The following is a 59896-nucleotide window of genomic DNA, read 5'->3' as shown; positions in this document are numbered from 1 at the left end:
TGCTTACTCCTTCATATGAAATGATATGACCTAAATATTCTATTGTGTTCTACCCAAAACTACATTTGGATTATTTAACAAACAATTGATTATCCCTCAACAGGTCAAATACCAACTGCAAATTACTCATATGATCACCCAAAAAAGTGCTATAAATTAGTATATCGTCGAAGAAGACTAGAATAAACTGACGTAGGAATGATCCAAATTGGTGCATCAAGGTATGAAATGTAGCTACGCATTGGTTAGACCAAAAGGCATGACCTTGAACTCCCAAAGGCCGTGGTGTGTTCTAAACGCAATTTTAAACTTTTCTCCCTTCCTCATGCGAATTTGATGGTATCCCGACCGTAAATTAAGTTTAGAATAAAATTTTACCCCATGGACTTCATCTAATAAATCTTCCATTAATGTAATTGGGTACTTATTTTTCATCGTAATATCATTTAGCTTTCGATAATCCACACACATTCTTCAAGTTAGTCAAAAGGGGAGAGAGTCTTAGTGACACTTTGCTCCTTTCGCATCTCTGCAATCATCTCTTCTATGGCATTCTTTTGTTCAAAAGAATAACGATAGAGTCTTAAGTTGATGGGCTTTGGTCTTGGTAACAGTTCAATAGCTTGGTCACATTCCATGACCGGAGGCAGCCATTTGGGCTCTTGAAACACGTATTCAAACTAGCCCAATAGCTTTAAGATCTCTCTTGGAATTTCCTCAGTCTCTTCGGTTGGCCCAATTAAGGACAACTGAGCCATGAAATTGCATTGACCTTTGCCTAACAACTTGGAGATTAACTTGGCATATTCTCCATCTATCACTCCAAACAAAGTCACTACCTCAGGACCATAACTGAAGGATATACTAGGAGGCCTGGTATGAATGACAATTGGTGTTACCTAGTCAATCTAACCCATTCCTAGTACGATATCAAAATATCCCACTTTAAATAGCCTCAATTCAAAATTGAACTCCAACTCGTGCATTTGCCAATTGAATATCTTGCAAATTTGTGTAGCTCTTCCATATTGACAATTCGCTACTCGAATTTTCATGGGTTGGATTAGTTTTTCTATCTTTGTAGAGGAGGCTTTGGCTATTTGTGGGTCCATAAAACTGCGGGTGGATCCACAATTAATCAGTACGATTACCTTTACGCCTTTGACCCACCCAACAATTCTGAGTGTTTTTGGGGCTTTACCATGGCCCAACATAGCTGCAAGACTCACTTCGCCTTGATCTTGGGCTTGGACCTCAACTTTTACTACTTCAGGCTGCTCCTTATTTTTTTCAACAACATCAACAAATTCTTCAGGTTCAATAGCATTAAGGGCCTTATTCTTGCATTGATGTCTAGGATGATATTTGTCATAATATTTATAACACAAATTCCTCTCCCTCAACTGTCCTAGAGTCGTATTCTTGGGGTTAAGGTTTCTTGTGTTCACAACGTTTGGAGCATTTTGAGGGTATGTAATAAGGGGCTGTTTTAGTTGGATATTAGGCTAGTTTTTGAAAGGATTTGGTGGTGGTGCCTAATTGCTTGTAAAGAGCATTGAAGGATTTTTCAAGTAACTTGGACTTCCTATAGGCGTCCATCAATGTTCTTGGTTGAGCATCTTGGACTAGGGGTTGAATATCGCATCACAATCCGCTGATAAAACATATCACATAATATGCTTCATGGACGCAGTGGTTTATTAAACCCAACAAACACCTTAGCTCTTCAAAACGTATTTTATAAGTTTCAACATCTGAAGTTAGATCCAATCGAATAAACTCAATAATAATATCCACACGCATATTATTACCAAATCTTTGACATATATCTAAACAAAACTCGGCCCATGTTACCTTGCCACCACAGCCCATCACATAACTTTCAAACCAGTTATCTACATAATAATGTAAATGAATGGCCACATATGTCATATTTTCTTCATTGGTAACTTGATAAAGATCGAAAAATTTATCACAACGTCGAAGCCAGCTTCTCGTATTTAACCCACCAGGGAATGACAACTTGGTTTTTGGGATCTTAGACACCGACCCACTTGACTCTGGGCCAACTTGGTTTGAAGGAGCCCAAGCATTGTTATTGGGTTGAAATGGTCCAAAAGGAACATGGGAAGTTGGTAGCAGGGCCAATGGGTATATAAGTGGTCGAGAATAAGAACTTGAGTAAAAAGACATAGTGGTAATAGGGTTCTATTGACATAGAATATCTGTTGGATATCGAAAGAAAAGGCTGGGTGGTTGTAGGATATGAGCTGGTTAACATAATAAATGGTTGAGTGGACATGGAATATGAGCTATTTGTGGGTCGAAAAACAGTGGCAGCAAGGTTAAGAGTTTGGCTTCCAGCTTCCGGCAATGGCGTCGAACGAGCTGGTAATTGCTCATAATGGAGCGGTGTTATCACGTTGGTCCCTCGATGACTCAAAGAGACTTGGGGTGAAAGAGAAAGGTGGGTATTACGTAGATTACCTCCCATTAACGACTGAGCTCCCTCCACCATCGTTCCTCCATGAACACCACCAACATGGGACCTTACTGATGATGATGGTTCCAAGGTTTGATTACTTATTTTGATCAATGTATCCTCGATTCTCCTCGTCGTATCAGTCATCTCTACCATTTTTGACTCGAAACCAACTTGTTTCTTTTCGAATTTATCCATCTGTTTACCTGATTCTTCTATGAAATGTTGAAGCTGAGCTTCAACCTTCCGAAGCCCATCGTCTCCGGTGAGATTCGGTTGTTTATCTACCATCAGTCCGTTGCCAGTGACCGATACTCTGATACCAAAATTGTAGCAGTTCTGCTGCTACTGAGGTAATTTAGGAAAGGAGAATAAAATAAAAAATAAACAGAACAGATTTTCATTCATAGATAGGCTCTGAATACAATGCAAAAAGGACTAATATAGAGCTAAAAGGACGACAGCTGGAATTCCCTAACAAACCTACTCATCAGTTGACACCTGTCCCTTCTCTAGAACCATCTAGCAGCTGGACTTAATTGAATAACAGAAACAACTAAGCTAATTCTAACAACACGAGTCACTACTACTACTTGGGCTAAAACAACAAATAAACTACTCCTATTGGGCTGCCAAATCCTTGGGCATGATACACACATAAACACGCGCGCCTTTCTCTGAAGCATGCCCTAAGCAATTAAAAGTGTCCAAATATAATATTACAAAGGTTCAAATATCCAACGTGGCTTTCATCGTTAGTACGAGGGGCATATTTGAATCTTTTTAATTGTTAAAGCGTGTAATTGAGACAGAAGATAACATTTGAGGATTTGATGAGGTGATAGGTTAATAGAGGGCATATATAAATCAAATTACAAATGTACCCTTCATTTTCTTTAAGTCGAAAGCAAATCCTTCCTCTTACAACTTTGAGGAAAAAATATAAGTAGGCCATATTTAAGAAAATATTTCAGTTACCTAGCAGTAGTAGGTATTCTACAAAAAAGGCACCTAAATAATTATAATTTTAGCATGAAGCTATAAATATGGACCCAGAATCACGATTTAAAAAATCTAAAGCATTCAATTCCAAAAAAGAAATCCAAAGCAGTTCTGATTCTTCTCCTTAACTTCCTAAATTAATGTTGAACAATAATTTGACTAATTTTATATTATTTGATTTTTGATTCTTTCATGTTTGTATATTTAAATTTTAATGATATATAAAATGTATATTAATTGACATTGTAAATATCTTACAAATATATTAAATATATATAGTGTATATTTAAAGTAATTAAGTTTTATACAATAAAAATTCTACAAATATACTGGTATATGCATAGTTTTTTCCTTGAATATTTTCATATTTATGGTATATTTCTAGTATAAAATATTTTATATCTTATACATACCATGAACATCCCACAAAAAAAAATTCCATCTAATCACATTATTAATATACAAAATATAAGCAAAAAATGTATGCATGTTTAGTTGAAAATATATAAGGTATATTTGTCGTATATACATTATGAACAATTTAAATTTAATATATATATATATATATCTTGTATAAAAATAAGTAAAAATATTTAAATTTAGAATTTATATGCAAGAATGGAGATAGAAGGTAGCAACAATAAAGGAAGAGGGGGGATGGGGGAGTGCCATTACAAAAGAGTGAAAAAAGGAAAGTTTTACTATAATTATGAGAGAGAAATGACATCAATATTATTAGAATAAAACTAACTCCTTAATCTAAGGGTCAGCTTATTTTTAAAATGTGCTAGAATTGTAAAAGAAATTGCCATTTATGGAATAAATGAAGAATAATATTATTAATGAAAATAATATTAAATAAAGGATTAGGCATGTAAAAATCTCTGCAACACGTTGCTCTTAAAGCTTAGCTAAATCCAGCCCATTAAGGGCAATCTGACTTGCCGCGGTATGAAAATTGACGGGCTCTCTCTTAATAGGCTGGGTTGGACCTAGCCTGGTCCAATGGGTGATTGTTAGGAATAACCCTATAAGGGATTGAACTTTAAATAGGGAAATTTTTGTTCCTATACCATATAGGAAACTATATTACCAAATATGTTCATAGTTTGCATATTACCCTTCATGCTAATAGTATTTCTACATAATATATACAATGCATTAAATAAGGAATCATTATAGCTGTAGGATTCCTTATTTAGGTGAGATAAAAAGGGAATTAAATATTTTCTAGATCTTCCAATGCAAATCACGCATAGTAATCACTATCGTCGACTTCGTTACAAAATTCCAGTACTCTATTTTTTGCGCTAAACTCTATTTCAACATTTTCTCTGATTTCACAAATCAAAATCGACAAAATCTTCTACAATTCTTCTTCAACAAAGCAATTATGGCGAAAATACCAATTATGCTACAATCGAATGGGAATTGGGATAACTATGGGAGATTTAGAGAATTCGAGATCGATGACATTATAGTCGATGACGATGCGACTTATAGTCTATTGATTTCTACAATAGCACAGTAATTAATGATTGATACATCCGAAAAAATTATAGAAATCAAATACATTGTCAACGAGCATTGTCCTCCAATGGAAATTAGGAACGATATGGGTGTTCGTGTATACATGGAGACGAAAAAGGAAAACAAAAACTTAGGATCATATCCGCTATGTATAACTGTTCGCGATTTCAATATGGAATTTAGTATCACCAATGAGAACACAACTGCAGGTGTGCGATGTTATAATTTCTATGAAATTCTAGTAAATTGTAAATAAACTACAATTTATCTACATTGTATCTACAAAATAACCTACACATATATATCAGTATGGATTTCTGTAATATCTACAAAAATTCTACATTTATTCTACATTAAAACTACAAAAAATTTGAAAAATTAATATGAAATACTGAATTTCAACCTTTCTACAAATTATCTACAAATTTTCTACAAACTGATGATAACAATATTTATATTTATTTTCATGCAGGTTCGCCTGGAATATTAAAGTTACTTGATATGCCAACATCTCCCGTTATAGAGGAATATGAAAGTATAATAATAACAGATAGTACATCAAGTTCTATTGAAGTAGGACAAGTATACCAAGACAAGGAAACAATTGCAACTTCAATGAAGCACTATTCTGTCATGCACAAGTTCCAATTCAGGGTTAAAAGATCTAGTGCTAGAAGGTATGAACATATGAATAGTCAAATATTTTTTTTTAATTTTGTAGTTTATTTGTAATTTTTTACTTCTTCAGTTTTCCTTGTGATAATGTTTAGCAGAATTGTAGTTATATTGTATTTATATTGTATAATGTGATTGTTTAAGCTAAAACAAGTTTTTTTTGAATCTAAAATTTAACCCATTATTTAAAATGTATTTATTTTGTATCTGCTGGCTGATATGTGTTGGTGAAAACTGTACATGAAATTTCAAGGCAACTAGCATAAATGATTCTACAATGTTCAAGGTCAGAAATTTCGACAACCAGCACACATGCTTTTTAATGGATAATACATTCATACAATGCAAACCTACTGCCATGGTAGTTGGTAGCATAGTTATTCCAAAATATTCTGATCCTAAGACAATTTACACCCCAAAAGACATTCAATTTGACATGTTGTCTGAACACGGCGTGAATCTAACCTACATGCAAGCCTGGAGAGCAAAGGAAAAGGCTTTACAGTTTTTGAGAGGTCATCCTGCTGACTCCTACAACAAATTGCCTAGTTATTTGTATATTCTAGAGAAAACTTTATCCGGGGTCTGTAGTTAAATTGAAGAAGACATACGATGACTGCTTCTTGTATGTATTTATTGCGATTTGTACGCCAATCAGTGGTTGGAAATATTGTAGGCCAGTTGTAGTAGTTGATGGAACCTTTTTAAAGTTAGCATACAGGGGAATAATGCTAGCAGCCAGTACAATGGATGCAGCAAGTACTGAAGTTTTATTTGTAGAAATATTGTAGCTTGTATGTTTTTTTGTAGTACTTGCAGATTAATTGTAGATATATTGTAGATATATTGTAGAATAATTGTAGTTTGTATATATATATGTCTTCTTCTGCATTTTTACTGCAGCTAATTAATTGCTTATTGCCACATAATGTAGGTACCATATTACCATTGGCATATGGTGTTGTTGATTCAGAGAATGACACATCATGGAAGTGTTTTTTTGAGCAATTCAAGCTCGCGTATGGTGAAAGACCAAATATGTGTGTTGTTTCGGATCGGAGTGAGAGTATCTTGAAGGCAACATCTATTGTTTATCCCGGCATGCTACATTATTCTTGCATGTGGCATATTTGGACAAATATACGGGGAAAGTTCAAGAAGGGACATCTTAAGCTAAGTGAATTATACTTTGCCACGGCGCGGTCATACACACTTGATGAATTTAATGAAATGATGTCAAAGATTGAGGAGATTGACCCCCGTGTTAAAGCATACTTATACAATATTGGATATCATAGATGGTCTCGAGTACATGCTACGGTGAACAGAACTTGGACTATGACATCAAACATTGCAGAGTCGTTGAATGCTGTAACAAAATATGCAAGAGAGCTGCCGATAGTAGAACTATTAGAGTATATGAGGACCCTTCTTGAACATTGGACGAAAGAAAAATTATTCAAAGCAAAGGGTACATTCACATACCTTGGATACAAATTCAACAAAGAGTTGGATGACAACAGAACATTGTCGCACAAACTTAGAGTAAGATCTGATTATTTATTGAATCAAATTCATAAACAGCATAATGTAGATATTTTGTATATAGCTTGATTTTAACCATATATGATTTGTTTTTTTGTTTTAATGTACTCGTAGGTGAGGGTCAACAGACTACATCCATACAGTAATAGATGGTGTGAGGCGCTATACTGTTTGTCTTGAAAATAAGAAATGTAGTTGTGGGCAATTTCAGCTTGATGAACTACCTTGTCCACATGCTTTGGCTGCTTTAAGACAAAGGGATGAGTCTTTTGAAGAATATTGTTCTCCTTATTACACAAGGGCGAACCTCTTGCGTACGTATGAAATACCAGTAAATCCGCTGCCTGATGAAAGCAAATGGAATGTGCCACAACATATAACTGAAGAAGTAGTAAATCCACCTAAAGGAGGGAAAAGACAACCAGGAAGACCTCAAAAAGAAAGATACAAAATATATGATGAAATAAATTCAAAGAAGTACAAGGTTTTATGCGGCAACTGCGGAGGAGAAAAGCATAACAAAGGATCTTGCAAGAATGCACCCAAAATGAAATAAAATTTTATGTAGTTAACAGAATACTTCATAAAAATTTATTGGTTAGTTCTGGATAACAGATTTTGATGTATAATCGTTGTTTTTTTTAAGATCATAATGTAGTTAGTTAGGATGTTTCTATACTGAGATAATACTTTCATTCAGTGATTTGTTTATGAATATTTTCTATATATATAATATATTACTTTTTTACTATATATGGAATCTTTTACATAGTTGTTAATGTATTTTTGCAGTTTATCTACAATAAAACTACAAAAAATACATTATCTGAAATTTATAGAGTATATACATTATAAATTTGTAGGAAATTAGTTAAAAACATAAAATATTGTAGATAAAGTATTGTTTACATTGAAAAAATGAATATAAAAGAAACATAACATAATAACTAAAATAATCTACAAATACAACTACAAAAAAACTACAATATCTATAGCTGACATAATACATAGATTAAAATTCAGGTAGAAAGAAGCTTTATGGTGAAAATAATGTAGATCAGAATAAATGTAGATTAGTTGCAAAGGATTTAAATGCTTTAAATAATGAAGATCAAGTACTGTACATATTCAACAAGTGAATATAAACCCAACAAACTGTTTTCATTTGTACTACTATACTGGATAAGAAAAAAGAAACAAAGGCTACTATAATTGTAGCACAAGTCTGCTACAATTAAAACATAATAAATTATTCAAAAACTTGTCTACCATCTATCTTATAAACTAGCATCAACTACACAATTGTAATACATGATCCATTCCAAATATTACAACTACTTCTTCTTCCTATGGACTCTTGTTTTCTCATTCAAAGCCGGTGCACCTTTCCTCCTTGCCAATTTGCCTGTCACCTCACTATCACTAATTGACCCAAGCTCCTACTTCTTTCTAGCATAGTCCCAAAGTAGTGCTCCATAGGGTCTACGGTGTTGGTCAATATCAGAAAGGTCTTTTGAAGGAATCTGTAATTCTCCATAACTAACATACTCTGCAAAGGCAGCAACAAATACATCACAATCACTGCAAAAGATAAAAAAATGTCAATATTTACCAAGCCATCAGATAAAAATGTAAAGAAAGAAAGACGTTTTTTTGTTACAGTGATCCTTCTTTTTGCTGTGGTATCTCTCCGATGATCCACTAAATGTTAAGAGGGTCGGTAACAGGTTTCTCAATGTATGCTTTTGTATTCTTGAAGTTGATGTCTTTACGCTTCCCATAAACCCGGTGCATGACAAATACAAATGGATAATAATAGAAAACTTGTTGACACAAGATTCAACAATAGGGTGATTGTGTGAAGAGACCATGAAATCATACGCATAAAGACACCTTTATGCAATGTCAAAAACAACTAACACCCAGTGAAATTTTTCTACAATGTTGACGGGTATGATGACATAATCAACTTCATCCCATGCAATAATTGTGAGTAGTCTATACCCCAATATATATTCTGCTACAACATCCTGGGGTTTGGCAACAGAAAACTTCTTTTCTTGAGGAGAATTTTTGAACTTTTCATAAATCTGATCAATTCTAGTCTTGAACACACAATTTGTTGTAGTAAATCTGGTGTTGTTGTGGGGGCCATACTTGCCTCTTTTTCTCAAGTAATACATTATAACATTAATGTGCTGCAACAAAAAAAAGATTGCATTTATTCTACATGTTATCTCAAAATATTCTACACAAAACTACAAATAACTACAATACATCTACAATCAGACAAAGCATCTACTTATTCAGAATATAAAATATTTACAATTTATCTACAAATTAAATACATTGAATCTTACCGAGTCTTTAAAGACTTGTCCTGGGTGTGCAAGAGAAAAGAACCACTCCTTCTTTTCAACTTTTTCAACTCCAAGATCCAACCATGGCTTAATTTGGTTGTCCTTTAAAGAATACAGAGCCTTCCTCCTATATAAACAAATAGAAATTAAAATAAAATTATTGAATGAAGTGGATGTGTAAAAGATGAATACCTAATTAAAAGTATCAAATTGTGCAACCTAACCTCTATGGACCTGTATCGGTACCGTCGTATAACCACTTGTGGAATTGATCCAATAACTCAGGGTCTACATTTTGACCAATACCACTAGTAAACGGGTGCTTGAGGTGAAATATTTGAGGTCCAATCGAGGTGCTGCCACCAGAACTGTATAAAGGGAGAAATGGTGATCGGGCATGCTTTCCCGGCTGCCTTATTCTACCTTGATGCATGAGTGTTGTTTCATCTTGTATAGGCTCGCCGAACTTAACCAACTGAGAGAAGTTATCAGGCAGCTCGAAATCATCAAGTGTAACCTCCTTCTTCTCACCTCCGGATTCTTCTGAATCACCTACATTCACATACTCTGCCTCTTCACCTACATTGTCATCTTCCGGATTCTGTTGTTCTGTTTGAGCTGCTACTGTCACTCCGTGAATTGGAGATTGTGCATGCATATCTTCCCTCTCTGAAACACCATGTATATATAACTTAATAGAATGGTAAATATTGAAACAAAAAGAAAATATTTCTGAATACAATTTCAAACTTGTATTCTCTTCATCAACAATCCCTTCAAAATGTGTATATAAATCAACACGTGCTGGATGATTTTCTTCACTATATGCACATTCAACATGTTTTGTTTTTTTATTAAAAATGTTAAATAATACTGGATAGTATTAGCTTGAAAACTTATGAAGATATGAAGGTGTGTCATAATATCTACATAAATCTCTATTGCTGTGTAAGTAAGTTAGATTTTATTGAATATATTGTGTATATATAATGTATTCAAATTGTAGTTATGTTGTAGATAATTTATAGTTATTTTGTAGATATTTTGTATATAATTGTAGATATACTGGAGATATATTATAGATACCTGTTTTGCTGGGGCTGACCTGCACTGTTTCACCACTATTGAACTGAACTTGCTGATTGTTCTTGTCTTTTGGTTGGTCAGTATTTTTTGTTGAACTCCCAGCAAACTGTAAGTTTTATATTAGTTAGGATATATATTTTAGAGGTGACATAAATAGTTTTGTTAATATGATTAAGATTCAAATGTTACCTTTGAATCAACTTGATCATTTGGATTGTTTATCACCTGCAAAACAGTCTTGATTGAATCCTTTATTAGGTCTCGAAGGCTACCTAGTTCTTCAAATACATCGTTTCTTAATTTTTTAAGCTTTTCATTGACCTACATAATAAAAAAAATACATAGTTACCTTCAGAAATATGTATTAAAATACAAATACACTATTATATAAAAATCAGAATGCTTTATTGGGACTACATGTTACCTTCTCAATACCTCTTTTTAACTTTTTTATTTTATGAAGAATAGACTCCTTTTCCTCTTTTTCAATTGATTCTTTGGGTTCCAATGGAGGAGCATCAACTTTTGGATTCTCAGAAACATGTTCAACCTCTTCAATTGTGTACTCAACTTTATCAGGCAAAGACATCATTGAAAGCTCTTCAGGTGATTCATTTATGTTGGTGAACTGAATGATGAAAAAAATAAATTAGCTTGTTTAAAGCAGAATATGTATACACAATGTAGATATTTTGTAGATACATTGTATTATGATAAATAAAGACCATTTGCCTTCATCCATTCAGGCTTGATCATTTTGTCTTCAATTGCAGCAAACCAAATCTGACCCTTAGCAGTTGACCAGTTTAGTATTTGAGAGATTGAATTAGAAATCTTTGTAGCTATATCAATGTTGACAGAGGAGCAACACTCATACAACCATACTTGCATGGCTAGTGGGAATCCTCGAATGAGATAAGAATGAATGAAAGGATTTAGCCTGTGCCTAACAGATTCAATCAGCTGTCTTTAAGACTGAACACTCCATGGAAATGACTCGTACTGACCAGATTCAACAAATAAAACCAAAAATGATCTACCAACCTAGTATGGTTTCTCTCTGAAGGACAAATGAAGTATTCTATGAGATATAAAATACATAACTTGACTGCATCCTCATCATTGACCCAACTTTTGGTTGTTACTATCTATTTTAGGTATGTCTTCTCCACTTCTACTTTGTTTGGAAAGTAACTGCTCATTAACTTACTGACATAACTAGGAGTGTAACCAAAGTCTGTCACCTCAGTATGACATATAAAACTAGTTATTACTGCAAACTCTCTCAATCCAAAATTTAACCTCTCACCTTTTAACTCGACTGAAAAATAGGAAGCATAAGATGATTTTCAATTCATACTTCATAAGAAGATGAATAGCTTGATTTTGCATGCATAAATTGGGAAATGACAGTAAATAACCAAAGCATGTCTTCTTGAACAACTTCAAACCATTTGGAGACAAAAATGTTTTAATTTGGCTGGGAATGCTAGGGTCACATAATGTCTGAAATCTAAGCACCCCATAATCAACATTATGGGATGCAAAAAAATGTTCATTCTGCAAAATTCAACAAATGTAATCTAACATTAATACAGTAATTAAAAAATACTGATACATTTGTATGTTTCTACAAAATAACTTCAAAATTATATAATATAACAACAATGTTAAAATACATCAACAAATCTACAATTAAACAACAAAATTAAGACAAATAATCTCACATAATTTCAGTGCTTAAAAATATAGATACATATGCAATTTATATACAACATTTCTACAAAAATCTACAAATCAAAAAAACCACAGATTATGTAGATTTTTAACAACTAAAACAGGCGAAATAAGTAGTGAAGAAATTAAAAAAATTCTTACCTTCACCAGTGAGTGTTTTCGAACATTTTTTTGGAGTTTTAACACTAGGGGATTTTTTTGAATTTTTCTTCTTTTTGGGAGTTTTTGAACTGGGAGCCACTTAGCTTTCTTTCCAAGTTTACTGATAGGCACATCTTCTACAAAATCATCATCTAAAACTATCCTTTTTCGTTTCCTATCCGCTCGTTTCATTGGCCTCGAAGATTCTCCAACATCAAAATCATATTTTTGTTTAGTTCTACCTTCAGCCTTGATTTGATGCGGAGAAACACTATGCTTCATATCTACAATTGCATGTGCAGATTTCCCTTGCTTTTGGGGTGAATGTGGTGATAATACACCCAAATCGAAAGAAGGTACATCAGATTCTATATCTTTTTTAGGGCTGTGTTTTGAAGCTTTGTTCTTCTTCATTGAGAAATTTTCAAGCTGAAGGTAAATGTGTGTATGAACGAAATTGAAGATTTGACTTCAATTTTGACTGGTTTTGTAGAAGAAAAACCTTGAATTTAGACGTTAACGGTAGATGGTTACCTTTGTTTTTCTGGTTTTAGAAGAGGGAATAATGGCTAGAATCGTGTGTGTGTCATGATACGTGGGCGAGGTTGTGGGTTTAGGAGAGAGAAACGTGGGGGGGGGGGGGGGAGGATTTGGAGGAATATACGGTACCATTAATTTAGAAGTGATATAAGGTACAATTAATGTACAGTTAAAACACCTTATGATATAGAATTGGTAATTAGGTATATTAAATGTAATTAAATCAAACCTTAAACATTGAGGGTAATATAGTTTTCTATATGGCATAGGAATGTAAAGATTCCCTTTAAATATCGTCACAGAGCTCTTCAGGAATTTTTGCATCGGATCGTAGAGTTTATGCTATATTTAATCAGCCTATATTATTAATTATACATAAAATTCTACCCGGTTGGCATGCTTTTGTGCTTATTCAATTGTTCATTAAACTGTACCCGATTGACATAACTTTGTGTTATTTGCAATTAATCTATCTATTAAATTGTTCATCAAAATCTATATGAATAATATAATTTTCTGTATTGTTTAGTAAAATGTTCTTCGAATTTGCAATTTCAATTTCGAAAAAACCACCCCAAATCTACTCCAAATGTTCTCAAATTTGAAGCAAAGCCTACACATACCAACACGAATGATCCCCAATTACCATTTTGTCAAATAACACTAATCAAGAAAACCTCCTTGGTCTTCTGCATTTTTTAAGGATCTACAATTGAGTTTTGAAAATTTTTAAAGCAATTTTAAAGCAAATTCTTCTTAATACTTCAATCTGTGATTTTTTTCCAGTAGCGGGAGAGAAGCTTGATTTAAAATGACAGAATATATTTCATAAATTAGTATGGAGAAATGTGGAAAACCTTTAAGTGTTGGATTGATCGATGAACAACTATAAGCGAAAACAACTCAAATATAGCGTGTCAAACAACTACTAGCACATATTATTCGATTGTTCTTTTGTCAAGATCCGGATTTTCCACCATCGGAAGTCGTGATGGCACCTACTATTGGAGCTAGGCCAGCCAAGTATTAAAACATTTCTGATAACATTCGCAACAATATAAATAAAATGAGACAATTAAATAAAAGCGGAAGTCTTTAAACTTAGATAACTGAAATTAAATGCAGAAGTTTAACATAATCCTCTACCCAAGATTGGTGTCACAATACTCACGAACTTCTAAGATTTACTAAATACAATCGTCTGAAAGAAAGTTATAAACTGTTTGTTTCGGTACAAAAGATAACAAACTGAATAAAGAGAGAGAGACTCCGGGCTTGCGGACGTCAGCAAGGCTACCTCGGTGTCTCTGGACTGAAGTCAGCTCCCGATCAAATCCTACTACTAGGTCCAAAAGCTGCTCCTGGATCTGTGCAAAAGATGCACAGAGTGTAGCATCAGCACAACCGACCCCATATGCTGGTAAGTGCCTGGCCTAACCTCGGCGAAGTAGTGACGAGACTAGACAGGACCTACCAAAAACAACTTGTGTAGATATATGCAATAGAAGGAAATATACAGAATTTAAACAGCTAAGAGGGGGGGGGGAAGCATGCTATGGGAAGCTAACAGTTTCAAATATAAATCCTCAATAACAGAAAGAAGTAACAAAGCCAGAATGTCAACAAGAATCAAAAGTCAACAATTTGCACGGCATCACCCTTCGTGCTTTTACTCTCGTCCTCACCAAAATAATATACGGCATCACCCTTCGTGCTTTACGCTCTTCCTCACCCAAACAACAATCACAAGGCAAATAGGGTAAGGAAATCTATAACCTCGAAGTAAATCAAATAAGAACAAGTAGTGAAAGAAACAACATAACTCGAATATCAACAAAGAATCAGAAAGCAACAAATACACGGCATCACCCTTCGTGCTTTACGCTCTCGTCCTCACCAAAGCAATCATATAAATGAAATATGCACAGCATCACCCTTCGTGCTTTTACTCTCTTTCCTCACCATATAATCAATAAAATCGGCACGGAATGACCTATCGTGCGGCACGACATCACCGTTCGTGCTTTACACTCTTTCCTCACAATAGCAAACAATGCACGACATCACCCTTCGTGCTTTATCACTCTTCCTCACCCAAGAAACAATCACAAACAAGGGGCAAAAGAGTAGACAAATAATGATAGAAATCCCGGCAAGGGAATACAAATAAACAGCTAACTCCCGGCAAGGGAGCATAATTAAGCAGTTAAAAACCCGACAAGGGAACAATATCAATAATCTCAGCATCCCGGCAAGGGAGATAGTCAGCAAAGCAACAAGCATCACGGCAAGGGAGCAATTCAATAATTCTTTCTCTTTCTTTCACTTTTACCTCTTATCTCACTTTACCACCTGAGCCAACGCTCTAAAGGGATTCAATCATTTCATATACTTTCACGCTTTATGATATACTCGAGCCATTGCTCCAAGAATGTACAAATCATAATTCTTCCTCAAACTCTTCACATTATATGAAATTTATCAATTTAACAGGGAAGAGGTATCACAAAATCCGAATAAACACAAATAAGACTCACGGTCATGCTAGACTCCGGTGTATAGATACTCTTCACCATGCCTATACACCGTACTCAATAATTAGCAAATAGCAAACAACACTCTAATCCTATTCCCTCAAGCCAAAGTTAGAACAAACACTTACCTCGGTTCAAAGAGTAGCAATCAACCCTCAAATACAGCCTTTCCTTTATAATCCGACTCCGAAACAACAATATCTAGGCATAATTAATTCAATAATATCAATAAAGACTCGATAACAAAATCACATAGCTTAGATATGAAGTTCCTAGCATTCTTCCAAAAATACCAAAATTTGACCCCGAGCCCACATGGTCCAAACACGAGGCTCGGACCAAAACCCGATTACCCATAACCCGACGAGTTCAAATATGTATAATTTATTTTAAGGCCCGACCCCGAATTGAGGTTGAATCACTCAAAATTCCCAAAAACCTAACTCTACCCAAAAGCCCTAATTTCTACTTTGATTTTATGATTTAGGTTTAGAAACTCATTAATTAATGAAGGAAGATGAAGGAAATGAGTGGGAATTTACTTACCCAAGAAGCTTTGGTGAAGAAGTGCTCAAAAATTCGCTCAAGAGCTGTGGAGAAGAAGAACTCGTGTGAAATATGGACTAAACCTCGTCACTGTTCAGTTTTGGGTATTTAAAAATCGTTGGGCAAAAATGCCCTATGCGATCGCGAAGAAGGTAATGCGATCGCATAGGGTAAGGGGAAGCTGGTCATTGCAATCGCGGAAGGGCTGATGCGAACGCATAGAAGAAAAGGTTGTGCATTCCAGGTTTGGACTTAATGGAACGCGGATTAAAGGTTGCGTTCGCATTGAAGGATCTGGCTAAGCTATGCGATCGCAGATGAATCTATGCGATCGCATAGAACAAATGTGGACACCTGAAGGATTACTCTATGCGATCGCAATGCTACCTATGCGATCTCATAGAACTAGATACCAGAACACCAGAACTGAAACTTCTGCAACTTTTCTAAGGCCAAAACCACTCCGAAACACTTCCGAAACACTCCCGAGCCCTCGAGGCTCCTAACCAAACACACACACTAACTCAACAACATCCTACGAACTTAACCATGCGATTAAATCGCCAAAATAACATCATAAACGAGGAATCAAACCTAAAAATCATCACTTTTTCATCAAACTTCATAAAATTTCAAACTTAGAATTTTAGGTCCGAAACACGTCAAATGACGTCCGATATCAACCAAATTTCACAGGAAGCGCTTAAACCACATATAAGACCTATACCAGGCGCCAGAACCAAAATACGGGCCCGATACCAATGCTTTCTAATCCTTTTTCATTTCAAATTTCCAAATAAATTTCAGAAAAACAATTTCTTTTAAAAATTCATTTCTCGGGCTCGGGACCTCGGATTTCGATTCCGGGCATACGCTCAAGTCCCATATTATTCTACGAACCCTCCGAGACCGTTAAATCACGGGTCCGTGTCCGTTTACGCAAAATATTGACCAAAGTCAACTTTAACCATTTTAAAGCCACAATTTATCAAATTTCACATAATTTAACACATAAGCTTTTCTGGCTACGCGCCCGAACTGCGCACGTAGATCGAGGCAACTAAAAGTGAGGTTTTCAAGGCCTCGAAAGCACGAAAAAGGGAGAAAACCGGTGATGACCCTTTAAGTCGTCACATTCTCCACCTCTAAAACAACCGTTCGTCCTCGAACGGACATAAGAAGGAAGTACCTGAGTCGGGGAAAAGGTGAGGATAACGGTCCCGCATATCGGACTCAGACTCCCAGGTCGATGCCTCAGGAGGCTGACCTCTCCACTGAACACGAACCGAAGGAAAACTCTTTGAACTTAACTAGCGAACCTGCCGGCCTAGAATATCTACCGGCTCCTCCTCATAAGATAAGTCCTTGTCCAACTGGACAGTGCTGAAATCTAACACGTGGGATGGATCACCGTGATATTTTCGAAGCATGGACACATAAAACACTGGATGTACGGCTGATAAGCTCGGTGGCAATGCAAGTCTATAAGCCACCTCTCCCACTCGATCAAGAATCTCAAATGGACCAATGAACCTAGGGCTAAGCTTGCCCTTCTTCCCAAATCTCATTACGCCCTTCATAGGAGACACTCAGAGTAATACCCGCTCACCAACCATGAAAGCCACATCTCGAACCTTTCGATTTGCATAACTCTTTTGCCTGGACTGAGCTGTACGAAGTCTATCCTGAATGATCCTGACCTTGTCCAAAGCCTCCTGAACCAAATCTGTACCCAACAACCGAGCCTCTCCCGGCTCAAACCATCCAACCGGAGATCGACATCGCCTACCATACAAAGCCTCATAAGGATCCATCTAGATACTCGACTGGTAGCTGTCGTTGTAGGCAAACTCTGCTAAAGGCAAGAACTGATCCCACGAACCTCCAAAGTCAATGACACAAGCTCGGAGCATATCCTCCAATATCTAAATAGTCCGCTCGGACTGCCCGTCCGTCTGAGGATGAAATGCTGTACTCAACTCAACCTGGGTGCCTAACTCTCGCTGGACAGTTTTCCAGAAACGCAAGGTAAACTGCGTACCTCGGTCCGAGATGATAGATACCGACACACCATGAAGGCGAACAATCTCCCGGATATAGATCTCAGCTAACCTCTCGGATGAATAGGAGACTGCCACAGGAATGAAATGCGCTGACTTGGTCAGCCTATCAACAATGACCCAAACTGCGTCGAACTTCCTCCGAGTCTGCAGGAGCCCAACAACGAAGTCCATAGTGATCCACTCCCACTTCCACTCGAGAATCTCAATCCTCTGAAATAAACCACCAGGCCTCTGATGCTCATATTTAACCTGCTGACAATTCAAACACCGAGCCACATTGGGAACGATATCCTTCTTCATTCTACGCCACCAATAATGCTGTCGCAAGTCCTGATACATCTTCGCGGTGCCCGGATGAATAAAGTACCGGGAACTATGGGCCTCCTCTAAAATCAACTCTCAAAGCCCATCCACATTAGGCATACAAACTCGACCCTACAATCTCAAAACTCCATCAGCATCTAAGGTAACCTGCTTGGCACCTCCACGCTGTACCGTGTCCCTAAGGACACACAAATAGGGATCATCAAACTGCCGATCACGGATACGCTCTAATAACGAAGAACGGGCGACCGTGCTAGCTAATACTCTACTAGGCTCAGAAATATCCAACCTCACTAACTGATTGGCCAAAGCCTGAACGTCCAAAGCAAGCGGTCTCTCGCCGACCGGAATATAAGCAAGACTGCCCATATTGGCTGACTTCCTACTCAAGGCATCGGCCACCATATTGGCCTTTCCTGGGTGATATAGGATAGTGATGTCATAATCTTTCAACAACTCCAACCACCTCCTCCGCCTTAAATTCAACTCCTTTTGCTTGAACAAATACTGAAGACTCATGATCCGTGAGCACCTCACACGCCACGCCATACAGATAGTGCCTCCAAATCTTTAATGCTGGACAATGGCTGCCAACTCCAAATCATGCACTGGATAGTTCTTCTCATGAACCTTCAACTGCCTCGAAGCATAGGCAACGACCTTGCCATCCTGCATCAGCACTGCACCAAGTCCAATACGAGATGCATCACAATAGACTGTATAAGGCCCTGAACCTGTGGGCAAAACCAATACCGGTGCCATAGTCAAAGCTGTCTTGAGCTTCTGAAAGCTCGCCTCACACTCGTCTGACCATCTGAACTGGGCTCCCTTCTGGGTCAACCTGGTCATCGGGGCTGCAATAGATGAGAACCCCTCCATGAACCGACGATAGTAACCTACTAACCCCAAGAAACTCCGAATATCTGTGGCTGAAGCTAGTCGAGGCCAATTCTTGACTGCCTCTATCTTCTTCGGGTCCACCTGAATACCCTCTGCTGATACAACGTGACCCAGAAATGCAACCGAGCTCAACCAGAACTCACATTTCGAGAAATTAGCATATAACTGACTATCCTTCAGGGTCTGAAGAACCACTCTAAGATGCTGCTCGTGCTCCTCCCGGCTACGGGAATATATCAAAATATCATCAATGAAGACTATCACGAACGAGTCCAAATAAGGCCTGAACACTTGGTTCATCAAATCCATAAAGGCTACTGGGGCATTGGTCAACCCAACTGACATAACCAAGAACTCATAATGCCCGTACCGAGTGCGGAATGCTGTCTTAGGGACATCGGATGCCCTAATCCTCAACTGATGGTAGCTAGATCTCAAGTCAATCTTTGAAAATACCTTGGCACCCTGAAGCTGATCGAACAAATCATCAATCCTCGGCAGTGGAAACTTATTCTTAATTGTAACCTTGTTCAATTGCCGGTAATCAATGCACATTCTCATCGAGCCATCCTTTTTCTTTACAAACAGAACTGGCGCACCCCAAGGTGACACGCTGGGTCTAATGAAACCCTTCCCAAGCAAGTCTTGTAACTACTCCTTCAACTCTTTCAACTCTGGCGGGGCCATGCGATGCGATATGGCAGAATAGAAATGGGCTGAGTGCCCAGAGCCAAATCTTTGCAAAAATCAATATCCCTATCGGGTGGCATCCCTGGCAATTCTGATGGGAAAACCTCAGGAAACTCACGAACCACGGGCACAGAATCAATAGATTGAATCTCAGCACTGGAATCACGAACATAAGCCAAGTAGGCCTAACACCCCTTCTCGACCATATGCCGAGCCTTCACATACGAAATAACACTGCGGGTAGAATGACCAGGAGTCCCTCTCCACTCTAAATGGGGCGAATCCGGTAAGGCTAAAGTCACAGTCTTGGCATGACAATCCAAAATCACATGATACGGGGACAACCAATCCATCCCTAATATAACATCGAAATCCACCATATCTAAGAGCAACAAATCAACACGGGTCTCAAGTACCCTAAACACCACAACACGGAATGATGAACCCGATTAACCACTATAGAATCATCCACTAGTGTAGATACATACACAGGAATACTCAAGGCCTCACTAGGCATAACCAGGTAGGGTGCAAAATAGGACGACACATATGAATACGTAGATCCAAGGTCAAATAGCACTGAAGCATCTCTATCACAGACCAAAATAGTACCTGTGATAACAACATCGGATGTCTCAGCCTCTGGCCTGGCTGGCAAAGCATAACATCGGGGCTGGGCACCACCTCCCTGAATCACATCCCTGGGACGATCGGCTGCTGGCTGACCCCTACCTCTGGCGGTCTGAGCTCCACCTCTTTGACCTCTACCTCCACCTCTATGTCCTCTACCCCCGCCTCTAGCTGGCTGGGCAGGCTGTGGAGCAACTGGTGCCTGAATCATAGGACGAGGACCCTACTGCCGAGAACTACCCGAAGCTTGAGGGCAAAACCTGGCAATGTGACCCATGTCACCACAAGTGTAACAAGCCTTTGGCTGTTGAGACTGCTGACCCTGTCGCCCTGAATGACCACCTCGGAAACTCTGAAGCGGCGGTGCACTGATGGGAGCTGGTGTTGCACTGAAGGACTGCTGATCCAAATAATGCGTCTGAGAACCACGACCACCTGAGATACCATGTGATACCTGGAGAGCTGACTGAAAGGGCCTAGGAGGATGGCCTCTACCATACGAATCTCTACCTCTAAACGAGGTACCACTGAATCTGCCTGAATGACGGAGCCTCTTATCCGACTCATGACCACCTCCCTATGACAGAACCATCTCAACTCTACAGGCCACATTGGCCGCCTTTTGAAATGTGATCTCGCTCCCGGCCTCCTTGGCCATCTGAAGACGAATTGGCAGAATAAGACCATCAATAAACCTTCTCACCCTCTCTCTCTCGGTGGGAAGTATGATGAGAGCATGGCGAGCTAAATCGATGAACCTGGTCTCATACTGGGTAACAGTCATAGAACCCTGCTGGAGGCGCTCAAACTGCCTCCGATAGGCCTCTCTCTGAGTAACGGGGAGAAACTTCTCTAGAAACAACACTGTAAACTGCTCCCAAGTCAAAGATGGCGATCCGGCTGGTCTCGCTAAGCAATAATCCCTCCACCAAGTCTTGGCGGATCCAGACAAGCGAAATGTAGCAAAATCAACCCCATTGGTCTCAACAATACCCATGTTTCTGAGAACCTCGTGGCAGCTGTCTAGATAATCCTGGGGATCCTCAGTAGATGCACCCGCAAAAGTAGAAGTGAAGAGCTTGGTGAACCTATCCAGTCTCCACAAAGCATCAGCGTACATAGCCGTTCCATCGCCGGTCCGAGCTATGGCACCCGACTGAACTACCCCAACTGGCTGAACCGCTAGAGTCTGAATCTGGGGAGCTACCTACGCCGGAGTGCGTGTAGCAGGAGTCTGAGCCCCTCCTCCAGCCTGAGAAGTGGATGGTGCTACAGGAAGCAAACCTGTTTGGGTGACTCTCTCCAGAAGGCCCACCAATCGAACCAGGGCGTCCTGAAGAAATGGGGTGGCAATGAAACCCTCTAGGACCTGAGCTGGGCCCACCGGAGCTGTTGGAGCTGGAACCTCCTCATCATAATCAACATGAGGCTCCACCTCTGGAACTGCTGCTCGGGGCTGAGCTCTGCCCCTGACTCGGCCTCTGGCACGGCCTCGGCCTCGCCCTCGCTCTCTGCCCCTAATAGGAGCTGCTGCTGGGGGCTCGGGCTGCTGCGCGGTCGATGAGGAAGCGCGTGTCCTCGCCATCTGCGAAAGAACAGAGTAGAAATTCAATCATTATTGGGGAAACAGAACCGCACGACAAGAAAGAACAGATGTGAAGTTTTCCTAACTCAGTAGCCTATGCGGGATAAATACAGACGTCTCCGTACCGATTCCTCAGACTCTACCGAGCTTGTCCGTGAGTTGTGAGACCTAAGTAACCTAATCATTCAAGATAATTACATGTCACGGCCCGGATTTTCCACCATCGGGAGTCGTGATGGCGCCTACTATTGGAGCTAGGCCAGCCAAGTATTAAAACATTTCTGATAACATTCGCAACAATATAAACAAAATGAGACAATTAAATAAAAGCGGAAGTCTTTAAACTTAGATAACTGAAATTAAATGCGGAAGTTTAACATAATCCTCCACCCAAGATTGGTGTCATAATGCTCACGAACTTCTAAGATTTACTAAATACAATCGTATGAAAGAAAGTTATAAACTGTTTGTTTTGGTACAAAAGATAACAAACTGAATAAAGAGAGAGAGACTCCGGGCCTGCGGACATCATCAAGGCTACCTCGGTGTCTCTGGACTGAAGTCAGCTCCCGATCAAATTCGACTGCTGAAGTCCAAAAGCTGCTCCTTGATCTGTGCAAAAGATGCACAAAGTGTAGCATCAGCACAACCGACCCCATGTGCTGATAAGTGCCTAACCTTACCCCGGCGAATCAGTGACGAGGCTAGACAGGACCTACCAAAAACAACCTGTGCAGATATATGCAATAAAAGGGAATATACATAATCTAAACCGTTAAGAGGGGGGAGCATGCTATGGGAAGCTAACAGTTTCAAATAGAAATCCTCAATAACAGAAAGAAGTAACAAAGCCAGAATGTCAACAAGAATCAAAAGTCAACAATTTGCACGGCATCACCCTTCGTGCTTTTACTCTCGTCCTCACCAAAACAATACACGGCATCACCCTTCGTGCTTTACGCTCTTCCTCACCCAAACAACAATCACAAGGCAAATAGGGTAAGGAAATCTATAACCTCGAAGTAAATCAAATAAGAACAAGTAATGAAAGAAACAACATAACTCGGATATCAACAAAGAATCAGAAAGCAACAAATACACGGCATCACCCTTCGTGCTTTACGCTCTCGTCCTCACCAAAGCAATCATATAAATGAAATATGCACGGCATCACCCTTCGTTCTTTTACACTCTTTACTCACCATATAATCAATAAAATCGACATGGAATGGTGCATCGTGTGGCACGACATCACCCTTCGTGCTTTACACTCTTTCCTCACAATAGCAAACAATGCACGACATCACCTTTCGTGCTTTATCACTCTTCCTCACCCAAGCAACAATCACAAACAAGGGGCAAGGGAGTAGACAAATAATGATAGAAATCCCGGTAAGGGAATACAAATAAACAGCTAACTCCCGGCAAGGGAGCACAATTAAGTAGTTAAAAACCCGGCAAGGGAGCAATATCAATAATCTCAGCATCTCGGCAAGGGAGATAGTCAACAAAGCAACAAGCATCCCGGCAAGTGAGCAATTCAATAATTCTTTCTCTTTCTTTCACTTTTACCTCTTATCTCACTTTACCACCTGAGCCAACGCTCCAAAGGGGTTCAATCATTTCATATACTTTCACGCTTTGTGATATACTCGAGCCATTGCTCCAAGAATGTACAAATCATAATTCTTCCTCAAACTCTTCATATTGTATGAAATTTATCAATTTAACAAGGAAGAGGTATCACAAAATCTGAATAAACACAAATAAGACTCACGGTCATGCTAGACTCCGGTGTATAGATACTCGTCACCATGCCTATACACCGTACTCAACAATTAGCAAATAGCAAACAACACTCTAATCCTATTCCCTCAAGCCAAAGTTAGAACAAACACTTACCTCGGTCCAAAGAATAGCAATCAACCCTCAAATACCGTCTTTCTTTTATAATCCGACTTCGGAACAACGATATCTAGGCATAATTAATTCAATAATATCAATAAAGACTCGATAACAAAATCCCATAGCTTAGATATGAAGTTCCTAACATTCTTCCAAAAATACCAAAATTTGACCCCGGGCCCACATGGTCCAAACACGAGGCTCGGACCAAAACCCGATTACCCATAACCCCACGAGTTCAAATATGTATAATTTATTTTAAGGTCCGATCCCGAATTGAGGTTGAATCACTCAAAATTCCCAAAAACCTAACTCTACCCAAAAGCCCTAATTTCTACTTTGATTTCATGATTTAGGTTTAGAAACTCATTAATTAATGAAGGAAAATGAAGGAATTGAGTGGGAATTTACTTACCCAAGAAGCTTTGGTGAAGAAGTGCTCAAAAATTCGCTCAAGAGCTGTGGAGAAGAAGAACTCGTGTGAAATATGGACTAAACCTCGTCACTGTTCAGTTTTGGGTATTTAAAAATCGCTGGGCAAAAATGCCCTATGCAATCGCGAAGAAGGTAATGCGATTGCATAGGGTAAGGGGAAGCTGGTCATTGCGATCGCGGAAGGGCTAATGCGAACGCATAGAAAAAAAGCCTGTGCATTCCAGGTTTGAACTTAATGAAACGCGAACACGGATTAAAGGTTGCGTTCGCATTGAAGGATCTGGCTAAGCTATGCGATCGCGGATGAATCTATGCGATCACATAGAACAAATGTGGGCACCTGAAGGATTACTCTATGCGATCGCAATGCTACCAATGCGATCACATAGAACTAGATACCAGAACACCAGAACTGAAACTTCTGCAACTTTTCTAAGGCCAAAACCACTCCGAAACACTTCCAAAACACTCCCAAGCCCTCAGGGCTCCTAATCAAACACACACACTAACTCAACAACATCCTACGAACTTAACCATGCGATTAAATCGCCAAAATAACATCATAAACGATGAATCAAACCTCAAAATCATCACTTTTTCATCAAACTTCATAAACTTTCAAACTTAGAGTTTTAGGTCCAAAACACGTCAAATGACGTCCGATTTCAACCAAATTTCACAGGAAGCGCTTAAACCACATATAAGACCTGTACCGGGCGCCGAAACTAAAATACGGGCCCGATACCAACGCTTTCTAATCCATTTTCATTTCAAATTTCCAAATAAATTTCAGAAAAACAATTTCTTTTAAAAATTCATTTCTCGGGCTCGGGACCTCGGATTTCGATTTCGGGTATACGCCCGAGTCCCATATTTTTCTACGGATCCTCCGGGACCGTCAAATCATGGGTCCGGGTCCGTTTACCCAAAATGTTGACCAAAGTCAACTTTAACCATTTTAAAGCCATTATCAAATTTCACATAATTTAACACATAAGCTTTTCCGGTTACGCGCCCGGACTGCGCACGCAAATCGAAGCAATTAAAGGTGAGGTTTTCAAGGCTTCGGAAGCACGGAAAAAGGGAGAAAACCGGTGATGACCCTTTGGGTCGTCACATCTTTTCCTTCCTTCGATTGCAATCTTCTACTAGCATCGGTTACTCTATCCACAAGCTTGAACATAAGTGAAAAAATCATCTACGTAGTATTTTTGCCTCTAATAGGTTTTGAACCTTAAACATCATGATTTTTAATCAACTTCATTAACCACTAGATCATACCCTATTGTACATTATTAGATTGTTATAGTGACTTCTTTGATCATTTCGAATTTTATGGATTTAAAAGGCATTGTAGGCCAGCACTTAGTATTAACACTGATTTTAAAGAGTAGCCCACAACTTGTTCTGCATTTTAATGCTACAACTGTGCAACATTAACAAAAATTGTCCTACTGCAACTTAGGCTCGACTCGACACTTAATATTTCTCTTTATGACCTAATAAATTCGTAACGTCCCTATATTAAGAGGAATAGTCTTTCTTTTTAAAAAAACTAACGGGGGTTTAGTTATAGTATTCTTTTCCATTATTCATAAAACAAAATCTAGTCTAGTATTAGAATGAAATGGACTTAGTTAAATTAAATTAAATAACAACGAAGTTGAGGCATAATTGCTCTTCCAAAATACAAGAGATGCCAATGAAAACAAGAAAAAAAAATTACATTGCTAATTGGTGTTTAGTAATATGAGGACGTAACTAAAATAAGATTTTCTATTTTACCGGAGAATTGATTCAAATGATGAAGCCAAATTTCCTCTCATTTTCCAGTGGAGTGATCATTAGTGACCTTTTATTTCTCCTAATTGCTCAAACACAACGTCTATCTTTGCTTTACTAATCATTCAAACTTTCCCATTTTGTACAATACATCATATTTTTTAACGGGTTGTTAGGATCGAAAAAATCAGGTAACATGTGAAAGCTAGTAAAGCAGTACTTAAATGACAATAAATCAGATAACAGAGGAGAAAGGTTCCAAAAGAGATACAAACATTTAATGTGGTTCGGTTAATTGACCTACGTCCGCGGCAGAAATGAGCAATCTATTATATAAAAGAGAGTATAAAATATCGAGAGAACAACTTCACAAAGAGGCAAACACAAGTGGCATACTAGCACTTGTCCCGAATAATTCTCTCCCTAAACAAGACTCTCAAACTCCATATGACTACATTATGGATGCTATTGAATGAGAAGAAAGGATCCTTAATTTATAGAAGTCAAAACTTTTTTCTCCAAGAAAAAAGACTAGCCAAATATGAAAGAATTGTATTTTCTTTTTTGTAAAAGGTATGGTAAATATGTTGTCCTTCCTTCAAAGAATAAAAAATCAAATATGGTAAGAAAATAGTAACAAAGAGAACCTGTAACCACTACGATTTAGGTATGTACAGGGTAAACACTGCTCCTGTTTAATAGCCGACAAACCATACATAAGGGTAAATCGTATTAGGCAAGCGCCATTCGACGGGTTCGGTCGAGAAAGTATGCAGGTAGGTTCCAAACCCCAAATCTCCAATTTGAAAAGCCCCTGCTCAACCAACTCGATTATCCCCAAAGGGTGTACAATACATTTGTTACTACCATTATTACTCTCTGAAACTGTTATATCAAGCATCACATAAATTACCTCCTAGTTATCAGTTTTTTCCTTTAAGGTACTTTTCTCTACGAAGCTTCCACTTCTTGTTTGCTTGCTCAACATCGTCATATCTTGACTTACAGACACGTTTTCATCCCCAACCACATAACCCCACCTACTCATACCCTATTTTTTTTTCTTCCTATTTTTCATAGCAATAGTAATTCGAGCCATTTTATGCACTTCAAACTAATACTCTATCAAATTAAATACTTGCTAATTCTTACCAAAATATATGTATCGTGCAACTCTGTCCGTTAAAACTTAAGTAAACGAATCCTAATGATTTCTTTGCCTCAAATATTCATTCACTTTATTGTCCTTTTGGCGACATCTTGGGTGGCCTTGTCATCAGGGGCGTAGGCACCTTTCTTGAAATGGTGTCATGTAAAACTGTTGCGTCGATTTATTTTTATAATCTGTATGTATAAATAATAAATAAAATTAAAATATTGAGTATAAATATAAAAATGACATCGCTTGTTGTTACAGTAATCTATTTATTTAATCATTTCTTTGAAAGAAAATTTCTGCATACGCCACGACTTGTCAATTGTCATGCCTTATATGCTTGATATAATAATCTTGATTTTTTAATATTCTCTCTCTCTTTCCCGTTTTATTTCCATATTGAAAACTCTAGTATATTATCAACTTATCGTATTTCAAAAAATTTTGACGTACAAGATGAAAGAGGAACAAACATTGCACTCCACAATAAATATGGTAAGGTAAGGTGTTTAAATACAGGCGAAATATGCGTTTGTGCTATAATTGAACGCTTGACGTTTCAAATTCCCCCCATAATAACAGTTCTCTTTACCTTAAATACGTACCAAATTTTTAGGCAAATTTTCCACATTTGACTGACTCATTAGATGAGACCAAAAAATAAATCAATACTAGTAAGAGAGAGAAGCAAAAATAATTTGTTACTCCTATTATTGTTAATGAATTTTTTTACGGTTGATATTCCTAACAACTTGTGCTATTTTTATTCTTGTTGTTAATTATTTTTAGTTACTCCATTTTCAACCTTTGTTACCTATTTTCATGTTACATGTTCTTCTCTTCTTGTCTTAAAATCTTTTGCTTGAAGAAACATTGGTATGTTCAACGTTTTTTTCACCTTTTTTAAATTAGAAATAATAAAAAAAAATAATATTTTTGACATTCTTGATTGGTGAAGAAGAGAGGATTAGAAGAAGAAAATGGCATCTTCTCAAGTAGAAATTGCCTCCTCTTCTCCATTGGGTTATGTCCTTAATAGATGTATTGCTAGAGATTCAAATTCTTTTCAAGAAAATTTCAAGAATTTGGTCCAAAACCATGCAGATTTATGGGTACACAAAACAAAATGTGACAAGAATGAGAATAATAGTCCAAAGAAGAGAAGTAAAGCTGCTGAAAAATGGGATAAAGCTAGAAATATGGTATTTTCAATGGACAAAGAGAAGAATAAAGAAAGTTGTGTTGATGTTCCAAATCTTGGTGGTGTTTCTTCCCTTGTGAGAAAATGGAAAATTTTTGAAGCTGAGTCAAAAACCATGAATTTGGCCAACAATTCTGAGAATTCTTTATATGTAGAATCCCCACATAAAAGATTTGATGAATGTGATGAATCTTGCATTGTGAAAAGTGATTCATTTGGTGGCTGGGAATCCGATAAAACGGATAACATTGATTTAAATTCTGTTCAGGGTACTAAAGATTCTGATATTACAGAAAGTGAGAGGCTGAGAGTTTCAGATATTATCAAGAAATTGACATATAGTAATGGCGATGAAGGTCAGCCACGCGACTATAATGGTAATGTTGTTGTAAATGGTGGATCGTTGCCTCGAGTTAGGACAACATTGGATGGTTCAGAACAACAACAAAGATGTTATTTTTCACCTGTTGTGAATTCACCTCGTTTCATCAGAGGGAGACAGGCGTTTAGTGATTTGCTCTTGCAAATGGAGCGCGATAGACATAGGGAGATTCAAAGTCTTGTGGAACGTAAAGCAGTTTCCAAGTTCCAACAAAGAGGCCGCATTCAGGTTCATTGCATTGTATTGTATTGTATTGTTTTGTTGAAGTAATGTTTGGATATACAGTATTTGTTTTTGTTTAATAACAATTTCCTTATTTAGGTTTGACTGTATTGTATTGTACTGTATCGTATTGTACAAGTTTGCAGGACTTACTATTTGAGGGTACTGATTAATCTTTATAACTCAACATCTTAACTAGGCTTTGCTTCGAGTTAGACTAATACGACGTGGTGCAGAAGTCAGAGATGGCCGATCAATGAATTGCTCAGCGTCTGAATCAAATAGATTGACACATTCTGCAATTATGCATCTCAGGTGACACTTTCTGCAATTTGTTTTTGACTCTTTTACTTCCATTTGTGGCTGCTAAAAGACCTGTCTTTTATTTTTCAAAGAATGTATCAAAGTTGTAAAGAAATCATAACAAGTTTTTGTGCCTAGATCTGCATATCAGCTTCTTTATTAAGCTTGTTTCCCTTTTCATTACTATTAAGGGGTCATTTGGTATGATGGATAAGCAAAAATAATCCCGGGCTTAAAATTTAGTACCGCTTTATCCTTTGTTTCTGATCCTGGGATAAGTTATCCTAGGATTAAAAATAGTACCAGGATAATTTATACCTGCCGCAGAGTAGAATAGTAATTCCACAATAAAGCACTAAAGTTCACAATCGCAGGATTAATACATCATATCAAACAGTCAATAAGAAATAATACCAGGATGACTAATATTTGTTATGAGTTGTGTCAGTTGAAAGAACTAAGTTATGCTTTTGTTAGTAACAAAGTTCTGATCATTTCTAATGTATATTGCTATTTAGTACAATATGCACCTAACCATAATGTTAATCCATTTCAGGGAAAAGTTCAATACAGTAGGACAACATCGTCTTGCTGACTCAAGAAACAACTCAAGGGAAGTGGTAGAAAGTGCTCGTGAAGTTGGAAGCCTCCCGTCTACACCAAAACATCGAAGGGAACTGGCTCGTAGCAACTCTGCAAAAGCAGGAACTGGATTTTCAACACATCAACATAGAGAAGAGGATCCGCCTAAGGAACTGGTCAAGGAGAGTTCAGGACTGCAGCCCGGTGTAGCTAACTCAAGAAGTGTCCCTATAACATTAGGAGATACAACTAAAGAGGTGGTAGATAACATCCTAAAAGTTGGAAATTTTTGTACATCCAATCAACCACGCGAAGAGAACCATCACAAGGAATTATCCAAGCAAACAAGCCCCAAAAAGATGGCAGTATTTTCTTGTAGATCGAATCAACATGATATGGACCTTAACAGTCGAGAAGTTAGCATCAGCTTACCGAGCTATACTTCACAAGCACAAAGCACAGACAATTTCCATGAACTGCAAATAAAGCAGAATCTAGGAACTAGTAATGAGTGGTCTAGTGATGGCGCTAATCCTCAGAGCGATTGGGAAGAGGAAACCGCGAGCCAACACCTAGTTGAATGTGATAGTGGTTGGGTAAGTGATTATTCCCACACAGCTAGTGGATGGGATGAAATACAGTCTGCTTACCAGCAACAAGTAGAAGGTAATGAAGACTGGATAAGCAATGTCTCTCGTCCACGTAAAGAATGGGAAGGCCTCAGGCACGAAAGATACCAAGAGATGCTTGATCGATTCTTAGACAACCATGATATACAACAACTTCTTCAAAGGTATTAGCAACTCCTTCACTTTAATTTGTTACTAACCCTATAAATTTTTCATCATTTAGTTTTACTTGGTAATCATCCATGTTTGAAAAATATACTTTGCCTGGCCCATGAACATCGCAGAGAATGTTAAAGGCTTGAGGCAGTTTTAAAGATGAAAGAATCAGAAAATGAAGGCAATGGCAAAGTAAACTTCTTAAAGCATCTATATTTTCAATTAGAAACACTGAGAACAGGACTTGAACGCCAACTTTATCTGTTTTTTCCTACTCAACACGGCGACTTTAAAAGACTTATTTGATTTGAGATGTGAATCAACTACATATGTTTCTAAAAGTTCGAAATATTCTGCTCCTATATTTTAATAAACAGTCCTGCTTGCCTTATGCATCTATCTCCTTACCTATGTTGAATTATGTCAAATTTCCATCCCACATCGGTGGGTTATGGAGTTGTGGGAAACTTTTCCCCTGTAAAAGAAGGCTTAATGTTTATGATTTAAACACACCTCTCATTTGCCTTCTCATCTGTTTAAGGCATTTGTATCTTCTCTCTTTAGTATTATTTCACTTGTATTTTTGGAGTGAAATAAAATATTGGTTGTGTCCGAGGAGTAGGCAAAATTAGCCGAACCTCGTAAATTCTGGTGTTCCCTTTATTGTTGCTTTGTTGTCTTATTTATTATTTGGTGGCTGTCATAAATTTTGGTATAGTAGTTGTGACTTATTCACACTCTATACATTTGGCTTCCGCAACAATTGGTATCAGAGCCAAGGTACTGTCTAAGTATGCTCTGTGGTTGCAGCATAGTCTGATCTTCCACATCAAAAAAGATTTATCTTGGTAACTGTGTCAAGGTTCTGTCTGAGTATGCTCTGTAGTTGCAGCTTAGTCTGATCTTCTACATCAGAAAGGAAATAATCTTGATTTGTGTCGTCAGCTATTAAATAATATTTGTGTCAAATATGGGAGACAATAAACAAGAAGAATCTACATCAAGTGTCAACAATACGTCATCATTGACATTTTCGCTTATGACAAGAATTGTGTCAAATGCGAAATTTGCGGTAGAAATTTTTGACGTGTCCGGGCATTTTGGGATGTGGCAAGGCGATGTTCTAGATGTCCTTTTTCAACAAGGGCTAGATCTGGCCATTGAAGAAAGAAACCAGATGTTATTGGAGAAGAAGATTGGAAGATTCTCAACCGTGTTGCTTGCGGTACCATTCGATCCTACCTTGATAGAGAGCAGAAATATCCATACACAAAGGAAACTTCTGCAAGTAGATTATGGAAAGCACTGGAGGATAAATTTTTGAAGAAAAACAGTCAAAATAAATTGTACATGAAGAAGAGATTGTTTCACTTCACCTATGTTCCTGGTACCACGATGAATGAACATATCACCAGTTTCAATAAGTTGGTTACAGATTTGCAAAATATGGATACAACTTATGATGATGGTGACTTGGCCTTGATGTTGTTGGCGTCACTTCCTGATGAGTACGAGCACCTTGAAACTACTCTACTCCATGGAAATGACGAAGTTTCTCTCAGAGAAGTTTGTTCGGCTTTGTACAGCTATGAACAAAGAAAGCGAGAAAAACAGAAGGGCGGAGAAGGAGAATCACTATTTGTGAGGGGTCGTCCTCAAAATCAAACGAGGACAAAGAAGGGAAGATCCAAGTCAAGATCCAGACCCAGCAAAGATGAATGTGCCTTTTGTCGAGAAAAAGGGCACTGGAAGAAAGACTGTCCGAAGTTGAAGAATAAGGCCAAATATAATAATGGAAAGGCCATTATGGATTCAAATGTAGCTGATTGTGATGATTCAGACTTCTCATTAGTTACAACAGAGTCATTAACATCATCAGACATATGGTTGATGGACTCGGCTTGTAGCCATCATATGTGTCCCAACAGGGACTGGTTTGTGGAATTTCAAGAAGGAGAATATGGAGTCATCCACACAGCGGATAACAGCCCTCTTACCTCATATGGCATTGGTTCAATACGATTAAGGAACCATGATGGAATGATCAGAACATTGATAGATGTTCGATATGTACCGGATTTGAAGAAGAATCTCATCTCTGTGGGAGCCCCGGAATCAAAAGGGTTCAAAATCATTGCAGAAAATGGAGTGATGAGAGTATGCTCCGGTGCACTAGTGGTAATGAAGGCTAATCGGAAGAATAATAATATGTACCGCTATCGTGGCAGTACAGTTATTGGGACAGCGACAGTGACATCCAGTGACGACAAAGAGGCAGAAGCAACCAAGCTATGGCACATGCGCTTGGGACATGCTGAAGGAAAATCCTTGAAAACTCTATCAGATCAAGGATTGTTAAAAGGAGTAAAGGCTTGCAACTTGGAGTTTTGTGAGCATTGTGTCAAAGGGAAACAGACAAGGGTTAAATTTGGTACAGCGATCCATAATACTAAAGGCATTTTGGATTATGTACACTCTGATGTTTGGGGTCCTTCCAAAACACCTTCATTGGGTGGGAAGCACTATTTTGTAACCTTTGTTGATGATTTTTCCCGAAGAGTATGGGTGTATACAATGAAGAGCAAAGATGAAGTGTTGGGAATTTTTCTCAAATGGAAGACGATGGTGGAGAATCAGACAGGCAGGAGGATCAAGTGTATTCGCACAGACAATGGAGGTGAATACAAAAATGATCATTTCAATAAGGTATGTGAAAATGATGGCATCGTCCGACACTTCACTGTTAGACATACACCACAACAAAATAGAGTGGCAGAACGTATGAACCGGACCTTGCTGGAGAAGGTACGGTGTATGTTGTCCAATGCTGGCTTGGGCAAAGAATTTTGGGCTGAGGCAATTACATATGCATGCCACCTCATTAATCGCTTACCATCTGCTACTATTAATGGCAAGACACCATTTGAAAAATGGTATGGAAAACCTGCTGTAGATTATAACACTTTGCACGTGTTTGACTCAACTGCATATTATCATGTGACGGAGTCAAAATTGGATCCAAGGGCAAAGAAGGCTATTTTTATGGGAATTACTTCTGGAGTCAAAGGATATCGCTTATGGTGTCCTATGACAAAGAAAGTAATATTCAGCAGGGATGTTACCTTTGCTGAATCTGCTATGGTAAATAAGGTAACAGAAGATACCAAACAAAATAAAGGTGCTTCTAAGCAGGTGGAGTTTGAGGGAAAATTTATTTTTCCTACACAAGAAGCAGAGGAGGAAACAAATGAAGATTATCCTCTAGAAGGAGAGCCAGTAGAGGAGATTCCAACTCAGGAACCTCAACAACAACTTGAATCAATAACAACCAGCAGGCCAAAAAGAACAATAACGAAACCTGTTCGTCTCATAGAGACGGTTGCTTGTGCAACCTCAATTGTAGCTGATGATGTTCCTACTACTTATAAAGACGTTGTCCAAAGTTCAGAAGAAGATAAGTGGAGGATTGCCATGAATGATGAAATACAGTCCCTTCATTAGAATCATACATGGAGATTGGCCAATCTCCCGAAGGGAAAGAAAGCAATTGGGTGCAAATGAGTATTTGCAAAGAAGGAAGGATTTCCTAACCAAGTAGATGTTCGCTACAAAGCAAGATTGGTGGCCAAAGGATATGCTCAAAAGGAGGGAATTGATTACAATGAAGTGTTTTCTCCAGTTGTAAAACATTCCTCCATTAGAATTATGTTGGCTTTAGTAGCACAATTGGATTTGGAACTAGTTCAGATGGATGTAAAAACTGCGTTTTTACATGGAAACTTGGAGGAAGGAAATCTACATGACTCAGCCAGAAGGATTCAAAGTTGCTGGAAAAGAAAATATGGTGTGAAAACTTGAAAAATCGTTGTACGGATTGAAACAATCTTCTAGACAATGGTACAAGCGATTTGACGAGTTTATGTTGCGGCAAGGGTACAAGAGAAGCAAATACGATCATTGTGTGTATTTGCACAAACTTAAAGATGGTTCCTTTGTATATCTTCTCCTATATGTTGATGATATGTTGATAGCTTCCAAAAATTTGGAAGAAATTGATAAGTTGAAGATTCAACTGAAGAAGGAGTTCGAGATGAAGGATTTGGGTGAGGCAAAGAAAATTCTTGGCATGGAGATAATTAGAGATAGACGTTCAAAGAAACTCTGTTTATCTCAAAAGGAATATTTGAAGAGAGTACTTCAACGTTTTGGCATAGATGACAAGACTAAGCCAGTTAGTACTCCACTTGCTTCCCATTTTAAGCTAAGTACTACTATGTCGCCAATGGATGAAGTTGAACGAAAGTATATGTCAAAGGTACCATACGCAAATGCTGTTGGTAGCTTGATGTATGCAATGATTTGCACAAGGCCTGACATTTCAAAAGCTGTTGGAGTTATTAGCAGATATATGCACAATCCAGGGAAGGAGCATTGGCAAGCTGTGAAGTGGATTCTACAGTATATTCATAATACTGTAGATGTCGGGTTAGTTTTTGAGTAGGAAGACAATCAGTCTGTAGTTGGATATTGTGACTCAGATTTTGCGGGTGATCTGGACAAACGAAGATCAACTACTGGTTATGTGTTTACTTTTGCAAAGGCACCAGTTAGTTGGAAGTCTACTTTGCAGTCAACAGTTGCTTTGTCTACAACAAAGGCAGAGTACATGGCTATTACAGAGGCTGTGAAAGAGGCAATTTGGCTTCAAGGATTGCTAAAGGAGCTTGGTGTTGAACAAAAAGGTATCACAATTTTTTGTGATAGTCAAAGTGCTATTCAATTAGCGAAGAACCAAGTTTATCATGCAAGGACGAAGCACATTGATGTTCGGTATCATTTTGTACGAGAAATCATAGAAGAAGGTGGAGTCACAGTGAAGAAAATTCATACTACAGAGAATCCTGCTGATATGCTGACAAAGGTGGTGACTGCGGTCAAGTTTCAACATTGTTTGGATTTGATCAACATTGTTGAAAACTGAAGATTAAAGATGAAGCACAATCCAAAATTTGTTACCGAGAGAAAATTGAAGATGTGGAATTTTGCCAAGGTGGAGATTTGTTGAATTATGTCAAATTTCCATCCCACATCGGTGGGTTATGGAGTTGGTGGGAAACTTTTCCCCTATAAAAGAAGGCTTAATGTTTATGATTTAAACACACCTCTCATTTGCCTTCTCATCTGTTTAAGGCATTTGTATCTTCTCTCTTTAGTATTATTTCACTTGTATTTTTGGAGTGGAATAAAATATTGGTTGTGTCTGAGGAGTAGGCAAAATTAGCCGAACCTCGTAAATTCTGGTGTTCCCTTTATTGTTGCTTTGTTGTCTTATTTATTATTTGGTGGCTGTCATAAATTTTGGTATAGTAGTTGTGACTTATTCACACTCTATACATTTGGCTTCCGCAACAATTGGTATCAGAGCCAAGGTACTGTCTAAGTATGCTCTGTGGTTGCAGCATAGTCTGATCTTCCACATCAGAAAAGATTTATCTTGGTAACTGAGTCAAGGTTCTGTCTGAGTATGCTCTGTAGTTGCAGCTTAGTCTGATCTTCTACATCAGAAAGAAAATAATCTTTGTTGCGGAGACTCTCCAAAATGTTGCCGCACCCGTGTCGGATCCTCCAAAAATACACTACTTTTGGAGGATCCGACACGCACCAGGCGACATTTACGGAGAGTCTAAGCAACATCGAAAATACGTGCATTAGTTGTTAAGAAAAACATTATGAATGAAATTGTTACTCTTTTCTTGAATTACATATGTTTTTTAACCCTTCGTTGCGCTTTTTCTTACTAAAGCTCACGCCTAAATTTTTCTTTTCGCTTAAAGCCCCAATAGACATGGAGCGGTTTTTAGAGCTTTTCGCCTTTGAAACACCGCTCCTATGATATTCATCACTCAACTTTTGAAATTGAAGCATAGTCCATGACTTGCACTTTGACTTTGATTTTCTTATTTGTGCAGAAAAAGTGTTTCAAATTTTCTTACCAGTGATTTGAGGGAGAAAATTGATCGAATAATGGCGTCTCGCTCACAACAACTACCAAATGCCATGAGAATCAGCCATGTTGAGGAAGAAGAAGTACCAACACAAGTAGATGAAGAAGAGAAAGAGGAAGACGACATGGTATTACGACATAATGCAAGAGAAGAGGATGTTGAGGTAGAAGAAGAACAAGACTCGGGTTATGACGATGAAGATGAAGTATTAATTGATGACAACACATCATCATGGAGCCTAAATCAAGTCCAGGAAGTAACTGATGACTCTTATCACTTCCCATCTCCTTCACTACAATCTCAATCATCTAGTATTTGCTCGCAACACATTAAACCGTGCTCTTCTTCTTCAAGAAATTCTTCAACTGTGAGTTGTCTATCCTTGGGCTGACGTGCCTGATATAATTTGTAAATTGGGAATAGAACTAATGACATGTGCATTAACAGGAAATGGAACTCATATATGAATTGAGAGGACATATGGAGAAACTCCATCAAGAGATATTTGAAATACGGAGATCTATGAAGAGTTGCATGAACATGCAAATGAAATTACAACGTTCGATTAAGCAGGATGTTGCTGCTGCAATTAGCCAGTTAGGTGAGCTGGAACACAAATATCTGAATATGAAATATACCAAAATTCCTGAAATTTGTATTTTGAATTAGTAAACCCTTTATAACAAACTACAAGAAAAGCTTGAATGGGAAAACTACCAAAATCCCTGAAGCTTAACCTCCTGAACTATATGTTGCATCAAATCATGGATTTCTGATTCTTTGTGTATTAGTTGACATAAGGGGAGCCTTGAAGCAATGATAAAGTTGTCTTTGTGTGACCTATAGGTCACGGGGTTCGAGCCGTGGAAGCAGCCAGTAATGCTTGCATTAGGGTAGGCCGTCTATATTACACCCCTAGGGGTACGGCCCTTCCCGGACAGCGTGAACGCCGGATGCCTTGTGCACCGCGTTGCCCTGCCTGTGTATTAGTTAACAAAATCACCACAAGATTTGGCTTTACATCTCAACTTGATACATGTGACCTTTTTCCTACCTTTTCTATTTTCCATTTGTGCTTTGATTGACTTACATTTTTGTAATGCAGGTCAAAAGAGCAGGAGGAATTCAGATAATAAGGGTTCAAATAGAGGAAATTGTTGTCTTTGCTGTGAGGAGCCTATTGATTCTCTTCTTTACAGGTACTTGTATGTGGATATCAGTTTAACTGCGCTAAGTAGGGAGCGACAAGCTAAGTATAATAGAAATAAATATATAGAACTAATCATGTCCATAATTTTGTTCATGGTTTTCAGATGTGGGCATATGTGCACCTGTTTCAAGTGTGCTCATGATTTGCTTAGGGGTACAGGAAAATGTCCAATATGCCGAGATCCAATAATGGATGTTGTGCGTGCATATGCTCATTCATGACTTACGAGTGAAGACAACAACATTAACCTGCCTCAATCCTAAGTAAGTTGGAGTCAGCTACATGAATCACCACTATTCATGTCGCTCCATTCAAGGTCATCCCAGCCCAACACATACATTATGTAACACGTGACTAGATGAGCACGTCCAATGTATTATGTTGAGGAACAATCATATATTGACTAGTTTATGATGATTGTCAACCTACTGCACCCTTTCATTTGTCCAGATGCGGGACGGGCAATATGAGCAAGCTCAAGACGGAGTGTTCTAGGCTGCTCGACACTTTTTTTGTGGAAGGATGAGAAAAAGGGTGATTTTATTTTACTTTCTTTTATTTTTTCTTCTTAGGTAGGGCTCTTTTCTGGCTAATTTACTATAACCAGATTTAGATTGATTGATGAGTCAGTCTACACCGGTTCCATTAATCATCCTTTGTATAGGACAGGAAAAAGGAAATGAAGTTCCTTATGTGATAATAGAGATGTGTCTTTCATGTTTCTTTATACAGTTAAACCTCTCTATAACAGCCTCGTTTGTTACAAATATTTTTGGATGTTATAGCGAAGTGCTGTTATATAGAGCATATATTATAACATAACATGAAAATTGGTTCTGGAAATGCTTGCTTCTATAGTGAAGTGTTGTTATAGAGAGGTGTGATTGTATATGTATTTGCAATGCTTAAAGCCACTTGCAGCGCAAACAATCTCCAACAAGACTAGCACATTGTAACTACGTATGGTGCTGCGGATGTTCTCCAAAGCACTCGTCAACCTGTGGAAATCCAAAGTTAGATTAGAGATCTTGATTGCTTAATTTTTGGGACTGGTTTGTACAGCTAAACTTGTAAAGAAAATCTTAGTAATCAAGAATCAGGACAAGGCAAAAAAAAGCTACAACTCAAATGGATTACCCTTTGTTTTCCTCTAGTCAGATTCTTTATGTGAATGCATATCTTTTACTTTTCCAACAACTCACCTTTCAGACAGTCGCGGAGCCAGGAATTCTATAACTAGACGATCCAATAAATTTCTGAGATAGCTTTGCCACTATGGCTGAACGATGATGATTCAGTAGCACGAGCCCTGACTTCAGACATTGCCTCCCCCCCCCCCCCCGGGCAGAATTCTGATATGATATCCCCTATTTGAAGACAATACTGGTATCACCCGAGTGATGATTTATTATTCAGATATGCATTTGCCACTGCTATTTTAAGAACAATGAGTAAACATGGTATCTAGAAAATTCACTTGAATTGACAATTACACAAATTAAATAGGAAATAGTCACTTAAATGACTTTTTACTACGTATCTAAAGAGCAGTATAGAATGTATTCTAAGTACGGACTGTAATGGTTTAATGAAGTTGGTATTTCGCAGTTGTATTTCACGAGGACTTATGAAATCCTTGTTAAAAGTTTCAGGAAAATAACGGCCAAGCTTTTAGCAGTCATGTATGGGTCAAAATCCACCTTTAGTTGATATGGTATTAGTAAAACTTTCCTGGAATGCCACGTGTTGAAGTAATCTAATTAACAACAAGGTCGTGGTTGAAGAGTCAGCAAGGGTTGAGGCGGAAGAGTCATCAAGGATCAAGGCCAAGGTTGAGTACCCTAGACAGAATTATAACGACTAGTTTCAAAATAAGGCATAAAAGAGAATATTCTAATGGATATTCCCTGCACTTGTACTGTTAGGGTTTTTAAGAACATATTCCCTATAAATAGAAAGAGACACAATGATATGGGACATGTGATATTGATTTGTAAAATACACTTTGACTCTAGTTAGAGAATTGGATCTTATTGCAAACATACAAACGTGACCTTTTCACTAAGATTCTTGACGACACGTTTCCACTGGATCCGAGAATAACTCAGATATTCAAAGGATTATCCCCCATTCATCATTGTCAGAAAGAACATTCACTGGTTCCATTCTTTCTTGGGTGACTCATTTATTATATTTACTTGAATGTCATTTATTGCTGTTCATCAATATTAATGCTACATTATTTCCTTTGACTTCTTAAATATTGTTGTGTGCTGCCGCTGCCATTAAAGTAAACTATTCCTACGAAGTATTTATTGCACGCAAGTCACCAACATAAAAAAAAACCCGAGATCTCCTTTCTTTGTACGTACAAAACTCTACATGGCATGTAACCAAAGAGAAAGGAAAGAAATAACAAGTGATTTCCCTAACAACCTCATGAATGTTATCAACGAAAGCTGCGAAATAGTAGGCGAGGACGTGACAACTAACGCGTCCCCTAGGCGCGAGAGGTTGCCTCCCCCACATTACAGCATAACGAAACCCAGCAGAAAAGGGGCCTCCACATCCGCAGAAGAAGGGACGCCCCAGCTGTGCAAAAATTCCTTGAAGCATGGCTGACTGACACGCTAGTGAGCATCCTCAACAAATCTGCTCCAGGCATGACTGCAGAAACAACAAGATCTTGCATAATACAACAAATAAACGAGTAGTGCAACCGACCAAACCCTCCGGCGACAGGTATAACTCACAATATTACTAACAGTTCAGGTGAAAGCACCCTCATTGTCGTTCTAAAGAGAATGGAGGAAATGGAGCATGAAAGAATCCATAAACGAGTCGACAAGATACCAGATGCTCCTAAGCTGTTGCCAAAAAGGGACGCCGGTAGGTTCATAGAGCAGCCGTATAGTGATGATGCAGCCCCGCACGCCATACCAAAAACCTTTAAAATGCCGCCCTACCTCAAGATGTATGAGGATCATGTGACTAATTACGTCATCGTCATGAAAGGCAACGACCTCGCCAAGGAACAAGTATCCTCCATTTTGCTGAAGACGTTTGGTGAAACCCTTACGGGAGGAAAATTAACATGGTACTCACACCTACCAGCTCGCTCTATAGAAAATTTCGAGGAAATGACCGATAAGTTTGTAACAGCCCATGCCAGAGCCAAGAAGGATGAAGCAAGATTAAACAACATATTCTCTATCAAGCAGTCCTTGGGAGAGAGGCTAAGGGACTTCCTCGCCTGGTTCAATAGAGCAAGGATGACTCTGCCGAACGTATCCGAAGGGATAGCGGTCGCAGCTTTCCAGAACGAGTTGAGCAGAGATGGTTCAAGAGCGACTAGAAAACTATTGAGCAGATTGATAAAATATCCTCCAACCACTTGGAACAAAATCCATAATGCTTATTGTGCCAAGGTCTGAGCAGACGAAGAAGACCTCCACGGACCGACTTATCGGCTAACTTCGGTACAAACTGAATCCAGAAAAGAATGAAAAGACAACACCAGGTTGGATTACCCGGTTCCACGACCCAATAGGGAACGACACCAACTATACGTCAAGGTGGCCACCATGCCTCCCCCCTCCATGAAGAAGGTCCATCCCGGCCAAGGACTGGGACTCACTGGAACGAAAGAGGTATGCCCCCTTTATTATCTACTCATAATTTTTGTGTGTCACCTATAGAAATAGTCTACGATCTTGAGAAACTCTAAACAAAGGTGAAGTGGCTGCGAAGATGAGATCAGACCCGAACACCAGAAAATCCGACGCCCTCTGTGAGTTCCACTAGGAACATGGGCACAAAACTGAAGATTGCATCGCCCTCAAACAAGAAGTTGTAAACATGCTGCGGCAGGCACACCTCAAAGAGCTGTTAAACGACAAAGGGAGAACCAATTTTGCCAGAGAACGTGAACACCAAGGCCCGATGAAGCCACCATCACCAGCTCATACTATCAACGTGATCATCAGCAGTGGCGATGATGCTCTATCAAAGGCGTAAAATTTACCACCACTCACAAGCTCAAGTGGTATATCACATGCAAATGGCACGACAGACTCGAAGAGAGTACCATATTCGATTAGTCAGATTCCAACGATTTGACTTTTCCTCATAATGATGCCCTCATTATTACTTTATGCATTTTAGATACCGATGTAAAACACATCGTGGTGGACGATGGAAGTGGTGCGTGCATTATCCATCCTTGAGTCCTCACCCAAATGAGACTCAAGGACAAGATATTGTTGCACTGCATCACGCTAACCGGCTTTAATAATGTAGTTGAACTGACGTCTTGGGAATTACACTCCTCATTTTGGCCGGCGGCGTAACTCTGGGGACGACATTTCACATCATGGACCAGGCCCTCGATCGCGATTTAACTAAAGGTTAGGTTCGTCCAAGCTCGAACAAACACCTACTGGCCCTCCACCGTAATTTAACGAAAGGTTATGTTCGGTCAAGCTCGAACAACACCTACCGGCCCTCGGCTGCGATTTAATAAAAGGTTATTGTCACGACCCAAATCTCACATGTCGTGATAGTGCCTATCGAAATACTAAGCAAGCCGACAATCACAATAAATCACACATAAAAAAATCTCATAAATAATGATAAGAAAATACCGCGACTCAATACAATATCCCCCAAAATCATGATATCACTGAGTACATGAGCATCTATACAATAATATAGTCTGTATACTAAAATACTATTTAGGAAGGTAGAGTAACATAAATAAATTAAAAAGAAAAAGGAGGAGAGTCAAGGTCTGCGGATGCCAAAGCAGCTACCTCGACAGTCTTCGAAATGATAAAGCTCTAAAATTAACAACCACCATGCTCGAAAATACCTGGATCTACATACGAAATGCAGAGTATAGTATGAGTACAACCGACCAATGTACTCAATAAGTAACAAGACTAAACTTTGGCCGAAAGTAGCGACGAGCTCAACCAATACTGTTAAAATATAGAATTTTAACAATACGGAAATGACTAGATATATGACAATAATATCTTAAAGTAACTCATAATCTATTGGTACACAGTACATGAATGTAGACATGCTTCCACATTTAATAGTTAAGCTCAATACAGATAAAATATGCCAAGTATGACTGATATAAGGAATATTACATCTCTATATCTACATGTCAATGTGCATGTCACATGTGATGCAACACAATGAAAATCTCACGTACTCACACTGGCAGAGTATTCAATCGGATTGTCTCAATTCTCTCTCATCACACTCAGTCACTTAGCACTGTACGATACCCACGCTCACTGCTGGTATGTCAGACTCTGGAGGGGCGGATCCTGACCAAGCGCTAATAAAACCTGATGCTGCGCGCAACCCGACCTCATCATGAATCAACAATACCTGCTGCGACGTGTAGCCCGATCCCATCATGAGTCAATAATACTTGTTGCGGCGTGCATCCCGATCCTATCATGAGTCAATAGTACCCGCTGCGATGCCTAACCCGATCGCATCAATATCACTCATAAAAGGCCCTCGGCCTCACTCAGTCATCAATCTCTCCAGTCTCTCGGGCTCACAACACTCATGCCAATCAACCAAAGTAATAATACATAATGTGACAATAAATGGTAATAGAGACTGAGATATGATATGCAATAATGAATGTGACTGAGTACATAACTGCAATTTAAGCAAATAACTCAACAACAAAAGAATAACCGCTGTGGGTCCCAATAGTACCAGCACATAGCCTAAACAAGATTTCTAACATAAATCATAGCTCAAATTCTCTAACACATATAGTACACTAATATTATTCAGATAAGATGGCTAACAGTTCCACAGAATCGACTGAGTCATAATTTCTACGGTGTACGCCCACATGCCTATAATCTAGCATGTGCGTTACCTCAACACCGATCATATAACATGGAATTCAAGGATTCATACTCTCAGAACCAAGTTTAGAAGTGTTACTTACCTCAAACCGTGCAAATCTCTACTCCAATAAGCCCTTGCCTCATGAATCGGCCTCCGAACGCCTTGAATCTAGCCACGAACAACTCGATACAATCAACACAAGCTATAAGAATCAATTCCATATGACAAAAGTAAGTTCTTTAACAAAAGTCAAAAAGTCAACTCAAAAAGTTAACCCCGGGCCCATGTCTCGGAATCCAACAAAAGTTACAAAATTCGAACACCTATTCAACCACGAGTCCAACCATACCAAAATTACTAAATTTTGACACCAAATAGTCAATCAAACCTCCAATTTTTACTCTCTAACACATGGGTCAGAATCCCCTAATTATCACTTCAAAAACACCAAATCTATGGGGGGAAATCAATGGGTAATCGATATTATTGAATATAACTGATCAAAAGTGACTTATCTCAATAAACCCCGTGAAACCTTTCTAAAAGGTTGCCTCCAACCGGCTTCAAAAGTTTAAAAATAAATAAAATCTCGGAACCCTTCGAATATATATACTGCTAGTGCTTTCGCACCTGCGACCCACTTAACCGCACCTGCTGTCCTGTAGGAGCGATCATTGTTCCACTTATGCGGTTTCCTTGAAGACCTCATGTCCCCGCATTTGCGAACAAGACTCCGCATCTACGGAGCCGCACCAGTGACATCCTATACGCTTTTGCAGAGACTGCTGCCACACGCTTTTATCGCACTTATGCCTATCTTCCGAATCTGCGGTCCCGTAGGTGCGGCCAAAAACCTCACACATGCGCTGCTTCATAGCCCAGCTGAACCCTCTCCTGCGATGCCTCCTTCGCTTATGTGATCGTGCACCTACGATTAAATTCTTCGCAGGTGCGATCACACTAGACCTGGTGCACTTCAGCAATCCCTCAAGTCCAAACTTCGATCCGTTGACCATCCAAAATCCACCCGAGGCCCCCTAGGACCTCAACCAAACATACCAACAATTCCTAAAACATGATACAAACTCAGTCGATGCCTCAAATCACATAAAACAACATTAAAAACACGAATCACACCCCAATTCAAGCCTAATTGAAACTAATGAATTCCAACTTCCACATTCGATGCCGGAACCTATCAATTCAAATCCGATTGATCTCAAATTTTGCACACAAATAATAAATGATACCACAGACCTATTCAAACTTTCGGAACCAAAATTCGAGCCCGGTAACCACAAAGTCAACTCTCGGTCAAACTTCTCAACTCTCTAAACTTGTATTTTTCCAACTTTCGACAATTCAAGCCAAAATCATCTACGGACCCCCAAATCAATATACCAATACACTCCTAAGTCCAAAATCACCATACTGAGCTATCAAAACTCTATTTCGGAGCTATTTACACATAAGTCAACATCTGGTCAACTCTTTTAACCTAGGCTTCCAACCTTGGGACTATGTGTCCCAACTCATTCTGAAACAACTCCGAGACCGAACAAACTACCCTGACAAGTCATATAACAACAATTGAGAACATAATAAGTAGTAAATGGGGGAACAAGGCTACAACACTCAAAACAACCGGCCAGGTCGTTACATCTCCCCCTCTTAAACAAATGTCATCCTCAAATGGATCTAGAATCATATCTGGAGTCTCAAATAGGCGTGGCTATATGCTCCACATCTCCCTCTTGGTCTCCCAAGTAGCCTCCTCGTCTGGCTGACCTCTCCATTGCACCTTCACTGAAGCTATGTTCTTTGACCTCAACTTTCAAACCTGCTGATCCAAGCCACCGGTTCCATATGATATTCAAATCACCATCCAACGGAACCGTGCTAAAGTCTAAAACATGAGACGGATCGCTGAAATACTTCCGGAGCATGGAAACATGAAGCATTGGATGAAAACCCGACAGACTAGGCGGTAATACAAGCTTGTAAACCACTTCTCCAATCCTCTCAAGCACCTCGAAAGGCCTAATATACAGAGGGATCATTTTTCCCTTCTTCCCGAACCTCATAACACCCTTCATAGGTGAAACTCTGAGTAGCACCTTCTCTCCCATCATGTAAGCAATATCACGAACCTTCCGATCGACATAGTTCTTCTATCTAGACTGCGTTGTGTGAAGTCGATCCTGAAATTAACCTTGTCCAAAGCATCCTGAACCAAGTCAGTACCCAATAGCCTAGCCTCACCCAGCTCAAACAAACCCACCAGATACCAACACCGTCTCTCATAAAAAGACTCACACGGAGCCATCTAAATGCTCGATTGGTAGCTATTGTTGTAGGCAAACTCTGCAAGCGGCATAAACTGATCCCAAGAACCCCCAAAATTTATGACACAAGCACATAGCACATCCTCCAAGATCTGAATAGTGTGCTTGGAGTGTCCGTCCGTCTAAGGGTGGATGTTATGCTCAACTCAACCCATATGCTTAACTCTCGCTGCACTGCTCTCTAAAACTGTAATGTAAACTATATGTCCCATTCTGAAATGATGGACACCGGCACACCGCGAAGATGAACAATCTTGCAGATGTAGATCTCAGCCAACAACTCCAAATAATAGGTAATCCTAACTTGAATGAAATGCGCGGACTTGATCAACCTATCCACAATCGCCCAAATAGCATCAAACTTTCTCGAAGTTTGTTGGAGCCGAACTACAAAGTCCTTGGTGATACGCTCCCATTGGTGCTCATACTTCACCTGCTGAAAATTTAGGCACCAAGCTACAAACCCCACTATGTCATTCTTCATCCTCCTCCACCAATAGTGCTGCCTAAAGCCCTGATACATCTTTGCGGCATCCGGATGAATAGCATACCAAGAACTGTGGGCCTCCTTAAGAATCAACTCACGTAGCCCATCCACATTGGCCACACAAATCTGACCCTGTATCTGCAACACCCCATTATCCTCCTTGGCATCACTGTGCTGAACTGAGTCCTTAAGGACAGGCAAATGGGGGTCATCATACTGGCGCTCTCTGATGTGATCATATAAGGAAGATAAAGAAACCACACAAGATAGAACTCGACTAGGCTCCTAAATATCTAACCTCACAAACTGAATGGCCAATGCCTGAACATTTGATGCAAGCCATCTCTTACCAACATGAATAAATTCAAGGCCACCCATACCAACTACCTTTCTACTCAAGGCATCAACCACCACATTGGCCTTCTCGGGAGGATACATAATGGTAATATCATAGTCCTTTAGCAGATCCAACCATCTCTGCTACCTCAAAATTTACATCCTTTTGTTTGAACAAGTGTTGGAGACTCCGATGATCCGTAAATACTTTACAAGACACACCGTAGAGATAATACCTTCAAAACTTCAATGCATGAACGATGGTTGCTAACTTCAAATCATGAACGGGGTAGTTATTCTCATGGGGCTTCAACTGGCATGAATCATAAGCAATCACTCTACCCCCCTGCATCAAAACATACCCAATACAAATTTGAGAAGCATCACAATACACCATTTAAGAACCCGATGCTGAAGGCAAAACTAGAATTGGAGCTGTGGTCAAGGCAGTCTTGAGCTTCTGAAAGCTCTCTTGACCACCTAAATAGAGCACCCTCTAGGGTCAACCTGTTCAAAGGCATTGCAATAAATGACAAACCCTTTACGAAGCGATGACAATATCCGACCCAACCTAGAAAACTCTAAATTTCAATAGCTGAAGACGGTTTGGTCCAACTCTGAACCGCCTCTATATTCTTTGGATCGACCTTAATCCCCTCACTAGACACCACATGCCCCAAGAACGCCACCGAAATGAGCCAAAACTCACAATTGGAGAACTTGGCATAAAGCTTCTCCTCCCTCAACTTCTGTAATACAACCCTTAAATGTTGTGCATGCTCCTTATGGTTACATGAGTACACCAGGATATCATTAACAAATACTATGAAAAATGAATCAAGATATAACTAGAATACACTGTTCATCAGATGCATGAATATTGATGGGGCATTTGTTAGCCCAAAAAACATCACAAGGAACTCATAGTGAACATAGTGGGTCCTGAATGCCATCTTCAGAATATCCGAGTCCCGAATCTTCAACTGTTAATACCTAGACCTCAAACAAATCTTAGATAACACTCTAGCTAACTGAATATGGTCAAATAAATCATCAATGTGCGGCAAAAGTTACTTGTTCTTAATTGTAACTTTGTTCAATTACATATAATCAATGCACATTCACATAGTACCATCCTTGTTCTTCACAAACAGAACCGGTGCACCCCAAGGTGACATCCTTATTCGGTAATACCAAAATCAATATCCTTATCGGGTAGCATACCCGACAGGTCTACAGAAAATACATCCGAAAAGTTTCGCGCTACTGAAACAGAATCAATAGTAGGAGTATCAGCACCAACGTCCCTCACAAAGGCCAAATATGACAGACACCCTTTCCCAACCATCTGTTGGGCCTTCAAATAAGAAATCACGTTACTAGGGACATAATTTAGAGAACTCTCCACTCGATCCTCGGAAATCCCAGCATCACCAATGTCACGGTCATAGCGTGACAATCCAGAATAACATGACATAGAGACAACCAATCCATGCCCAAAATCATGTCGAAATCAACCATATTAAACAATAAGAAATCAACTCTAGTCTCCAGTCCCCTAATAGCTACCACACACGACCGATAAACATGGTCCACAAGAATAGTATCGCCTACCGATGTAGATACATGAATAGGTGAAACTAGGGACTCATGGGGCATATCCAAATAACGAGCAAAATATGATGATACATACGAATAAGTAGAATTAGGGTCAAATAATATAGAAGCATCCATGTGGCATACTAAGACAATACATGTGATCACTGTGTCTGAAGCAATGACCTCTAGCCTGGCAGTAATAGTATAGAATCGAGCCTGATCTCCATCTGATCGCCTTTCCCTTCTAAGGCGACATCTAGATGGACCCTGAACTGGTTGAGCGAGTGGTGAAGTAACTGGTGCGGAAGTAGCAGCCTGATTCCTCTACTGAGCTGGACATCCCAAAAGGCAGGGATAATACCTCCTCACATGTCCAAGCTCCCCACACTCGTAGCAACCCTAATCCGTCAATAATGGTGGGGACTAAATTGGACCCCGAGAACCAAAATAACTGCTAGAAGAACCGGCACAGATAAACCCTGAACTGATGGAGCACGAGATGAACTCTGAGCTAAGAGTGCACTGAGAGATGACTGACCCGGGTGAGCATTGTCTGAACCATGGCTAGCTGATACACCACGATGAATCGGATGACCCATCTGAGCGGGCATGTAAGGACGATACCTGATGTGGTAGGACTGACCCCCAGAAGAAACACTACAGAAACCACCCGAACCACGAGGCCTCCTGGCCTCCCTCTACTCACACTCTTGACTACAGACCATCTCTAGTCACCGAGCAATATCAACCACCTCGTCGACTAGCACCTGATATATTCTCTCGAGTCATAACAAAGCACAGTCCATAGTTGAGGCCATCAATGAACCTCACAATCCTCTCTCTCTCTCTCTCTCTCTATAGGAACCAACCAGATCATGTGACAAGCCAACTCTGAAAATCTCATCTCGTACTAGGTCACAGACATACCCTTCTGGTGTAGCTACTTAAACAACCTACACAACTCCTCCCTACGGGTCGATGGTGCAAACTTCTCCAAGAAGAGAATGGAGAACTCGTGCCATGAAAGTGGTGCAACATTGGTTGGCCTGCTCTACTCATAGGCCTCCCACCATCTAAAGGCTTCCCCCGAAACTGAAAAGTAGTAAATGAGACCCCACTAGTCTCTAGAATACCCGCCGTGCGAAGAATCCATTGGCACCTATCCAAGAAGTCTTGAGCATCCTCTAACTCAGCCCCACTGAATGATGGAGGTTTGAGCAAGGATCATGCATACAGTCAATTTCCGGTCCAAAGACTCCTAAAGGCCTGTAATCACAATTGGCACAATTGGTGCCTGAGCTAGTCCCACTGGCTCAACCACATCTGAAATTTGCTCCTATGCTAGAGCAACTAGTGGGTCACATGTGCTACTCTAGCTGCTATATGAGCTGCACCTCGGCCTCTGCCACAGCGCCGGCCTCTCGTGGCCCTAGCTGGTGGTACTGTGGTCGTCCGCCTGATCCGATAGCGTGTATCCTCACCATTTGTGAGAGAGTAGAATAACAAAAGTTTAGTTTCCAGAATCAACAAGTTCGCACGATAAGAATACAAGAATGTGAAGTTTTCCTAAGGGTTTGGCAGCCTCTCAAAGATAAGTACAGACGTCTCCGTACCGATCTGCAAGACTCTACTGAACCTGCTCATTAATCGTGAGACCTATGTAACCTAGGCTCTGATACATCACAACCCAAATCCCACATGTCGTGATGACGCCTATCGAAATACTAGGCAAGCCGGCAATCACAATAAACCACGTATCTTTAAATTTGGAAACATAGAAAAAAAGCTCAAGAGTAAAAAACAATCTCACAAATACTTATAAGAAAATACCGCGACTCAATACAATATCCCCCAAAATTTGGGTGTCAGTAAGTACATGATCATCTATACAATAACATGGTCTGTCTACTAAACCATTGTTTGGGAAAGTAGAATAGTATAAATAAACTAAAAAGAAAAAGGAGGAGAGTCAAGGTTTGTGGACGCCAAAGCAGCTACCTCGATAGCCTCCAAATTGATAAAGCTCCTAAATCAGTAACCGTCGTACCCGAAAATACCTAGATCTGCACACGAAGTGCAAAGTGTAGTGTAAGTAGAACCAAACAATATATGCAATAAGTAACAAGACTAACCTTGGGCTGAAAGCACTGACGAGCTCCATCAATACTGTCCAAATACAGAATTTTAACAGTATATAAATGATAGGAAATATGACAATAATATCTCAGAGTAACTCATAATTTGTTGGTACAGTACATGAATGTAGACATGCTTGCAGGTTTAACAGTTAAGCTCAATACATATAAAATATGCCAAGTATGACTGATATGAGGAATATTACATCTCTATATCTACATGTCAATGTGCATGTCACATGTGATGCAACACAATGAAAATATCACGTACTCGCACTTTTAGTGGACTCAATCCGATTGTCTCAATTCTCACTCATTACACTCAGTCACTTAGCACTATATGGTACCCGCGCTCACTACTGGTATGTCATACTCCGGAGGGGCAGACCTGCCCAAGCGCTCATAAAACCTGATGATGCGCGCAGCCCGACCCCATCATAAATCAACAATACCTGCTGTGGCATGCAGTCCGATCTCATCATAAGTCAATAATACCTACTGCGACGTGCAACCCGATTTTATCATGAGTCAATAGTACCCGCTGGGGCGCCCAGTCTGATCCTATCAATATCACTCACAACAGACCCTCGACCTCACTCAGCCATCAATCTCTCCAGTCCTTCGGGATTACAACACTTATGACAATAAGCAAATAACCCAATAGCAAAAGAACGAATGATGTGGACCCAATAGTACTAGCACCTAGCCAAAACATGTTTCTAACATAAATCACAGCTCAAATTCTCTAACACATAGAGTACACTAATATTAATCAGATAAGATGGCTACACAGTTCCACGAAATTGACTAAGTCATAATTTCTATGGTGTACGCCCACACGCCCGTCACCTATCATGTGCATCACCTCAGAACCAAGTTTAGAAGTGTTACTTACCTCAAACTGTGAAAATCTCTACTCCAATATGCCCTTGCCTTGCGAATTGGCCTCCAAACGCCTCAAATCTAGCAAGAAATAACTCGATACAATCACCACAAGCTATGGGAATCAATTCCATATGACAAAACTAAGTTCTTTAACAAAAGTCAAAAAGTCAACTCAAAAAGTCAACCTCGGGCCTACGTTTTGGAATCCAACAAAAGGTACAAAATTCAAACACTCATTCAATCACGAGTCCAACCATACCAAAATTACTAAATTCTGATACCAAGTTGTCACTCAAACCTCCATTTTTTGCTCTCCAACACATTGGTCAAAATCCCCAAATTTTCACTTCAAAAATACCAAATCTATGGGGGAAAATCAATGGGTAATCAATATTATTGAATATAACTGATCAAGAGTGACTTACCTCAATAAATCCCATGAAAACTCTCTCAAAAATCGCCTCCAACCGAGCTTCAATTGTCTATAAATGAATAAAATCTCGGAACCTTTCAAATATATACTGCCAGTGCTTTCGCACTTGTGACCCACTTAACCGCACCTGCGGTCCCGTAGGAGTGACCATTGCTTTGCTTTTGCAGTTTCCCTGAAGACCTCCTACCCTAGATTCTACGAACAAGGCTCTGCATCTGCGGAGCCGCACCAACGACATCATATCCGCTTCTGCGGAGGCTACTTCCACACGCCTTTATTGCGCTTGTGCCTCTCTTCTGCATCTGCGATCCCGCAGGTTCTGCCAAAAACCTCTCACATGTGCTGCTTTACAACCCCAGCTACACCGCTCCTGGGATGTTTCCTTCACTTCTGCGGTCATGCACCTACGATCAAATTCTTTGCAGGTGCGATCGCACTAGATCTGGTGAACTTCGGCAATCCCTCATGTCCAAACTTCAATCAGTTAACCATCCAAAATCCACCCGAGGCCCCCCCGAACCTCAACCAAACATACAAACAAGTCCTAAAACACGATATGAACTTAGTCGAGGCTTCAAATCACATCAAACAACATCACAAAACACGAATCACACCCTAATTCAAGCGTAATGAAAACTAATGAATTCCAACTTCCACAATCGATGTTGAAATCTATCAAATCAATTCCATTGACTTCAAATTTTGCACAAAAATCATAAATGACACCACAAACCCATTCCAACTTCTGAAACCAAAATCCAAGCCTGGTAACGACAAAGTCAACTCTCGGTCAAATATCTCAACTCTCCAAACCACTATTTTTCCAACGTTCGCCTATTCAAGCCAAAATCATCTACGTACCTTCAAATCAATATACAGACACACTCCTAAGTCCAAAATCACCATATGGAGCTATTGAAACCATCAAAACTCTATTCTGGAGCAGTTTACATATAAGTCAACATCCGGTCAACACTTTCAACTTAGGCTTCTAACCTTAGGACAAAGTGTCCCAACTCATTCTAAAACATCCCCCCCTACCGAACCAACTACCCCGGTAAGTCACATGTCACGACCTAGATTTCCTACCATCGGGATCGTAATGGCGCCTATTCGTGAAAGCTAGGCAAGCCAATAGACATATTTTAACACATTATATTAACCCAAACAGTAATAAATAGTAAATAAAGCTAAGCAGATATACAATACGGAAGTTTCATAACAACTCAAGTTCTGAAACAAGGCTACTCAACGATCTGGTGTCACAATTTCACGAACATCTAAGGATTTCTACAAATATTGGGTTAAAAGAAATACAACTGTTCTCGAAATGAAAAGATACAGGAAATCTAAAATAGAAGGAAGGGGACTCCGGGGTCTGCGAATGCCAATAGATCTATCTCGGGTCTCTTGTGGACTGAAGGCAGCAACCCAAGATCTACTCACGAGGTCCATCACCAAAAGTCTGTACAGAAAGTGCAGAGTGCAGTATCAGTACAACCGACCCCATGTACTAGTAAGTGTCGAGCCTAACCTCGGCGAAGTAGTGACGAGGCTAGGACAAGACACCCACATATAACCTGAACAGTATAATCATGCTAGTGGCAACAACAATAAATAAAGAAATAACACAAAAATAATGAGAAGGGGACATACAGTGGGGGAATAATAAAGTAGAGAAACAAGGTAAATATCAACTTTGAACCAACGGAAATGATAACACAGTAACAAGTGCACGACATCACCTTTCGTGCTTTTACTCTCGTCCTCACCATAGAAATTAACAGAAGCGACACGTCATCACCCTTCGTGCTTTTACTCTCTCATAATCATGACACGACATCACCCTTTGTGCATTAACACTCACAGAAACATGGCACGTCATCACCCTTCATGCATTAACACTCACTGAATATGGCACGACATCGCCCTTAGTGCATAAACACTCTCTCACAATATCGTGCACGACATCACTATTCATGCTTTATACTCTTCCTCACCCAAACAATAGAAACAATAACATCCCGGCAAGGGAATTAACTATAACCAATCTCGTTTCAACAGTTAACTTCACAAAATAAGTCTCAACTTGAGTCAATACTCAACAATGATCAAATACCAAGAAAATCTCATAGGACATGTTCAACATGGATAATCATCAATTTAAACATGAACAGTACATAATAAGAGTCACAACAGTCAAAGTATAAGACTCACTTGCATGCTCGACACCAACGTATAGATACACGTCACCACACCTATACGTCGTACTCAACACTAACACGTAGCAATTAAGATACAATACCTATTCCCTCAAGCTAAGGTTAGACCAAACACTTACCTCGATTTCACGGCCAAAATCAAGCCTCAATTATCGATATTCCTTTGATTTCCACTTCTAAACCGCCCGAATCTATGCATAATTAACTAATTAACATCAATTAATGCTAAATAAACCAATTCTAATGCATGAGTATAGATTTCCCAATATTTTCCCCAAAAAGTCAAAAATTGACCCCGGGCCCGCTTGGTCAAAACTCGAAGTTCGAACCAAAACCCGACTACCCATTCACCGATGAACCCAAATATGCAATTGGTTTTGAAATCCAACCTCAATTTGAGGTCCAAATCCCCAAATTTCGAAATTCCTAAATTCTACCCAAGAACAACCAATTTCCCATGAAAAACCCTAGATTTTGAGATTAAATCATGTAAAAAGATGAAATAGATTGAAGAAAATGAGTTAGAAATCGTTTACCTATGATTTGAGGAAGAATTCTCCTTTGGAAAATTGCCTATGGGAGCTTAGGGTTTGAAAATTTGAGAAATGAGTTTAAAATCCCATCCAAGTCCCAACTTAACTGCTACATATGTCGCAATTGTGACTGGAACTTCGCATTTGCGAAGCTCGCAAATGCGAAAAAGGCATCACAATTGCGAACCTTCTACATTCCTGCTGCTATCGCAAATGCGAACTTTTGATCGCAAATGCAAAGTTCCCCCTGCCTTGTTTCCTTCGCAAATGCGAATAAAACTTTGCAATTGCAAACATGCCCAGGCCCAGCTTCCTTCGCATTTGTGATGGAAGCCTCGCAATTGCCAAGCCTATGAAGCTCGCAAATACGAAGCCTGATCTCGCCATTGCGATATCAGAGGCCTGCAACTCTGCTGAAGCATACCAGCAAAATCCCTAAGTTCAAAATCACTCTGTAGCCTATCCAAAACTCACCCGAGCCCTCGGGGCTCCAAACCAAACATGCATACAAGTCTAAAAAGATCATACGAACTTGCTCGTGCGATCAAATACCTAAAATAACATCTTAAACAACGAATTTAACACCAAAACTTATGAAAATCTCTAGATAGTTCAAAATTTCTATTTTCTCAACCGAGGGTCCAAATTATATCAAATCTCTTCCGTTTTCCCCCAAATTTCATAGATACGACTTAAATACTATATCAAACTTGTACCGTGCTCCGGAACCAAAATACGGGCCCGATACCAATGTGATTACACACTATTCTATTTCTAAAAATCCTTATATTTTCCAGCTGATAATTTTCTTCAGAAATTAATTTCTCGGGCTAGGGACCTCAAAATTCGATTCCGGGCATATACCCAAGTCCCATATTTTACTACGGACCCTACGGGACCGCCAAATCATGGGTCCGGGTCCGTTTACCAAAAACGTTGACCGAAGTCAACTATAATCAATTTTAAAGGCAAATTTCAATATTTTTCTTAAATTTCACATAAAGGCTTTCCGGAACGCGCCTAGACTGCGCACGCAAATCGAAGAGAAAGAAAAATGAGGTCTTGAAGGTCTCGAAACCCCGAATTGGGTTCTAAAACACGAGATGATCCTTTGGGTTATCACATTCTCCATATCTAAGACAACCGTTCATCCTCGAACATACATACATAAGTACCTGAGTCGGAGAAAAGATGGGGACAATGGCTTTCATATCGGACTCGGACTCCCAGGTAGCTGCCTCTACAGGCTAACCTCTCCACTGCACATGAACCGACGGATAATGCTTCGATCTCAACTGACGAACCTGCCGGTCTGAAATGGCCACCGACTTCTCCTCGTAGGTCAAATCCTTGTCCAACCGGACAGTCTTGAAGTCTAACATGTGGGATAGGTTGTCGTGATACTTTCGAAGCATAAATACGTGAAACACTGGATGCACTGCTCATAAACCTGGTGGCAACGCAAGCTCGTACGCCACCTCACCCACTCTCCGAAGGATCTTAAAAGGCCCAATGAACCTAGGGCTTAACTTGCCCTTCTTCCCAAATCTCATCACGCTCTTCATGGGTGACACCCGAAGCAACACTCTTTTTGACCATGAATGACACATCACGAACCTTACGGCCGGCATAACTCTTCTGCCTAGACTGATCTGTACGAAGTCTATCCTAAATAATCTTAACCTTACAAGGTGTCCTATACTAAATCTGTACCCAAACACCGAGCCTCTCCCGGCTCAAACCATCCAACCGGCGATCAACACCGTCTACCATATAATGCCTCATAGGGAGCCATCTGGATACTCGACTGATAGTTGTTGTTGTAGGCAAACTTCGCTAATGACAAGAACTAATCCCAAGAACCTCCAAAGTCAATAACACATGCGCGGAGCATATCCTCCAAAATTTGAATAGTACGCTCGAACTGTCCATCCATATGAGGATGAAATGCTGTGCTTAACTCGACATGCGTACCTAGCTCACACTGAACTGCCCTCCAAAATGCAAGGTAAACTCCATACCCCGATCAGAAATGATAGGCACGGGTACACCATGAAGACGAACAATTTCCCGGATGTAGATCTCAGCTAATCGCTCTGAAGAATAGGAAACTGCCACAGAAATGAAATGCACTAACTTGGTCAGCCTATCCACAATAACCCATACTGCATCGAACTTCCTCTGAGTCCGTGGGAGTCCAACAATGAAATCCATAGTAATATGCTCCCACTTTCACTCAGGAATCTCAATCTACTGAAGCAAACCACCAGGTCTCTGATGCTCGTACTTTACTTGCTGACAATTCAAACACCGAGCTACATTTGCAACAATATCCTTCTTAATCATCCTCCACCAATAATGCTGCCGCAAGTCTTGATACATCTTAGCGGCGCTCGGATGAATAGAGTACCGAGAACTATAGGCCTCCTCTATAATCAACTCACGAAGTCCATCCACATTAGGCACACAAATACGACCCTGCATCCTCAAAACTCCCTCATCTCCCACTATAAACGGCTTGACATCTCCGTGCCGCAATGTGTCTCTAAGGACAAGCAAATGAGGATCATCATACTGCCGATCTCTGATACGCTCAAATAATGAAGAACGAGCGACTGTGCAAGATAGAACACGGCTCGGCTCAGAAACATCCAACCTCACGAACTGATTGGCTCAAGCCTGAACATCCAAAGCAAGCGGTCTCTCACCGACTAAAATATACGCAAGACTGCCCATACTGGCTGACTTCCTACTCAAAGCATCGGCTATTACATTGGCCTTCTCAGGATGATACAAGATGGTGATATCATAGACTTTCAATAGCTCCAACCATATCCTCTGCCTCAAATTTAGATCCTTCTGCTTGAACAAGTATTGCAAACTCTTGTGATCCGTGAACACCTCACACGACACGCCATATAAATAATGCCTCTAGATCTTCAGCGCGTGAGCAATGGCTGCTAGCTCCACATCATAAACTAGATAATTCTTTTCGTGGATCTTCAACTGTCACGAAGCATATGCAATAACCTTTCCATTCTTCATCAACACTGCACCAAGTGCAATACGAGGTGTATCATAATATACTGTATATGGCCCTAAACCTGTGGGAAATACCAACACCGGCGCCGTAGTCAAAGATTTCTTGAGCTTCTAAAAGCTCGCCTCACACTCGTCCGACCACCTGAACTGGGCACCCTTCTGGGTCAACCTGGTCATCGGGGCTGCTATAGATGAAAACCCATCCACAAACCGATGGTAATAACCCGCTAAACCCAAGAAACTCCAGATCTCTGTAGTTGATGTGGGTCTACGATGGTCCTTGACTGCCTCATTCTTCTTAGGATCCACCTGAATACCCTCTGCTGATACGACGTGACCCAGGAATGCTACTGAACTCAACCAAAACTCAAATTTAGAAAACTTAGCATATAACTGGCTATCTCTCAAAGTCTGAAGAACGACTCGAATGTGCTGCCCATGCTTCTCTCGGCTACGGGAGTAGATCAAAATATCATTAATGAAAACAATCACAAAAGAATCCATATAGGGCTTGAACATTCGGTTCATCAAATCCATAAACACTGCTGGGGCATTTGTCAACCCAAATGACATCACTAGAAACTCATAATGCCTGTACCGAGTGCGAAAAGCTGTCTTAGGGACATCGGATGCCCTAATCCTCAACTGATGTTAGCCAGATCTAAAATCAATCTTCGAAAACACTTTGGCACCCTGAAATTGATAAAATAAATCATCAATCCTCGGCAATGGATACTTGTTCTTGATGGTGACTTTGTTCAACTGCCGATAGTCCATGCACATCCTCATCGACCCATCCTTCTTCTTAACAAAAGACACCGGCACACCACAAGGCGAGATACTAGGTCTAATAAAGCCCTTATCCAGCAAATCTTGCAACTGTTACTTCAGTTCTTTCAACTCTGGCGGGGCCATGTGTCACACCTCCTTTTTACCCGCGCCGCCGCAAAGGGTCGCAGAGGGGAGTTTTTCCAATTAAAGGACAATTGAAACGAGATTTATTTATTTATTTCAGAGTCGCCACTTGGGAGATTTATGGTGTCCCAAATCACCAGTTGAATCCCGAATCAAGGAAAAGAATGACTCTGTTTAACAGTCTGCGCACCAGAAATCCGGATAAGGAATTCTGTTAACCTAGGAGAAGGTATTAGGCATTCCTGAGTTCTGTGGTTCTAGCACGGTCGCTCAACTGTCATATTCGGCTTGATTATCTGATTTTATACAATTATGAACCTACGTGCAAATTTTAACTGTTTACCGCTTTGTTATTATTTATTCAAAGAATTGCAACGTCGTGAGAATGCATCTCGAATTGCGCCACATAAATGTACCCACAATTTTTGATACGTTCCGACTTTGTTGAGATTTGGATTTGGGTAACATAAATGTGCACCCGAGTTTAGGAAAATAAATCACTTGATGAAAAACTAACGAACATCAAACAAAAATGAACACGAATTATCTCTAATACAAACAAAGACCTGGGTTCGAATTCAAAACAACCTATCGGAACACGAACATAATCATATAAAGAAGAAAAAGACCGGAGGATGAATTCACTGAACGAAAACTAAAATAAAAGAGAACGGAAACCTACTAGTTTGAAGTCCGGGTTCGAATGGCAACCTCGACACGCCTGAACAAACATCACTGTT

The 59896-nt window shown here is 39.5% G+C and overlaps 2 protein-coding genes across 2 annotated transcripts; both read left to right on the top strand.

Annotated features, from left to right (window-relative positions):
- Positions 1 to 2300: 2300 nt before the first annotated feature.
- Positions 2301 to 7790, top strand: LOC107794491 (uncharacterized). Its single transcript, XM_075222841.1, has 5 exons — positions 2301 to 2391; positions 5487 to 5691; positions 6348 to 6448; positions 6624 to 7234; positions 7446 to 7790. Exons 1-5 carry the CDS (start codon positions 2301 to 2303, stop codon positions 7788 to 7790), a joined length of 1353 nt encoding a protein of 450 aa, XP_075078942.1.
- Positions 7791 to 28275: 20485 nt separating this feature from the next.
- Positions 28276 to 39065, top strand: LOC107792880 (uncharacterized). Its single transcript, XM_016615129.2, has 7 exons — positions 28276 to 29459; positions 29653 to 29768; positions 30313 to 31131; positions 37093 to 37495; positions 37576 to 37729; positions 38234 to 38327; positions 38442 to 39065. Exons 1-7 carry the CDS (start codon positions 28629 to 28631, stop codon positions 38557 to 38559), a joined length of 2535 nt encoding a protein of 844 aa, XP_016470615.2. The 5' UTR covers positions 28276 to 28628; the 3' UTR covers positions 38560 to 39065.
- The last annotated feature ends 20831 nt before the right edge of the window (positions 39066 to 59896 follow it).

This window comes from Nicotiana tabacum, chromosome 1, assembly GCF_000715075.1.
Source record: "Nicotiana tabacum cultivar K326 chromosome 1, ASM71507v2, whole genome shotgun sequence".
NCBI classification, from domain to species: domain Eukaryota; kingdom Viridiplantae; phylum Streptophyta; class Magnoliopsida; order Solanales; family Solanaceae; genus Nicotiana; species Nicotiana tabacum.
Note: the sequence above shows the minus strand (reverse complement) of the source record. Positions and strands in the feature narration are given on the sequence as shown.

Bases quoted from the DNA above. Each gene is read 5' to 3' on its own strand.
- LOC107794491 (XM_075222841.1), top strand. From the start codon at position 2,301: ATGGAATATGAGCTATTTGTGGGTCGAAAAACAGTGGCAGCAAGGTTA. The intron at 6,449-6,623 runs GTACTGAAGTTT...CACATAATGTAG, and splicing joins CAGTACAATGGATGCAGCAA to GTACCATATTACCATTGGCA. The intron at 7,235-7,445 runs GTAAGATCTGAT...GGGCAATTTCAG, and splicing joins CATTGTCGCACAAACTTAGA to CTTGATGAACTACCTTGTCC.
- LOC107792880 (XM_016615129.2), top strand. From the start codon at position 28,629: ATGGCATCTTCTCAAGTAGAAATTGCCTCCTCTTCTCCATTGGGTTAT. The intron at 29,769-30,312 runs GTGACACTTTCT...AATCCATTTCAG, and splicing joins TCTGCAATTATGCATCTCAG to GGAAAAGTTCAATACAGTAG. The intron at 31,132-37,092 runs GTATTAGCAACT...TTATTTGTGCAG, and splicing joins ATACAACAACTTCTTCAAAG to AAAAAGTGTTTCAAATTTTC.